We start from the raw sequence: 62,500 nt of genomic DNA, 5'->3' as shown, positions 1-62,500 counted from the left end.
GAAAAAATATAGTAAAGAGAAAAATAGAGTTTAAAGACAGGAGACTGAGAGAGAGAGAGAGAGAGAGAGAGAGAGAGAGAGAGAGAGAGAGAGTGAGAGAGGAAAACAGAAGCCGTAGACACACTGGAACTCAACAGGCTGCTGAGAAAAGACTGATCTTGGGGTCATTCTTTCCCTTATTTTCATTTTCTTTTATTTTCCTTCTTTTTTCTTCATTTATTTCGTTCCTCTATTATTTTTCTTTCATTATTTGTATTTGTTATTTCTTTCTTCCATTCCTTTCTTTATCAATCTTTTCATAAATTATATGAAAAATAAATCCATCTTTTGTCGTCAATTTCCACCGCCATACATACATACATACATACATACATACATACATACATACATACATACATACATACATACATACATACATACATTTTACACACACCAAGTCCTCGTTCATTAATTCCTCATTGAAATTCTAATAATTAAGAGCGAGCTCCTCAACTATTTTATTGTGTTACAGTTTTATAATGCAATAGTTTGACGCTAAATTTGCATATGATGATCAGCATAGTTTGTTTGCGTAATTGTTCCTGTTGTAGAGAGACAGACAGACAGACAGACAGACAGACAGACAGACAGACAGACAGACATAAGGTTAATGAATGACTGTATGTTTCTGTAAGTATAAAATTTTTGTTCCTCAGACCAAAAATACGTCTTTTCTTTCAGTACACAATATTTGTTTACGATCTTGGGTCAACTCCTGGAAAATGAAACCCTATACACGCGTCTTTATTTTAATTTCTAACCAGCTGTCAGTCTGTGTGTGTGTGTGTGTGTGTGTGTGTGTGTGTGTGTGTGTGTGTGTGTGTGTGTGAGGGGTAGAGAAGGGTAGATAGAGAGAGGATGTGAACAAGATGAGAACATAAGAGAGAGAGAGAGAGAGACTTGCTAAAAAAAAATCTATAAACTTTTTTCTTTTGTCTCTGTATTACGACGTCTTTAGTTAACCATTATTACCGTTCAAGAAGAAGTGGCTGACTGTGAAGACGATGACGAGTATGACCAAGACAACAGTAATGGCTAATTTACATAAGAACCCAGAATATACACAGATTATACGACATTGTACCTGTGTCCAATGTACGTGTCGACACTGGGTCACCTCCTCGTGTGGATGACTCATACACACACACACACACACACAGAGCACAGTCAGGAGAAGTGACGTCCCTCTATAACATTATATGTGAACATAAGACTCGGCCCAGCAGTAACTCTTGATTGAGGGATCGACTATAGCGGTTGTCGTAAGACCTTCCTGTGGCCGCGGGAGGCAGTGGAGGGGGAGAAATGACCGTAGGTGATGAGCAGCTTGTGGTAGATGGTAGACGGGTAGATGGTAGACGGGTAGATGGTAGACGGGTAGTTTGGTTAATTGGGCGAAAGGGATGATACGAGGCAGTGAAGAATAAAGTTGGATGATCATTTTAAAGATAATTATAGTGATAATAATAATAATAATAGATATATAATAAAAATGAGTATAATTGCTTTAATAACCGAAATCATAATAATAATAATAATAATAATAATAATAATAATAATAATAATAACAGCACTCACACAAATTATGATATCGTTGTTATCATTATAGATAAATATAAATGCAGTAACAACAATGATAAACACACACACACACACACACACACACACACACACACAAACTCACATCAGTAAATAAGAGCGTCTGTAAGAGCGAGTGAGGGAGGAAGTTCACGAGATATACAGCGGATCACAAGTGTCGTAAAGGCTGGGTTTGATGACTGGTGTCTCGTTCTGGCTTCGTCTCGTTAGGGCACCTTGGCGAGGAAAAAAGTAGTTTGATGTTATTATTGATGTTTTTGTTGTGTGTGTGTGTGTGTGTGTGTGTGTGTGTGAGAATATAAACATACACATACCTGCATAGTCGTTTCTTAGCCTGGCTTGGGTGGAGGGCGTCTGTAAGATATCATTAAATCACTTAGTCTGCAAATATATGTTATAATTCCTTCCGAGTATTACCTGGGGCTACTGTTGTTAGTATGAGTTTTCCTTACCCCAGGCGTGAAGTATTTGACGTAAATTCTCAGTATTTTTGGCCCACCGAGGCGAATGCTCACTATGAAGATATTATTATTTTTTTTTGTATAAGTTCATGTCTGATGGGATGAGAAGAGAGGCCATACATTGTTTTTTTTTCATGTTTTCGTTTTTGTTGTTGAAATTTTTTATTATTTGTTGTTTTAATTTTGTATTATATAACAGATGTGTTTTATTCTGTTTATATTTCATTCTTTTTTTTTGTTTTTCTTCTTTTATTCTTTTTCTTTGGAGTCATATTCTTTTTTTTGTATTATTTCTTGTTATTTCTTGTGTATATATTTCTTGTTTTTGTTTCCTTGCTTATTAATTACTTTTTCTACACCATCGTTCTCCACCATCTTTCTTCTTCTCCATCACTAAACATTCTTCTCCACCACTAAACATTCTTCTCCACCGCTAAACATTCTTCACCACCACTAAACATTCTTCACCACCACTAAACATTCTTCTCCACCACTAAACATTCTTCTCCACCACTAAACATTCTTCACCACCAATAAACATTCTTCTCCACCACTAAACATTCTTCACCACCACTAAACATTCTTCACCACCACTAAACATTCTTCTCCACCACTAAACATTCTTCTCCACCACTAAACATTCTTCCGCACTCCTACAGACACATCACAAAGCAATACTCGTTAAGACTTCTTCACTGCCCCCCCCCCCAGCATATATCCCTCTCCGGTGATGATATGTTGGGCCCGTGAATACTAATTTAACCATTGATACGATCGAAGTCCTGATTACCTGAGACCTGGAAGGAAATTTTTTGAAAGTTTACCTAAATATATGTAAATAAAACACTCAATCAGCTGCTTAGGAAAATGAATTAACTTTACATTATTTTTTTTATTACTGCTGAATGTTTAATGAAGGCGAGCCAAGTCGATATATTTCAATAGGCAGAAATCTATATAACAATTTGGTTCAGATGATAATATTAGTTAGCATGAGTGATTTTTTTTTTTCAAAGGCAGGATTTAAAGGGACTGTTCTGTATGGATTATTATTTTTAACTCGCTTCTGATTGGTTGTTATATAAAGGTTTGTGTGAGGTAGTCATGTCTCTAGTGAAGGAACGGAGGTGAGAGAGTCATACCTACATATGAACGGTAATAAAGATCGTCATCATAATAAACTACTAATGACTCTCCATATAAGACTGTGCCACACGTTCATACAGTTAGGTGGGTGAGAAACTTGACTGTCAGTTCGCTGACTGGCAAAGGCATTAAACTGAGTAAAACTGATTGGATGTATTAGAGGAAATGTAATGGTGATTGGTTGAGTGGATTACTCTTGTGAAGTGAGGCAGGGAGACGAAATGGTTATGGGAGAATCTTCTAGCTCAGGCATCTATATATCTAGCCTTTACCTGTCTGTCTACACTCAGTTTTGTAAAGATACACCTGTGGTATAATTTATATAATCTCTTACATCTCCTAGTGTTTTGTATTTAGCAAACATCATCAGGACTTTCAACACAAACGACAACAATACATAAGTCCCTCCCTCCCTCCCCCCACCCCACCAACTTGTCATCATTTTCGTCAACAACAAACGCGTCCATTTCAATATAATTTTCCCCCGTGATCAAAATGCCACATAAAAGACTACAGCCCTTCCTGGTTTAATTGACAATAATATCGCTTGATTCCACGCTCACAAAAGGGCCTCATATTTCACATAATTCCAAAGCAGGGCGACTCGTGTTACAGAGGGTGAAATTTGAACTTGTCTGTCATGATACACGGGGTATAGATTGTACCAACACCGCTGCTCTTCACTATCAATATGATGACAATTAAAATACCCCATCAGCTATGCGTTGACAAATAATATCCGTATCTATCAGTCTGTGTACCAAGGGGGGTGGATGTTTGTGTGGAGTGTGGTGGATGTTTGTGTGGGGTGGTGGATGTTTGTGGTGTGGTGGATGTTTGTGTGGGGGGGGTGGTGGATGTTTGTGTGGGGGTGGTGGATGTTTGTGTGTAGGGGGACTATTGTGTGTGTGTGTGTGTGTGTGTGTGTGTGCGCTTGTAGTTGGGGAGTGGGTATAGGTATATTACAGGCTATATTAAATGACGTATATGTCTGTCTGTCAGTGTATGTGGCGATCTATCTGTCTGTTCCAGCCTTAGCTCCAAAACTGAAGTAGCTAAACACTTTACCTTCACACACACTTTATCTGGCTCCTATGGTTGTTCATCTTGGTTGCAACATTTTTTGACTGATTTTTCTGTTGCAACTTTTTTGTGTAACCTGGAAGAGTTCTGGAGGTTCCCATCCCTGCTGTATAGGTGATTTGCGTGTACCTGATACACTGTTACCTGACGTAAATGAATGACAGGCTAAAGGTATTTGACTTATTATATATGACATTGGTTTAAGAGTATTCAGTATCATTCCTCGATGTGTCAGCCATTCTTATTAGGTATGATTAATAAACAGTTTTAAATTGTATATTTGTATTTGCTTTACCTTCTTTTGTTTTTCATCTGTGGGTATCTAAATATACTTTATACTTACTTTCAGTTGAAGATGAGAACACAAACATTCAACTTCTGGCATAAATAAAACCAACTCAATCTTTTTTGTCATCATCTTTTATTGCAAAAATACTCATTCTACAAAATTACGGTACAAAAATACAGTAACATTTAGAACACGTGTAGGGGGTCGCTACATATTTTTTTTTTTTATAAATATCTTCTCGAATTTCCCTTTCAGGACACGCGGGTCTCCAAGGAAAGATATTGCCAAGTCAAGACCATCAGGCGAGCCAGGACATGATGTAAACTAATATCAGGTAATACTTGAGTCTATCCTTGTAGACGAGAAGCTTTTTCTTTTGTGTTTATCCAAATTAATTAGATATTTACAAACTTTTGATAGAACTTGTGATAATGTTATAAAGAGTCATTAACATTCTTAGAAGTGACTAGAAGATACATTGAGGTTCATCCGGGCACAGTTGACTTTTATTCTACCTTCTGTAAACAATACTCTTTATTAAGTTATCATTTAAACTCTAAGATATTGAAAAATTTTCGTTAGTGTTCACATTAAAACCTAGCTCGATTAACCCTTTCACCACGTGTCACGCACTTGCCATTTTATTCAGCTTAGGGTAACCTCCCGCAGTGAAAGGGTTAAACCATAATATTGTATATCATAATTAGGTTGAAAGTAGAAAAAATTATTTAAATATCTCCATAATATCAAAACATTCTTGGGAAACGTCCGCCATAAGAGATGCAATACTATTATGAAGACTTGGAATGAGATTTGATCCCTCAAACATCACTGAATATAAAATATCATTAAATATAAACTATTAATCTGTGAAAGAGTATCTGAGGCCATAATATGACTTAATTTCTACTAATATTAACGAAACGAAATAATTACTGGAAACATTGTGTATTGGCTCTCCTTAGTGCAGCTTATTAAGACTTATAAACCATTTACTGTTTCTGGAAATATTACAAAAGTTGTTTTAGAGACTCGGCGAACTTTGTGATGTAAATAGTACGAGTTATTGAACCTGGCTTATTGAGACATTGAATTAATGATGCTTCAACTTCATTACAAATTATATTAATGCGTTTTACTTTATTTATATATATATTTTTACTTAAGAATTTGATTAAAGGTAAATATCCTCATTAATAAAAGGTTCTTAAGAGATTAATAAATTTGTAAAGGATTTTTCTCTTTCTCTCAAGTAAGAATTTGTCTCACCGTATCTTCTCAACTATTGATTATTTTATACATATATTTTGTTTGTTAATATATTCTTGTTTTGTGTCAGGTAGAACAGTTCACCTGTATATTAGTTTAGGAGTTCCTGTGGGGCCGAGGTCACCAGGATACACCAGTGAACATACTTCATGCAGCTGTGGGCCTCTCATGGGAGCGTCACATAGACTCTATAGAATATAGCAATAGATAATTAACAGCAGATCTAGGCGAATATCTTTCAATGGCGCTTCATCTTAAGAGATAGAGTTTTTTATTTTTTTTATTCATTCCACACAATGTATAAATCTACCTTGGCAGAGTTCCATACTGTAAACACCACACTACACCCAAACATTAAAAACATCTTTCGATATGTGTTAAATACGCTTTTTTTTACAGTGTTTAAACATATTTTTTCTTATCACAATTATGGTTAGAATTTTATCGACTTTTTTATTCTCTTGTTCAGTAAAGCCACAAACTAGCCTACAGGGAACACTTTGTCCTGATGCTTTGTGCACATCACCTTTTGTGTAATATATATATATATATATATATATATATATATATATATATATATATATATATATATATATATATATATATATATATATATATATATATATATATATATATATATATATATATATATATAATTCACAAACCAACAATCAAAAGTCTTCCCAGGTCTTAATACAACAAGTGATTCTCTGACAGTGACGGTGGTGACGTATCACAGGTCCACCCCGCTACTAGAACCAGGTCCAGCGCCCTGACCTAACGTCCGCCCCGGAGCCGGAACTACAGATGAGAGTAGCGGGTTGTTAGGTGAGGTCAGAGTTTGGGGTAGATCATCATAGGTTAGGTTAGGTCACATTAGGGCTTCGATTAGGTTAGATTAGGGCTACAGATAAGGTAGATTAGGTTAAGTTAGGTTAGGTTCCTGGTCTGATTCCGGATCCGGGTATTGTTAACACCCAGAGTTTGGCACACCTGCTCCCTTAACAACTCGTCATGTTCTTAACAGCATAATGTCGACGCCATCTTGGTCTTGGTCTTCGGCATTTAAGTTGTAGGTCAGGTGAGTCAGTCAGTAGTTTCCTCGCGTTTACAGTTACGGTGGAAATCTTGTGTCATATTCTCTCACAATACTCGGGGGTTTGGTGAGGTTAAGTTAGGATAGGTTAAGGGATGTTGAAGTTAGATTAAGCTAAGTTAAGAGCTTATTGGATTTGGTTAATTTAGATAAGGTTTAGTTAGATTAGGTAAGGATTCTTAAGCTTAGGTTAGGCTTTGGTAGGTGAGGTAATTTTACGTTAGTTTTGGTCCAAGTTATGTTTGATTAGGTTTGGTATAATAAAATTAACTCACGATGCGGTTCTCTACGTGTGAGACGCCAGGTGTTGACACGGGGAGGGGGGGGGTATTAATTAGAGAGCTAAAATATCAGTATATAAGGTTAGCTACTTCACACGGGGGATCAGTAACACCACTTTCATAGGTTACAATGGTACAAGTTCACGAGACTCACCCCAAAGGCTCATACACCAGAGTCTTACAGTAACTGGAGGCGCGAGGACATATTTAGCTGGTTCACTTAACCTACGACACAAAGATAGAAACCAGATTTACGTCAAAAAAGCTGTGAAACTCTTCCCATTCTTCCAATAAAAGGATTTTTTTTTATCTTATGAATCATTGAAAATTAAGATATGTGGGAGTACCAGGCGACCATCCCAACCGTAAAGACCCCAGGCTGTGATATGGGAGAGGTCCTGTCGGATCCTGTGCGGCTATGAATTTGATCCGAAATATACGGAGAGGCAGGGAATCGCATCCTCCCCAAGTGTGTAAGGCATGGCGACTGGTAGTATGTAGAAATATCACCACTACTCTCACAAACGTCTAGGGGGTGGGTTATGATCGTGGGTGTACAAAGTGTTCAACTACCTAGAAATTCTCTCTCACTCGCTCTCTCTCTCACACTCACTACGGGTTATTTGTAAACAAAACCAAAAATATATATAAGTATTTACAAAGTGTAAGAACCATCCTAGAACCCTCGTGGAAACAAGTTATACAAAACTGGATATAAAAATTAGCCATGACAAGACGGCCAGTTGTAGTAAATGGAGGAAGGGGAGGAAGAGGAGTCTGGGAGTTGAGGAGGTAATATCCTGTTTGTGTCACTGACTCTTCCCGACAACCTCAGTAAATGTTTTCCTTGTGGAAGTTCAGTGGAAGAATGACTTCCCGAGTCATCAATCTCTGGGCCTCCTTCTTCTTCTTCCTCTTAACTTTGCCTCGCTGGTAGATCCTGACGGCGACGAGGGCGGAGGCGAAGACCAGCAAGCAGACGAGAAGAGCCACAGCCCCGAGGATCAGGTAGAGCCAAGGGACGGTGAAGTAGAGGCAAGTGGTACGTAGCTCGTCAGCGCCGGACGGGCAGTGCTTCACCCCGTCACACCACAACTCAGGGCTGATACAAGCGTCCAGCTCAGGGCACTGGTGAGGGCAAGAGGCCCCTGTGTTGTGACCACGCCCTCCCGCACTCTTGAGGGACTCTAGAGCCGATGGGCGAGGCTCCCGACGCACCTCCAGCCAGGTGAGCTTATACTTGGCCGGCTCCCTGGACAAGAAGCGGATGATGAGGCTGTCAGGGCGGGGCTCCGTTAGGTCTAGCGCCGAATTCCAGCCAGATGAGAATATGTCCACACTGTCGGTGCCGCTGGTCTCCGGGCACACGGCCTTGATGGGCCTGGCGGTGTGACTGCCGTACACCACCACCCTGTTCTCCGTGGAGCAGCGCTGGCTGGAGGCGTGGTAGCCGGGGATATTCAGGTACAGATGGCTGTGTTCCCGGGCCACGATCTTCCACGGGTATTCAATACAGTCTGCGAAGCCATCATCACTCCGTATCGTAATCGACCCTGTCGACCCGTTGAGGATCCGCTCATCCGTACACTCTCTCGTCTTGATGAACTGGTATTCTGCATCAAAGAAGAAATCTTTGAAGTCCTGACTCCAGTTCATTTCCTTGACAGCAAACTTGAGCTGGACAAGACGTGTGTGGCTGACGAAAGTTGAGGGTGTGACTCCCGCGTCACACATACAGCCAAGTGGGAGGCGAGTGTGGCCCCATGGCTCCTCCCACACCTCCAGCACCGCTGAGCCAGGCAGACGTGCGATGCATTCGTAAAGATTCGATTGGAAGTTGTGGACCGTCTTGCACATGTTGCCACGAAATCCCACGCTTGTGATTTTCAGTTTTATCGCCTCACCCGGCAAAGTCTGGAAGGTGTATTTACAAGAGAGGGAAGATTTGCCTCCACGACCATATAGAAACACGTTTTTAGGAGAGCTAAAATGTCCTTTGTTGTCCTGAGCACTGGTAAACACGCGGTCACAGTCACTACCAGACTCCTTCCCAGGCTGATACAAACTCACAAACTCATACTGAATGACGTAGTTGTGTGGGAAAAGGCTGGTACCCTCCGTGAACTCCTGTGTGATAAAGAGAGAAGTTCCCGTGGACAGGAAGCTCTCCTTCAGCGTGCACGGGTGGCTCACTGTCCCCTTCTGGCGTGACCTCACGCATATCGGCGGCAGCAGATCATCACAGTATTCTCCCATTAAAGTCGAGATTTCTGACTTGTTATCGGATAACGTAGTTCCGTCATAGATAGCAAGGCGATTGCGACACGGTATGTAGTTCATCATAACCTCTTTCTGCCGTGCCCTGTGATATTTTGTAAAATATATCCAAACGACCTCGTTCCTCCGCCCCTGAAACTCGTAGGAGCAGGAGGCATTAGCCGGAAGAGCGTATATTGGGCTGGACACAACACCGGCACTACCGTCGAAGCTCTTGATGATCTGAGCACACGGCGCACTGTTTACACGGCTTGGGTTCTGTTTCATGAACAACACATGAGCCTCCAGTTCAAAGCCAGTCACTAAGTTGGAGAAATGCTTCATCTTGCCGGAGATGGCAGTCTGGAACACTACCAACATCTCTGGCCCGCTCGAGGTAATATTGGGGATGGTGGCTGTCCCACACATCTTGGCCAGAAGCGGCGCCTTCATGGACCCGCCGTCGTACACCAGCAGGTAGTCCTCAGGGGATTGGCACTCATCATCCTGCCACAGGTGTGACTCTGGGGACACTTGGCTCCCGGGTTTCTGACGACCCACCTGAACCAGGCGGTCATTTTCCTGTCTGAGAGTCACCACAGGCAGTAGGTCAGGGGATGGCGCAGGAAGGGCCTTGACCAGGTAGTAGCAGGTCACGTTACGGGGATACAGCCCGGGGAAGTTGGGCGACTGGAGGCGACACCGCCGGGCCCGGCACCCCTGGAAGACTCGGCTACACGCGCTGTTACCTACCGGTTCCCCACGGTACTTCGCGAGGCTGCCCCCGCGGCCGTACCTCACTATGGCCCGCTCACGGCGCAAAAACTTGTACCTGCAAGAACACCAAGATACTGGGGGTTAGTGGCTGTGTGTTACCTGCTGAGGAGAATATTGTGTAATTAGTCTCTCTCTCTCTCTCTCTCTCTCTCTCTCTCTCTCTCTCTCTCTCTCTCTCTTGCCATTTAACTTCCTCATGAATTTATCTACTTAACACTTATTTAAGCCATAACTTACAGCACACACAACCAATAACGTTATCGTGGACTCACCTGGCGGCGGTGATTTGTCTAATTTAAAAATCAACCTTCTTGGTTCATTCACATTAACCTTGAACTATTAAGAGAATTAGTACAAGATCCAGAGCTCCAGGGAACCGTCCAACCCTTGAATGGCTGTATCGAGATCCTCCCTCAGCCGACTCTACCACTCCAACTTGAATTCAATCAAATTTGTTGTACTGACTTGAACTTGAACATTAATTAAACGCTCTAAGACACACTTACTTAATCTTGAACTTAAGGGGGTTGTCGAAGTACTCCCCCTGTGTGGTGGAGGCGGCGTGGAGGGTAACGCTCACTGTGTCCGAATCGCTGTAGTACACATTAAGGCCGCTACCCTCCCCACACCACTTCCCTCCCCGCACCGGCAACTTGGGCTCCTCAATGCTGACGTGATCTCCTGTACACCCAACCACACGACCTTCTGTGTAGTGGAGGAAAGTGGAGTTAGAATAAATTGGGGGATTAGCAGTGATGTGGAACATGGGAAGTAGAGTAAGTAGAGAGAGGAAATAGGAGAAAATGACATTGGTTGTCATGGGTCATAGGGGAAAATGGGGTTAGTTATTATGATTATTATTAATGCAATATTTTGACATAATACACATACGCCTTTACAGATATCTCTCTTTATTCTCTTTCTCTAATATATATATATATATATATATATATATATATATATATATATATATATATATATATATATATATATATATATATATATATATATATATATATATATATATATATATATATATATACAGTACACACACTATGAACCTGGTGGTAGTCGTGAATGCTGACAATATCAGGACAACCACAAGGGCTGCCACACAGTAACTACCACCACAACAAACTAAACGACCTTAAATTGCCTCATTAGCGAGAGTCGGGGCGAGATAAACGGCACAAGAGGAGGCCATGAAGACCTTAGTGTTTTGTAGGAGGACCTGACACTGGCACCTAGGAGGACCTGACCTGACACTGGCACCCTAAGAGGACCTGACCTGGCACTATAATCTCTGTGGAGACGTGACCAGGCTCTGTATACTCTTTCTAGGACCTGACCTGACCTGGCACTGTACACTGTGGAGAACCTGATCTGGCACTGTACACTCTGTGGAGAACCTGACTTGGCACTGGCACCCTGGGAAGACTTAACGAGACGCTGTTGGTGGTGATGGTAGCAGTAATGGTAGTGGTGGTGATGGTAGTTGTAATGGTAATGGTGGTGATGGTAGTAGTAATGGTAGTGGTGGTGATGATAGTAGTAATGGTAGTGGTGGTGATGGTAGTAGTAATGGTAGTGGTGGTGATGGTAGCAGTAATGGTAATGGTGGTGATGGTAGTAGTAATGGTAATGGTGGTGATGGTAGTAGTAATGGTAATGGTGGTGAGGGGAGGATAACTCTAGAAAGAAAAAAAAGAGAGCGAGACAGAGACAGACAAAGAAAGATGGAGAGAGAGAAAGAGAAAATAAAGATATTAAGATAGAGAAAAAGAGAGATAAAAGATAAAGAGAAACAAAACACAGTAAAAAAAAAAAAGGTGAGATAACGAAGAAAAATTTGAAGTTCGGATGTTGAAACGAGGAGAGAAAAATACACGAAGGAAAGACAAAGAAATAACTAATAAATGAGAAACAGATAGAGGACAAAATAGACATTAAGACATACTCCTTAACATAAAGACATATATAAACGTATAATATTAATGTATATCCTTAAATATCTCGTAATTCCAAGGGATATGTCCAAGTATGTCTATTTTATGGCTTCTAATACTAAATTCCCGAAACTAATACCAAATACTCATTACCAGGCTCCCATCAGCATAACTCCCTTGCAACTAACGTGAGTCCTTGATCTTAAGGGGCGGACAGTCGGGATATTACACGGGCGGTCATGTCGGACAAGACGTTACTGCTTTTGGGAGTGGTGGTGGTGAGTGTGTGAGGGAGGGTGTGGGGGTGAGAGAGAACGAGAGAGAGAGAGAGAGAGAAAGAGAAGGGGTGGTGTGGTAGGTGAAGGAGAGAGAGGAAGGAGGAATGTTTCTCTGTGCGTGTGTGTGCTTTCAACATTCCATTTATTTTATTTTTTTTTTATTATCGACGAAGAAGAACCATAAAACTCCATTAAATATATCGAGACACCCTTTGGGCCTCGGGCGAATTCACTTCCTACACTAAGGTTCTATTGAATTAGTAGAAGAGTTACGCCTGTAGTATGAACATTACTATCCGTCTCTGGAGGTATCTGCCCGCGATCACGCTATCAGGAAAACTTTGGAAAGCACGTCATATCTTACACGGAGAAGGCTTTAATAGTTAGGTAATGACCCCAGCCTGGCGGGTCCTGAAAATGGGATGCGACAGGAATTTGGCGGCAACGGGGGACAGCACTTTTAATGAAACTTTCACTCCCAGGGAATTTGTCTCTGAAAATTGGAGAGGCAAAGTGTCTCTTGTTGTGGGTTCATAGTGGTGGTGGTGGTGATGATAGTGGTAGGTGGTAGGTGGTGGTGGGTGGGTGGTGGTGATAGTGGTAGGTGGTGGTGATAGTGGCAGTGAGGATAGTGGTGGGCGGTGGTAATGAGGGGTGGTGCTGGTGATGGTGAGGATAGTAAGAGTGGTAGTTGGTGGTGCTGAGGATAGTGAAGATGAGAGATGTCTGTGTGTATTGGTTGGTAATGGGTGAGGATGCCAACGAAGATTGTGGTAGTGGTGGTAGATGGGATGCTTGTAGAGGTTGTAGGTGATGAGAATGATTGGAAGGGGATGGTAGTTAATGTGGTTGTTGGTGATGATGATGAATGGATGATTGTTGTGGTGATGATGTTGGTGGTGATGGTGGTGGTGGTGGTGGTGGTGGTGGTGGTGGTGGTGGTGATGATGATGTTGGTGGTGGTGGTGGTGGTGGTGGTGGTGTGGTGGTGGTGGTGGTGGTGGTGGTGGTGGGTGATGATGATGTGGTGGTGGTGGTGGTGGTGGTGGGGGTAGTGATGATGATGTTGGTGGTGGTGGTGGTGGTGGTGGTAGGTGGTGATGATGTTGGTGGTGGTGGTGGTGGTGGTGGTGGGGGTAGTGGTGGTGATGATGTTGGTGGTGGGTGGTGGGGTAGTGGTATGATGTTGGTGGTGGTGATGATGTTGGTGGTGGTGGTGGTGATAATAGAATGGTCATGGTCGTAGTATAGTGACAAAACCCCACTAACTATCACCATAAAACTTAAACACACACCTCCCCAAGTTACTCTATCCTATCCTATCCTCCATGTCAAGGCTTCACTCCCTACATTCCTATATAGCAACGTCTCCTATAATTTTAGCCTTCCCAAATAACATTACATTCTAGGTCACCACTACCCCTCTCCGCCCCTCCTCGCCCATCCCCGCCCCTCCTCCCTCCTCCCCGTCCCTCCTCACCCCCTCCCCGCCCTCCCTCCTCCAGAAGACCTAACCAAGAGGATCCACAACTGGCGTCTTTACAAGGACTCATGGCTGCCTTTGAGCTATACGACCTCCTTAACTTGTAAACTAGTATTACTGTTTACATCTCAACAAACCTGTATCTCCGGCAACTTCCTCGATTCGTCACTTTGTTTTAATCCGTTTTATCTCTCGGTTACAAAACTGATCTCCTTCAAGTTCTTAGAGATCATATGTTTGTTTTTCTACGTCCGGTTTTCTTAATGCTAATAAGGCGTAGGCGTGACTTGGTTAATATCTAGCCATCTTTCTGCTTAGAATTTACAATCCTAGCCATCCTTCTAGGTAGAAATCACAGTCCTAGCCATCCCTAGCCATCCTTCTAGGTAGAAATCACAGTCCTAGCCATCCCTAGCCATCCTCTCTAGCTAATGGTTTCCTTGATCTCGTGAGTGCACATCTCTGGGGTGTTTGCTCAAACTTGTTCATTACTGCTGGCAACACTCCCTCGGTTTCTCTAAAAGATTCCCAGTTTTTTCTTTTTCTTGGTTTTATATTTATTTTTTTCGTTTTTTATGGATATGCAATATTTTTTTTTCGGTGTTATTTCTGGATATTTTTTTTTTCTGTTTGGAATCTTAAAAAAGACTATAGACTCTAGGTCTTTTGTAAATGTGTGTGTGTGTGTGTGTGTGTGTGTGTCTCTATCTCATCTTGCCTTTACACACACACACACTCTCTCTCTCTCTCTCTCTCTCTCTCCTCATCTTCATCATCTTCCTCACTCACCTTCAGTAACCTCGTCGTTGAAATGCCCGACGTGGAACTCAGAGAAGGTGACTTGGATGATGTCCCCGTGAGTTCTGCCGATGGCGGTGAAGGTGAGGATGCATTTGAACCCATCAGAAAGTGAGGTGCTCCCCAGAAGGATCAGCGGGTTGGAAGCAGCTGGTGGTGGTCCTGCGCGGGATGCTGGAGGAGCCGGTACTTCTAGTTGGTATGTGTGGTCCACGTAACCGTAGAAGGTCCGATTACACACTGAATGGGGGAGAGAATGAGAGGGAATGAGTGGGTGGTTGAGTACGGTGGGTGGGGGAGTAGAGTGAGTGAGTGGGGTGGGTGGGTGGGTGAGGTAGGGAAATGGAGGAGTAAGAGGGAGGGACGGGGAGAGAGCGGGTAGAAGTGAGTGTGTGAGGGAGGAAGATTCAGCGAGAAATAGAGAGATACAAGAAGTGCGTTGGTGAGACCGAAGAGGGAGGTACGGAGGGGAGGGGATGATAGGAGAGGAGGAAGAAAGAGTGATAAAGAGAGAGAGAGAGAAGAGGGGAATAGAGAGGGAAAAAAAGGATTTCGTGGGATTAACCGGATATCCAGATTAAATCTTTAAAAGAATATAAGACAGGTTGCTATAGAGACATTTATATATACACATAAATATATACCGTGTGTGTGTGTGTGTGTGTGTGTGTGTAGACTCGAGGAATGATGTAAACAATGCAAAAAATATAATAAAAAAAATCAAATTAAAAACTAAAATAAAAAACTTCAAATGCCACTTATCCAAAAAACACAAGATTAAAAAGGTTAGAAAAACTACGGTACTTCCATCTCACTATTGTTTGTCCACCGAGAGTCTCAAGAAACTGGGAATAACTTCAATTTGGAAGTTTGTAAAAGTCTGTATCCAATGTCTAGGGAAGTCAGAACCTGACTACTGAGGAGGAAAAGGAGAGGGAGTCCACTGTGGTATGCAAATGATTGTTGCTAAGCTTCATCTGCCCAGCTGTTTGTCTTCCTTGTAAAAAAGAGAGAGAGAGAGAGAGAGGAGAGAGAGAGAGAGAGAGAGAGAGAGAGAGAGAGAGAGGATGGTATAAGGGAAAAGCAAACAGGGAGAAAAAGAAGAAGTCAACAAGAATATTATGACAAATATTAGTAATAATAGTAATAAGAATGATAATGATAGTAGCAACAACAACACCAATAATAATAACAATAATAACAGCTGTAAAACCACCACCACCACCAACAACAACAACAGCAACAACAACAACAACAACAACAACAGGCCCGCCATCAAAGCGGCAGAAAACTTAATGTCTTGGAGTCCTCACTTACCCTCATCTGCATATAGACTAATTTACATATTTTATAACCGAGGCAGCAACATATTTTCAACTTAATATTCAAGGTTAAGTCAGGCCAATAAAGTGAGACTTAGTTTATAACACGTAGTGAAGGTTTTACGTTTCTTAATAGGTAATAACAAGTACATTATGAAGAAAGAGGTAGATGGAACACAGATGATAAAAGAGAATAAAAGAGAGAAGGGGGAATAATTATAGCTGAGGAAAATTATTGCATGTATGACTCCCGAATGATAGAGAGATATAATGAGTCTCGTGATCTCGTGAGGCTTAAGGGACGGAGAGACTCATTTGTCATTTCGTCATAGTGTGTATGTTTGTGTTTATGGGGCAGGGAGGGTATAAAGGGAGAGTGTGGGGAGAAAGGGAGAGAAAGAGAAAGGGAGAGGCTGCAAGAAAATGAGAGGGAGATATATATATAGAAAAACAGAGTTAATACAGACAGATGTACAGAGAGACAGAGAGTGAGAGGTGGCAGGCAGACAGATAAACAGACGTACACACAGACAGAGGACAGACAGACAGACAGACAAATCAAAAATAATAAATTCTAAATGTTCCTGATGTTCAAGCAACTCTCTTTCCTTTGTGTCTCACGTAAACCAATTATACACGATTCAGGCCTCCTCTTACCAGCAGATTGTGAGCTAAGACCATCTCAGAGTCGACGCTTTTTACCATATAATTGAGATAATTTTATATTGTCTCAGAACATCAGTTAAAGATTGTATCAATACAGGCTGGTAAGTTGTGTTACTCCATCTTTGTATCGGGGTCTACGTGGAACCAGATAGATAGATAGATAGATAGATAGATAATTGACTTAAGATTTAGTGTTACGGGCGTGTGTGTGGGCAGGCGTGGGTGTGTGCGGGCGCGTGGGTGTAGGTGCGCGTGAGTATGGACGGGCGTGGGTGTGGTGTGAGCGGGCGTGGATGCAGACTGGCGTGGGTGCGAGTGGGCGTCGGTGCAAGCGGGAGTAGATGTTGACGGGCGTGGGTGGGGGCAGGCGTGGGTGCGGGCTAGAGTGGGAGTGGGTGTGCATGGGGGTGTGTAGGTATGCGAGGGTGAGCATGGGCAGACGTAGATGCGGGCAAGCGTGGGTGTGGGTGGGCTTGAAATAATCAGTAAAGAGCCACGGGACTCTCTGAATATATTTGACTCACGAATGACGCAGAGAAGAGCCACCAGAGTGAGAGTGCTGGGGGGGATGAGGGTAAGGGAGAACAGGAGATGAATATAGAGAAGAGGGTGTGTGTGTGTGTGTGTGTGTGTGTGTGTGTGTGTGTGTGTGTGTGTGTGAGGAAAATAGGGAAAGAGAATGAAAGAAATATGTAAATGGGGAGAAAATAAAGAATGGGAAGATAAAGAATGGGGAGATATATATAAAACTGGGAGAATATGAAGAATGGGGAGAAGATGTAGAATAGAAGGTGGAGGCAGCATGGGTTATGAGGGCGAGAGATTTATGAGGTAGAGTTTTTATAGGCCTCGGGTGCGGCTGTGTAAGTCCTGGAAGGAGGTTGGGCAGGAGGAGGAGGAGGAGGGAGAGGCTGGGCAGGAGGAGGAGGAGGAGGCTGGGCAGGAGGAGGAGGAGGCTGGGTGAGGAGTAGGGAGGCTGGGCAGGAGGAGGAGGAGGAGGCTGGGCATGAGGAGGAGGAGGCTGGGCAAGAGGAGGAGGAGGAGGCTGTGAAATGCGAGAGAGCAAGAGGTAAACTTTGGGACAGATAAAAATAAAGAAGATATACGAACACAATAAATAAGCCAAATATTAAAAATAAAATTTGAAAAAAAAAACTGAATTATAAAAACACAAGGGAGAGAAAAGAAATGCAGTATAATAACGAATAAAGACGAGGGGGGAAGAAACAAAAGACGATAATAAAGATGAAGTTCGATACAGGATTGAAAGATGAGGACTGAGGCAGAAAACTGAAGGACCGTGTAATGAGGTAGGGGGGGGGGTGAGGAGGAAGAGCGAGCGAGATATGGGTGGTGAAGAGAAGGAAGAAAAAGAATAGGAGGAGAAAACATTATACGGAATTACCAAAATAGAAATCTAGAGATAAATTTGAAGAGTATAATAAAGAAAGCAAAAGAGAAACTTGGCGAAAAAAGTATAAAAAAGCAAACCAGAATATATAGTTTGAGAAAATTGGAAAGAAAGTATCCAGAATAAGAAAGTGCTTGAGAAAGTTGAAGAAAGTGTATTGTAAAAAAAGAAAGCAAAAGAGAAAGTTTGAGAGAAAGTATCCAAAAAAGAAAGCCCGAGAGAAAGTTGGAGAGAAAACGGAGTCAGCAGTCTCCAAGCGTGTTCCCTCTGGTGTGGGGACGTGGGAGATCGATACCCAATATCACCAGATTCTCAAACACTTCATTTTAATTTCAAACTTCTGAATAGATTCTGAGCGGTGGTGGGAAATATTTCTCACCGTCCACAGAGAGAGAGAAAAAAATGAGAAAGAGAGAGTGCAAGAGTGTGAGAGAGAGAGAGAGAGAGTGGAGAAGAGAGACCGAGACAGTTCTTACACTCTCTCTCTCTCTCTCTCTCTCTCTCTTATATATTATGAAACACCACATCGGGTTATCAGCTGCACGTGAACACACTAACTTTTGTACCATTATTGCCTCTCGTAGTGGCTCAGGGAAGATGTCTCAACGCAGAGACATAAAATTATCTAAACTACCTATGAGAGATAATGCAAACAACTCGCGATACATAGGGAAACGCAAATAATCCGTGAGACAAAAATTTTAAAGAAAACGAGATATAAATAATGTAAACAGCTCGTGAGACATAAAATACTGTAAACAACCCGTGAGACATAAAATACTGTAAGCAACCCGTGAGACATAAAATACTGTAAACAACCCGTGAGACATAAAATACTGTAAACAACCCGTGAGACATAAAATACTGTAAACAACCCGTGAGACATAAAATACTGTAAACAACCCGTGAGACATAAAATGCAAAGATCAAGACATAGAAATAATTAAACCAGGGATAAAGACATAAACAAAAGGCCGGAACAACAAAATACATAAAGTAACTCAGAAAACATATGAACTACCACCACAAAAAAAAGGAAAAACATGAGGAAAGTTGAGGCATAAAATATGAATGAGCTCGGGGCCATAAAACATGGGAATAATCACATCAAGGTAGCGTGCGAGAGCTTAACCAAAGGCCCATAGGGAGTAGACGTTCAGGTGTTGGGTGATGTATGTATGTATGTATGTATGTATGTGTGTGTGTGTGTGTGTGTGTGTGTGTGTGTGTGTGTGTGTGTGTGTGCTCACAAGAAACATATGTAAATATTTTCTCTTCTCTCTCTTTTTTTCTTTCATTGTTTTCTATCTCTCTGTCTCTTTGTTTATTTGCCTATAGTTATTGACATTATCTCTCACTTACATATTCAGCCCAAGAAATATATTCCTCTACGCTTAAATCTATATACCGAAATATATTGTGAACTGTCAGGTTGATTCCTATGTAAATTTAAATAGAAAATTCCTTTATATATAAAAAAAACTTGATTGATAATTCAACTAGAGGATGAAGAAGAGCTTAACTGCCTTGTAACCCAATTGATGAATGGCGCTGATGCTCGTGAATAGCCAATCAGCGTCGACTGGAACTTGAATATAGAAAAATGTTGTCCAGTCCGCCTCGCTGTGTTACACCCACCTCCGACTCTCTAGTACTCGTGGATTTAACTATAGATGTACTTTTAGTATATATATATATATATATATATATATATATATATATATATATATATATATATATATATATATATATATATATATATATATATATATATATATATATATATATATATTTATTTATTTATTTATTTATTTACATATCTATACACATTCCCAAATAACTTCTAATATTATTATTACTCTTTTTTTTCTCTCCAGGAACTACAACAACTGCAATAGAAACTCGTCCATGTGTGTCAACTGGGAAAAAAATCTTATTCATTTCTTCTCCAAAAGCTCTTAGGAAAAAAAAGTTGTGCCGGGATCTTGAGGAGTACTAGAAGCTGTCACGTGGAACTGGGTCCTCGTCGGGAGTTTGAGGGAGTTAGTGGTTATATCGGAGTAATGGTCATGTGGAGGTGGATGACTGGTAGTGGAGGTGGTTGGCTGGCCTTGTGGAGGAGGTGGTGGAGTTGGCTGGGTCTAGCGGTGGAGGAGGGAGGGAGGAATGGAGATTGCTGGGTCTGGTGGAGGAGATGGAGGGTGTGATGGAGTTGGATGACTGGTGGTGAAGGTGGCTGGACCTAGTGGTGGAGGAGTGAGGGAGTGATGGAGGTGACTAATTGACCTTGTGGTGAGGAAGAGGGAGAGAAAGCGTGTTGGAGAAATTGGTGAAAAAAGTTTGAGATTTTGATAGGTTTTTGGTAGTATGGTTGAGTGAACACAAGACTTGAAGACTCAACATAAAGAAATGGATTAAAACTTGTGATTAATGAGTGAAAAAAGAGACACAGATTGAGAAAGATAGAAAGTGATAAAGAGAGATAGGGAACAAGTAAAGAAAGATAGACATATAAAGATAAAAGATACTATTAAGTTACAGATAAAAAAATAAATATTTCTCACCTGAACAGCCTGGAGGTTCATCAGAATAGTCTGTACAGTGAGCCACACCATCACAGAAATGGCTGAGTGAGACACATCCTCCACCGTCCTCACAAGAATACTCGGAGATGTCACAAGCGGAGGCCCCAGCGCTCACCACCCCCAGCAGGAGGAGAGGACCTGTGGGACCTCCTGCCAGCACTACCAACATCACCACCACCAGGAACTGTACCACGGGGGCCTCACCTCCCCGTCGACCTCTCTCTCTGACACTTCCCATCTTCACCACTGTAAACAACAAGACAACAAGATTAAGTTAGTTTAGTGTTGTTAATTACATGAATAATGAATAAAGGAACGAGTTAATATTTTTACTTTGCCAATTTTTCATATTCTATTTCATAAACATATTTTATTACTCCATCATAATACACCTTTTAGCATAAACAATAAACACGTGCTGAAAATTCTACTATAATAACAGTAATAACGATTTAATACACAACTCGTAAAACACACTTTGCACTTCTGACTCACAACAAAATAGTACTTTGACAATGATTAATTACCAGCTCATTGGCAAACAAACTCTTGAACTACTTGATGATAGCATATGATAGAGTTAATGAGTACAAGGGGGCGTTATAAGCACCTCTCATTAACCCCGCTTAACACACTCCGCTTACGTGGGATAACAATACTTTATGGTATGTATTTTGTCATTAGTATTGTGTATACGACTATGTTGCCCCCAAGGGTTATAATCGTGTTTTATCTTTCTCTTTTCTTTAGTTTTTTATACTCAACACACACACACACACACACACACACACACACACACACACACACACACACACACACACACACACACAACACCCCCCACACACACACACACCCCCCCCACACACACACACCCACACACACACACACAACACCCCCCCCACACACACACACACACACCCCCACACACACACACACAACACCCCCCACACACACAGACAACACCCCCCACACATACACACACAACACACCCCCCACACACACACACCCCCCACACACACACCCCCCCCACACACACACAAGCAATCAGCTCCTGTCACTCACAATTTACAAAGGATTATGATTAGGTGAAAACTTTGTCCTGTGTCGTTAATATTTCCGAGGAAAGGAGAGGATGGAGAGGAAGAGGTGGATAGGAGGGAGGGAGAAGGAATATGAAAAAGAAGCGAGAAAGAACTAACAGGGGGGGGGAGAGAAAGGAAAGGGTGGAGGGAGAAATAAGGAAGAGGAGAAGGGGGAGAGGAATATGAGGACTGAGAAGAGGAGAAGGAGAAAGTGAGGAAAAGGAAGAAAGGAAGAGAAAAGAGGAAAAGGGAGACAAAAAGAGAGATAGGAAAAAGAGAAAGGAGGAAGATAGAAGGCAGGATGAGACGGATTTTTTTTATGGGTAGCCGTGGCCAGTTGGGCTTACCAGTTAATATTTTCTCTTTCTTTTTTTTTACGCCAGAAGTCTTGATCAAAGACCTTTGTCCCTCACCCCATTTTTCCTTTAGGTCTTACAGCAGCCCAAATTACAAGACACCCCCCACCTCCCTATCCTTAAAGACCTAATACCTTTCCATCTTTTTATACCACTAAGACCATTCCCTCTTTATTACCCATAAGACCTAAGACCCCCCCTAAGATCGTTTTAACCCCAAGACCGTAAAACCTTTTAAGACCCCTAGAGGACACCCCAAACCCCAAAGGTCCCCAAAGACCACATCCAGAACGTCCCTAAACTCCCAATAGTGCGTATAATTTCTGTGGCGGCCGTAAGAGAGACATCCCAAGTTGGGTTTATCACTCTGGGGGATTTGTTTTACTACCTAACTTAAGATCGTCTTACCTCCCACCATCCTCCTCACCATCCACACCATCTTCTGCTTACTCATCCCTTCTTCCTCTTCCTCTTTAGTATTTCTCTCTCTCTCTCTCTCTCTCTCGCTCAGCCATGTAGGGATTTCTCAAAGAGGAAACATGGAGTCAAGGAAGCCGAGGGCGCTATACTATTTCCGGTCGAGTTTTTTTTCCCCCCTCACAATAAATGCCGCTTTAGTATTATCCGGTGGTGTGGTTTTTTAAGGGGTGTTCAATATATCCGTTAAGAGTTCATATTTTAGTGTAGTCTGTCTGTCTCTCTGTCTTTGCCTCTGTCTTTCTGTCTATTCGTATCTGTCTTTATCTCTCTCTCTCTCTCTCTCTCTCTCTCTCTCTCTCTCTCTCTCTCTCTCTCTCTCTCTCTCTCTCTCTCTCTCTCTCTCTCTCTCTCTCTCTGTCTTTATCTCTCTCTCTCTCTCTCTCTCTCTCTGTTTGTCCCCCCCCAAAATCCATAACTCCTCCTCCTCTCCAAAGAGTCTCAAGCCATAACTTAAACCCTCCATGAACTTTGACCTTCCGTATCATAATGGCACTTGAGATGCTCGTTAAGTTCATATTCTTTCAAAGTTTAAGTTAAGTTCCTCGTAAAACTTGTTCTTTCTCATCCATAAGTTCCTCAAGGGTTTCAAAATCACCATATTAAGCTTTAAGACACGTTTCTTCTCCACAAAGCTTAAAAAAAATAAAGTTTCCTTCCTCGACACCTTGAAGTCTAGGTTCCTTCCTCAAGAGATGTGAGAGATCCCCTCCTCCTCCTCCTCCTCCTCCTCCTCCTCCTTCTCCCCCTCTTCCTCCTCCTCCTCCTCCTCCTCCTCCTCCTCCTCCTCCCTCCACCCACCACTTATTTTCCTTCTCCTCCTCCACTTCTCCTCCTCCTCCTCCTCCTCCTCCTCCTCCTCCTCCTTCCTCCTCCTCCTCCTCCTCCTTCTCCTCCTCTTCCTATTTCCCACAAAGTTCAGGAAGTTTCTTACTCTTTTAGGTCGATCATTCCTTACGTCTCTTCCTGCCTACAAATGATATTCTTACTGATACATCCCCCTCCCCCCCCCCACACACACACCAACTAATAAACAAAACACATATCCTGAAGAGGTATCTATGGACGCTGCTGTGACTATATGAGACCAAACCTGACCTTACCAGACCAGACCAAGGAACAGCAGGCAAGGCAAGACAAGACCAGACCAGGAAAAAACAAAGAAGACCACACCAGACCACAGTACACCACACTAGACCACAGTACACCACACCAGACCAGACAAGACACTAAGGTTTGGCTTTTGGTTTAACCCAAGATATATTAGTGCACTTTTTCCAGCTGTCGCCGCCAACCAGAGCTTAAGAGGGAGGAGACAGTACAGAGCAGCCCCAGTCCAGTCTTTCACCTCTGATATATTAGTCCAGAGTCTCTGTCCCTAACTGAAACATTAACCGTACCCTAGGAATGGTGAGTTACAGGCCAGGAGCGTTAGTTACAGAGACGAGATGGTGAGTTACAGGCAAGGATGGTGAGTTACAAGCAGTGATAGCAAGTTACAGAGACGAGATGGTGAGTTACAAGCAAAGATGGTGAGTTACAAGCAGTGATGGCAAGTTACAGAGACGAGATGGTAAGTTACAGGCAAGGATGGTGAGTTACAAGCAGTGATGGCAAGTTACAGAGACGAGATGGTGAGTTACAGGCAAGGATGGTGAGTTACAGGCAAGGATGGTGAGTTACAGGCGGGGATTATACAGGATGCGGCATGGGATTCCCTGGTCGGCTCTCGTGGATTTACTTGGTGGATTTAGGAATCTCCCGACGTTGTGGCAGAAAAATCCAAGTGTCTTATATATATACAGAGTGTCTCAAATACAAACACACTGCCTTACAGCTTTTCGTGGAGAGCCTGTAAAGGTTTATATTTAAAGAACATTGTCCTTGTTCATCTCACACATCAACAAGTGAGGACAATGCTGTTTTATTACGAGTATTCACGCGATCTCCATGTAAATCTGCCAGTCTGTTTGTATACATATATTTTTAGACATTATGTGCACGCGTGGGTGTGTGTGTGTGTGTGTATAGCATTGGATCCTTTGTAGGTTGCTTTAGTTTAATAAGATATACTGGAGAAATGTGTTATTTTAGTGTTATGCGATAGATAAATATATTCTAATCTTTTATGATTAATCAAGAAATTCCCTGATAGGATATTTGATACCATGAGTTACCACTGATGAAGTAAATGAATTCCATCCTCTGTATTGTTGACAACCTTTCAATTCACATATTCAGAAGAGGATTCTACTTACACTATCTATACACCCTTTATCTGGCCAGAGAAAGAGGATCAGACACCAAGAAAAAGGCATCAGAATGGAGATATTCCTTAATGGATTTTGAGGTCTTTGATAGTCGGCTCTTGATCTTCTTATTCATTTCCTCTGGTGGGATCCGATCCTTTAATATTCCCATTGAATATTATGCAAATGGATATTAGAAAACAGCTGCAACAGGCACTAAAAAACGAAACGAAAAAAACTGAAAAAAACAAAACAAACAAGTGTAGTATTTTCCATGTTGTTTGTATCATGAGTTAATTACAATGATTTTAAGTATATTAACAGGTAATGATAGACCATGAGGTAGTAATGTGTTATACTGGAGAGTTATATATACAGCAGTTAAGGTGTGAAGTGGTCATAACAGCTACAGAACAGAGAGGAAATAGTGAAACAAAAATCTATTCCAGAAAGCAAAAGAGGAAAATACACAAACACACGAATTTGGATCGTAATAATTCATTAACGTTTGATTAAAAATAAGCCAGTTGAGAAATGATTAAGCCCCGCTGAGTGACAGGTGAATCATTATCTTCATAATTTGGTTAGTGACGCTGCGTCGCTCATGAAGCAAAACGACGAATAGGAAGATATTATCTGCACCAAAAGATAAATTATTTACCATTGACGCGTCAAATAGGAGTCAAGATATAACACACACACACACACACACACACACATACCGGGAGAAGACCTTATGCCTTCAATAACTCCTCCAGGTCAAGATTTATATAGGAGATGTAGTCGATAAATGTCAACTATTATTGGTGCACTCTATCGGCCCAGGGAGAGTGTGGTTATTGGCCCGAGTCGACAGCCCTTAATGTTACTCATCGTCATCCTCGGCATCGTCATTAACATTAGCGTCATTATAATGTATTACGTAAATGTTGTGTTTTTTTCTACTGTCATTATCAGTGTCGTCATTATTATGGGTGTCTCTTATTGGTGTATTTCACTCTCTCGTCATCATCATTTTCATTGTCGGTATCAGTGGTCATTATCATTATTATTGGTAAGAGAAGTTTTAAATTATCATTACTATCATTAGCATCAACATTATCATCATCATTATCATCATCATCATCATTATCATCATCATTTTGAAACAGCATTAAAATATATCTAAAATGGCTCTAATGTCCAGTACAGTTCACGACATTAAGGAATTTCGAGGCCGCAAGTCAGTGTTGCTTATAAGTGGCCTGGACTGTACCGCCAAAATCACCTGTAAAATACATAATTATAATAATGATAATATATCTCTATACTATGTCTTGAAAGATAGTGTTTTATTACATTATATCTATAATTTTACATTGATGAAAAAGACACAAATATGGAGGGGTATCTAAACATAATTATCTTCTCTCGGTAAATTACCTAATCAAACACATTTCAACTATATAAAAACACAAATTTATGCCACTCGAAATCTTCAAAGCTTGTGTGTAACTCAACCATCCAGTCATAATTCCAAGGATCTTAGACATGCAAACTCTGGAGAATTTACTGACCCGTTGACCAGGAATCCGGAATTATGACAGAGAAAGACCTACACGAGACAACATGCATTCGTGTTTACAACTGGAGAAAAAACAGCAGTTTTCTGCACCATTACTCTCCCTCGCTGCCTCATGGTACAAGAGGTCGAGCGCCCTCCCAATGCAAGACAAATAAATCTGAAATATTTCTCCATCTGGGCGTATTATCTGAATGTAAATAACACATGGATATACACACACACATACTAAACACACTACTACTACTACTACTACTACTACTACTAACTACTACTACTACTACTACTACTACTAATAATAATAATAATAATAATAATAATAATACTACTACTAATAATAATAATAATAATAATAATAATAATAATAATAATAATAATAATAATAATAATAGTAGTACCGGCGACAGTAATTATATCCCCATTAAAAATATGAAGAAACAAAAAAAAAGAAAGATCAAAAAGAAGAAATCCAGAAGATAACAAGAAGAAAAGACAAATAGACTCATCCCAACAACCAATCAGAAGTCTTCATTACAAGGATTGGCCAATGTTATCGCTTAGGGGTAACGCTAGTGGTCTGCTGTACTGTATATGCCAACTAATAAATACTAACACGTGTATGGAATGTCTCCCGCTGTCCCCTATGTAATGCTGTTGATAAGGCAGTTGGGGTGTTTCATTGGAGATAGAGATAAAGAGAGATAGAAAGAGAGGCGTGGGAGAAGAGAGAGAGAGAGATAGAGAGAGGCGCGGGAGAAGAGAGAAAGAGAGAGGCGTGGGAGAGAGAGTCATCTTTACTCATCATACACACAATGAAACAAACATTTACACAGTACAGTCTGCAGCATCAACACGGTAATAGGATATGAAGTCTATGAGCCACTGTTTGCCCGGTTGTCTTGCCGGATATCTTCCTGTTTACCTGTCCGCCGTATATCTGCTTGTCTGCCTGTCTGTTTGCCGGATGCCTGCCAGCTACCGGTAAGTGGTTGATATAGCTTTTTTTCGGAGCCGGATGCATTACCATAACAAAAGGTCCGACTGGATAATACCCGAGCTCCGGGTTTACGGTGCCACTCGTCTTGCCGGTGATGCCAAGTGCCACCATTAATATCCGAGTGCCACCCTTAATATCTGAGTACCACCCTTAGTATATGAGTACCACCCTTAACGAATGAGTACCACCCTTAGTATATGAGTACCACCCTTAACGCATGAGTACTACCCTTAACATATGAGTGGCACCCTTAACATATAAGTGGCACCCTTAGTATATGAGTGCCACCTTAAATTTCAGTGCCATCTTAAATATACGCTACCGGCTATCGTAGGGAGAATAAAAATCAGTAACCGGATGAAATAAAACCGGTCGACTCGAAAACCGTGATCCTTGTCCCGCAGTGTTAACCGGAATGGCCGGATGCGGGTGACTGGATAGTAGGAACATCTTGCCTTCAATTTATTTGGAATATGTCTGTGTTTTCTCTTGTTTTTAAAGATTTGTCAATTTGGTCTCGTTATGTGTGTGTGTGTGTATACAGTATTTAAATGGCATCCCCCCTAAAATAATTTTTCTCTCCACCAACTCCCCTTCCCTTCCCTCCCTCTCACCCCTATCCCCCCCTCCCCCTCCCCTCCTTCCCCCCTCCGTCCTCCATACAATAAAAAAAACTTCGCCAGAGGAAACAAAGAAAGTTTGGGGAAGTAAAAAAGAAAAAAGAAATGAGAAGGTGAAGACAATCTGAGGAGGATAATCGAAGCTAAAACTCATGAATGCCAACCAAGCGAATTTTCTCATCAGCCTGAACTTATAATAATGAAACTTTCCTTATTAACGTCCCCCACAGTACGGAGTGAGAGAGAGGGGGGGGGGGAGAGGGAAAAGGAGGGAGAGAGAGAGGGAAGTGGAGGGAGGAATAGCGGCGCCAACAGGGGCCCTGCCAAGGGCGGGCACGCCCCCAGGGGCCCTGTCAATGGGGCAGTGGCGCCACCAGGTGCCCTCCCAGGAACAGCGGCGCTACCAAGGACTTTCCTTAGGGGAAGCAGCGCCCAGGGACCCTCCCAGAGGAGGTGGCGCTCCCAGGGAAAATGGCACCCCCAGGGGCCCTCCCACGAGCGGCAGCGACCCAGAGGCCCCTGTTAGGAGTGCTGGAACCTCCAGGGACCCTCTCAGGGGAAGTGGAGCCCACAGAATCCCTTCCAGGGGAGGTGGCGGGTTCTGCCGGGGGACGCCCACAGGGGTCCTGCCAGGGGCAGTGGTGTTTCCAGAAGCCCTGCCAGGGGCGGTGGCACCTCCAGGGGCCCTGTCAAGGACAGTAGCGCCCCCAGGTGCGGCGGCGATCCCAGGGGCCCTGTCAGGAGTGGTGGTACCGGGAGGGCCTCTGTGGGCGCCGCCGCAATTGGGAGAGTCCCTGGAAACGCTGATGCCACTGACAGGCCCCTTGTGGTCGTCAGTGCGCCTGAGAGGACTCCTGGGTTCGCTGCCATCGCTGCGAGGGCCCCTAGGGTACCGACGGCCCTTCGAGGGCCCCTTGGGTACCGACGGCCCTGGGAGGGATCCTGGGGCTGCCGCCAATTCTGGGAGGGCCCTAGGGATTGCCGCCGCTCCTGAGAGGGCCCCTGGAGTCGCCGCCGCCATTGGGAGGGCTGCTAGGGCCGCTGCCTCCCCATGGAGGGTTCCTGGAGGCGCGGCCGTCCCTGGGAGGGCCCCTGGGACGCCGCCACCCATGGGGACGCCGCCTCACCTAATAGGGCCCATAGGGGCGCCAGCGCTTCTGTGAAAACCCCTGGCGGCGCAACCGGCCCTGGGCGGACCCCTGGGAGCGCCACCGCCCCTGGGACGACGGTTGGGGGCGCTATCGCCCAAGGGAGGGCCCTTGGGGACATTGCCTCCTCTTGGAGGGCCCCGCCACTCCTGGGAGGGCCGCTGTGGATTACGACGCCACTGGGAGTGACCCTGACGGCTCCGCTACCCCTGGGAGGGTCTTTGTAAGCACTGGGGCCCCTGCAAAAGACCCTAAAAAGAACCTGGGGTCGTTGCCGACCCTGTGGGGCTCCTGGAGGCCCCGCTACCCCTGGAAGGGCTCCTGCGGGCGCCGCCTCCCCTAGGAGGGCCCCTTGGGGAGCTCCCACCTTTGGAAGGGTCCTTGTTGTTGCCCCCGTCCCTGCAAGGGCCCCTGGGGATACTGCCACACATGGGAGGTACACTGGGACCGCCACAGGCTCTGAAAAGTCTCCTGGGGCGCCACTGGGAGGGACCCTGTGTACACCGATACCCCTCGGGGTGCCCCTAAGGGCGCTGCAACTGAACTGGTAGGGCAAATGGGAGGGCCTCAGGGGGCACTGTCTCTTTAGGGCCCTAGGGGGTACTTGTTTTCCCACTATTTAGATCACTGGGAGATATAGCGTTAAATAAATACACTGCCCATCACATTTCCAGTATCATCGCATCATGAAAAATGTAAAGGAGAATAAATATCCAACAGGAAAACATAAGATGGGGTGTTGTGCTGACTGAACACTCTGTTCCCCTATTGGCTATTATTTGGATGTTTTATCCACCAATCACAGTTAAGTAAGGGATTACTGGACTTATGCACTATTTATGACACCTTTCAGAGGGACCCTGGGGGAGGTGCCATCCCTGGGAGGGCCCCTAGGGGCGCCTGCGCTTCTGGAAAAAACCCTGGCGGCGCAACCGGCCCTGGGCGGGCCCCAGGGACTACACTTTGAGGTTGCTGTCGCCCAAGGGAGGGCCCTTGGAGCCGTTACCGCCTCTGGGATGGCCCCCGCCACCCCTGGGAGGGCCCTTGTTGCCGCCGGGGCCCCTGGAAAAGCCCCTGAAAGGGAACCTGGAGTCGTACCGACCCTGTGGGGGCTCCTGGATTCCCCGCCACCCCTGGAAGGGCTCGTGCGGGAGCCGCCTCTCCTAAGAGGGTCCCTTGGGGCGCTGCCACCTTAGGGAGGGTCCCTGTTATTGCCCCCGTCCTTACAAAGGCTCCTGGGGATGCTGCCACACATGGGAGGTACACTGGGACCGCCACCGGCTCTGAAATGTCCCCTGGGGCGCCAATGGGAGGGACCCCGTGTACACCAATACCCCTCTGGGGGCCCCTAGGGGCGTTGCAACTGATATGGCAAATGGGAGGGCCCCAGGGGGCACTGTCCCTTTAGGGCCCTAGGGGGTACTTGTTTTCCCACTATTTAGATCACTGGGAGATATGGTGATAAATAAATAGGCTGCCCATAACCTTTCCAGTACCATCGCATCATGAAAAATGTAAAGGAGAATAAATATCCAACAGGAAAACATAAGTTGGGGTGTTGTGCTGACTGAACACTCTGTTCCCCTATTGGCTATTATTTGGTTGTTTTATCCACCAATGAAAGTTAAGTAAGGGATTACTGGACTTATGCACTATGTATGACACAATTTGGAGGGCCCCTGGGGGAGGTGCCACCCCTCAGAGGGCCCTTAGGGGCGCTGGCGCTTCTGGGAAAACCCCTGGCGGCGCAACCGACCCTGGGTGGGCACCTGGGGGCACCACCGTGCCTGGGACGCCGCTTATGGGCGCTGTCGCCCAGGGGAGGGCCCTTGGGGTCGTTACTGCCTCTTGGAGGGCCCCCGTCACTACTGGGAGGGCCCCTGTGGATTACCACGCCCCTGGAAGGGACCCTAACGGCTCCGCCACCCCTGGGAGGGCCCTTGTGGGCGCAGGGGCTCCTGGAAAAGCCCCAGAAGGGGAAGCCTGAGGTCATTGCCGTCCCTGTGGAGCTCCTGGAGGCCCCGCCACCCCTGGAAGGGCCCCTGCGTGCGCCGCCTCCCCTAGGAGGGCCCCTTGGGGCGCTGCCACCTTTGGAAGGGTCCCTGTTGTTGCCCCCGTCCCTGCAAGGGCCCCTGGGAATGCTGCCACACATGGGAGGTACACTGGGACCGCCACCAGCTCTGAAAAGTCCCCTGGGCGCCAATGGGAGGGACCCTGTGTACATCAATACCCCTCGGAGGCCCCTAGCGGCGCTGCAACTGATATGGCAAATGGGAGGGCCCCAGCTAGCACTGACCTTTTAGGGCACTAAGGGGTACTTGTTTTCCCACTATTTAGATCACTGGGAGATATGACGTTAAATAAATACACTGCCCATCACATATCCAGGATCATCGCATCACGAAACATGTAAAGGAGAATAAATATCCAACAGGAAATCATAAGTTGGGGTGTTGTGCTGACTGAACACTCTGTTCCCCTATTGGCTGTTATTTGGTTGCTTTATCCACCAATCACAGTTAGGTAAGTGATTACTGGACTTATGCACTATGTATGACACAATTTGGAGGGCCCCTGGGGGAGGTGCCACCCCTGGGAGGGCCCCTAGGGGCGCCGGCTGTTCTGGGAAAACCCCTGGCGGCTCAACCGGCCCTGGGCGGGCCCCTGGGAGCGCCACCTCCCCTGGGAGGACGCTTGGGGGCGCTGTCGCCCAAGGGAGGGCATTTGGAGTCGTTACCGCCTCTTGGAGGGCCCCCGTCACTACTGGGAGGGCCCCTGTGGATTACCACCCCCCTGGGAGGGACCCTAACGGCTCCGCCACCCCTGGGAGGGCCCTTATGGGCGCAGCGGCACCTGGAAAACCCCAGAAGGGGAAGCCTGGAGTCATTGCCGTCCCTGTGGAGCTCCTGGAGGCCCCGCCACCCCTGAAAGGGCCCCTGCTGGCACCGCCTCCCCTAGGAGGGCCCCTTGGGGCACTGCCACCTTTGGAAGGGTCCCTGTTGTTGCCCCCGTCCCTGCAAGGGGCCCTAGGGATGCTGCCAAACATGGGAGGTACACTGGGACCGCCACCAGCTCTGAAACGTCCCCTGGGGCGCCAATGGGAGGGACCGTGTGTACACCAATACCCCTCGAGGGGCCCCAAGGGGCGCTGCAACTGATATGGCAGATGGGAGGGCCCTAGGGGGTACTTGTTTTCCTACTATTTAGATCACTGGGAGATATGGTGATAAATAAATACACTGCCCATCACATTTCCAGTACCATCGCATCATGAAAAATGTAAGCAGAATAAATATCCAACAGGAAAACATGTTGGGTGTTGTGTTGACTGGAACACTCTGTTCCCCTATTGACTGTTATTTGTTGCTTTTATCCACCAATCACAAAGTTAGGTAAGGATTACTGGACTTATGCACCATGTATGACATAATTTGAGGGCTCCTGGGGAGGCTACCCTGGGAGGGGGTCTCAGGGGCGCTGGCGCTTCTGGCAAAACCCCCTGGCGCAACTGACCCTGGTGGCACCTGGGGCACCACTGCAGCTGGGATTTTCACACATGGCAGGTGCAAGGGCCCCTGGGGATGCTGCCACACATGGGAGGTACACTGGGACCGCCACCAGCTCTGAAAAGTCCCCTGGGCGCCAATGGGAGGGACCCTGTGTACATCAATACCCCTCGGGGGGCCCCTAGCGGCGCTGCAACTGATATGGCAAATGGGAGGGCCCCAGCTAGCACTGTCCTTTTAGGGCACTAGGGGGTACTTGTTTTCCCACTATTTAGATCACTGGGAGATATGACCTTAAATATATACACTGCCCATCACATATCCAGGATCATCGCATCACGAAACATGTAAAGGAGAATAAATATCCAACAGGAAATCATAAGTTGGGGTGTTGTGCTGACTGAACACTCTGTTCCCCTATTGGCTGTTATTGGTTGCTTTATCCACCAATCACAGTTAGGTAAGTGATTACTGGACTTATGCACTATGTATGATACCTTTTAGAGGGCCCCTGGGGGAGGTGCCACCCCTGGGAGGGCCCCTAGGGGCGCCGGCTGTTCTGGGAAAACCCTGAGTGGACTCAATCCGGCCCTGGTGGGCTCTGGGAGCGCCACCTCCTGGGAGGACGTCAGGCTGTTTGGCTGGAGGCATTTGAGTCGTTACTGCCTCCCGGAGGCTCCTCGTCACCACTGGGAGGCCCCCAGGATCATAAACCGGAAGGGACCTTAACGGTTCACCCTGGAGGCGCTGGCCCCAGCCCAAGTTGGGAGGAGGCCCTTGGGGCCTCGTTGCCGCCTCCCCTGTTCCTGGGGCCCTAGGCTGCCAAACCACTGGGACCGCCACCAGCTCTGAAACTCCCCTGGGAATGGGAGGGACCGTCCTGGGGGAACTACCCCCCCTGGAAGGGACCCTGGCTCTGCTGGGAGGGCCCTAGGGGGAAAAGCGCCTGGGGTCATTGCCGTCCCTGTGGAGCTCCTGGAGGCCCCGCCACCCCTGAAAGGGCCCCTGCTGGCACCGCCTCCCCTAGGAGGGCCCCTTGGGGCACTGCCACCTTTGGAAGGGTCCCTGTTGTTGCCCCCGTCCCTGCAAGGGCCCCTGGGGATGCTGCCAAACATGGGAGGTACACTGGGACCGCCACCGCTCTGAAACGTCCCCTGGGGGCCAATGGGAGGGACCGTGTGTACACCAATACCCCTCGAGGGGCCCTTAGGGGCGCTGCAACTGATATGGCAGATGGGAGGGCCCTAGGGGGTACTTGTTTTCCTACTATTTAGATCACTGGGAGATATGGTGATAAATAAATACACTGCCCATCACATTTCCAGTACCATCGCATCATGAAAAATGTAAAGGAGAATAAATATCCAACAGGAAAACATAAGTTGGGGTGTTGTGCTGACTGAACACTCTGTTCCCCTATTGGCTGTTATTTGGTTGCTTTATCCACCAATCACAGTTAGGTAAGTGATTACTGGACTTATGCACTATGTATGACACAATTTGGAGGGCCCCTGGGGGAGGTGCCACCCCTGGGAGGGCCCTTAGGGGCGCTGGCGCTTCTGGGAAAACCCCTGGCGGCGCAACCGACCCTGGGTGGGCACCTGGGGGCACCACCGTACCTGGGACGCCGCTTATGGGCGCTGTCGCCCAGGGGAGGGCCCTTGGGGTCGTTACCGCCTCTTGGAGGGCCCCCGTCACTACTGGGAGGGCCCCTGTGGATTACCACGCCCCTGGAAGGGACCCTAACGGCTCCGCCACCCCTGGGAGGGCCCTTGTGGGCGCAGGGGCTCCTGGAAAAGCCCCAGAAGGGGAAGCCTGGGGTCATTGCCGTCCCTGTGGAGCTCCTGGAGACCCCGCCACCCCTGAAACGGCCTCCTGCTGGCGCCGCCTCCCCTAGGAGGGCCCCTTGGGGCACTGCCACCTTTGGAAGGGTCCATATTGTTGCCCCCGTCCCTGCAAGGGCCCCTGGGGATGCTGCCACACATGGGAGGTACACTGGGACCGCCACCGGCTCTGAAACGTCCCCTCGGGCGCCAATGGGAGGGACCGTGTGTACACCAATACCCCTCGGGGGGCCCCTAGGGGCGCTGCAACTGATATGGCAAATGGGAGGGCCCCAGGGGGCACTGTCCCTTTAGGGCCCTAGGGGGTACTTGTTTTCCCACTATTTAGATCACTGGGAGATATGGTGATAATAAATAGGCTGCCCATAACCTTTCCAGTACCATCGCATCATGAAAATGTAAAGGAGAATAAATATCCAACAGGAAAACATAAGTTGGGGTGTTGTGCTGACTGAACACTCTGTTCCCCTATTGGCTGTTATTTGGTTGCTTTATCCACCAATCGCAGTTAGGTAAGTGATTACTGGACTTATCCACTATGTATGACACCTGTCAGAGGGCCCCTGGGGGAAATGCCACCCCTGGGAGGGCCTTTAGGGGCTCCGGCGCTTCTGGGAAAACCCCTGGCGGCTCAACCGGCCCTGGGCGGGTCCCTGGGGGCGGCACCGGCCCTGGGATGACGCTTCGGGGCGCTGTCGCCCAAGGGAGGACCCTTGGGGTCGTTGCCGCCTCTTGGAGGGCCCCCGTCACTCCTGGGAGGCCCTTGTGGATTATGACGCCCCTGGGAGGGACGGCTCTGCCTGGGATCCACCAAGCTCACAGTTAGGGGAGCTAAGTGAAGGGTCCCTGTTGTTGCCCCCTGTCCCTGTAAGGGCCCTGGGATGCTTGGAAGGTACTGGGACGCCACGGCTCTGAAAAGTCCCTGGGCGCCAATGGGAGGGACCTGTGTGCCGATACCCCTCAGGGCCCATAGGGGCCAACTGGTACAACCGGGGGGCCCCAGGCCGTCTTTAGCCCTATTTAGATCACTGAATATGACGTTAAAAAATACACTGCCCATCACATTTCCAGTATCATCACATCACGAAACATGTAAAGGAGAATAAATATCCAACAGGAAAACATAAGATGGGGTGTTGTGCTGAATGAACACTCTGTTCCCCTATTGGCTGTTATTTGGTTGTTTATCCCCAATCACAGTTAAGTAAGTGATTACTGGACTTATGCACTATGTATGACACCTTTTAGAGGGCCCCTGGGAGAGGTACCACCCCTAGGAGGACGTTTGGGGTCGCTGTCAAGGGAGGGCCCTTGGAGTCGTTACCGCCTCTTGGCCTGTCACTACTAGGGGCCCTGTGGATTACCACACGCCCCTGGAAGGACCCTCCGCCACCCCTGGGAGGCCCAGTGGCACCGGGGCCTGGAAAAGCCCCTGACCTGGCCAGGGGATCCAACAGGAAAACATAAGTTGGGGTGTTGTGCTGACTGAACACTCTGTTCCCCTATTGGCTGTTATTTGGTTGCTTTATCCACCAATCACAGTTAGGTAAGTGATTACTGGACTTATGCACTATGTCTGACACAATTTGGAGGGCCCCTTGGGGAGGTGCCACCCCTGGGAGGGCCCTTAGGGGCGCTGGCGCTTCTGGGAAAACCCCTGGCGGCGCAACCGACCCTGGGTGGGCACCTGGGGGCACCACCGTGCCTGGGACGCCGCTTATGGGCGCTGTCGCCCAGGGGAGGGCCCTTGGGGTCGTTACCGCCTCTTGGAGGGCCCCCGTCACTACTGGGAGGGCCCCTGTGGATTACCACGCCCCTGGAAGAGACCCTAACGGCTCCGCCACCCCTGGGAGGGCCCTTGTGGGCGCAGGGGCTCCTGGAAAAGCCCCAGAAGGGGAAGCCTGGGGTCATTGCCGTCCCTGTGGAGCTCCTGGAGACCCCGCCACCCCTGAAACGGCCTCTGCTGGTGCCGCCTCCCCTAGGAGGGCCCCTTGGGGCACTGCCACCTTTGGAAGGGTCCATATTGTTGCCCCCGTCCCTGCAAGGGCCCCTGGGGATGCTGCCACACATGGGAGGTACACTGGGACCGCCACCGGCTCTGAAACGTCCCCTGGGGCGCCAATGGGAGGGACCGTGTGTACACCAATACCCCTCGGGGGGCCCCTAGGGGCGCTGCAATTGATGCAAATGGGAGGGCCCCAGGGGGCACTGTCCCTTTAGGGCCCTAGGGGGTACTTGTTTACCCACTATTTAGATCACTGGGAGATATGGTGATAATAAATAGGCTGCCCATAACCTTTCCAGTACCATCGCATCATGAAAATGTAAAGGAGAATAAATATCCAACAGGAAAACATAAGTTGGGGTGTTGTGCTGACTGAACACTCTGTTCCCCTATTGGCTGTTATTTGGTTGCTTTATCCACCAATCACAGTTAGGTAAGTGATTACTGGACTTATGCACTATGTATGACACCTTTTAGAGGGCCCCTGGGGGAGGTGCCACCCCTGGGAGGGCCTCTTAGGGGCGCCGGCGCTTCTGGGAAAACCCCTGGCGGCTCAACCGGCCCTGGGCGGGCCCCTGGGGGCGCCACCTGCCTGGGAGGACGCTTGGGGGCGCTGTCGCCCAAGGGAGGGCATTTGGAGTCGTTACCGCCTCTTGGAGGGCCCCCGTCACTACTGGGAGGGCCCCTGTGGATTACCACCCCCCTGGAAGGGACCCTAACGGCTCCGCCACCCCTGGGAGGGCCCTTGTGGGCGCAGCGGCACCTGGAAAAGCCCCAGAAGGGGAAGCCTGGGGTCATTGCCGTCCCTGTGGAGCTCCTGGAGGCCCCGCCACCCCTGAAAGGGCCCCTGCTGGCACCGCCTCCCCTAGGAGGGCCCCTTGGGGCACTGCCACCTTTGGAAGGGTCCCTGTTGTTGCCCCCGTCCCTGCAAGGGCCCCTAGGGATGCTGCCAAACATGGGAGGTACACTGGGACCGCCACCAGCTCTGAAACGTCCCCTGGGGCGCCAATGGGAGGGACCGTGTGTACACCAATACCCCTCGAGGGGCCCCTAGGGGCGCTGCAACTGATATGGCAGATGGGAGGGCCCTAGGGGGTACTTGTTTTCCTACTATTTAGATCACTGGGAGATATGGTGATAAATAAATACACTGCCCATCACATTTCCAGTACCATCGCATCATGAAAAATGTAAAGGAGAATAAATATCCAACAGGAAAACATAAGTTGGGGTGGAGGTGCTGACTGAACACTCTGTTCCCCTATTGGCTGTTATTTGGTTGCTTTATCCACCAATCGAAGTTAGGTAAGTGATTACTGGACTTATCCACTATGTATGACACCTGTCAGAGGGCCCCTGGGGGAAATGCCACCCCTGGGAGGGCCTTTAGGGGCTCCAGCGCTTCTGGGAAAACCCCTCGCGGCTCAACCGACCCTGGGCGGGTCCCTGGGGGCGGCACCGGCCCTGGGATGACGCTTCGGGGCGCTGTCGCCCAAGGGAGGACCCTTGGGGTCGTTGCCGCCTCTTGGAGGGCCCCCGTCACTCCTGGGAGGGCCCTTGTTGGATATGACGCCCCTGGAAGGGACCCTGACGGCTCTGCCACCCATGGGAGGGCCCTTGTGGGCGCCAGGGCCCCTGGAAAAGACCGTGAAAGGGAACCTGGGGTCGTTGCCAACCCTGTGGGGCTCCTGGAGGCTCCGCCACCCCTGGAAGGGCCCCTGCGGGCGCCGTCTCCCCTAGGGGGGCCCCTTGGGGCGCTGCCACCTTTGGAAGGGTCCCTGTTGTTGCCCCCGTCCCTGTAAGGGCCCCTGGGGATGCTGCCACACATGGGAGGTATACTGGGACCGCCACCGGCTCTGAAAAGTCCCCTGGGCGCCAATGGGAGGGACCCTGTGTACACCGATACCCCTCAGGGGGCCCATAGGGGAGCTGCAACTGGTACAGCAAATGGGAGGGCCCCAGGGGGCACTGTCTTTTTAGGGCCATAGGGGGTACTTGGTTTCCCACTATTTAGATCACTGGGAGATATGACGTTAAATAAATACACTGCCCATCACATTTCCAGTATCATCACATCACGAAACATGTAAAGGAGAATAAATATCCAACAGGAAAACATAAGATGGGGTGTTGTGCTGAATGAACACTCTGTTCCCCTATTGGCTGTTATTTGGTTGTTTATCCACCAATCACAGTTAAGTAAGTGATTACTGGACTTATGCACTATGTATGACACCTTTTAGAGGGCCCCTGGGAGAGGTACCACCCCTAGGAGGACGTTTGGGGTCGCTGTCGCCCAAGGGAGGGCCCTTGGAGTCGTTACCGCCTCTTGGAAGGCCCCCGTCACTACTAGGAGGGCCCCTGTGGATTACCACGCCCCTGGAAGGGACCCTAACGGCTCCGCCACCCCTGGGAGGGCCCTTGTGGGCGCCGGGGCCCCTGGAAAAGCCCCTGAAGGGGAAGCCTGGGGTAGTGGCCAACCCTGTGGAGCTCCTGGAGGCCCCGCCACCCCTGGAAGGGCCCCTGCGTGCGCCGCCTCCCCTAGGAGGGCCCCTTGGGGCGCTGCCACCTTTGGAAGGGTCCCTGTTGTTGCCCCCGTCCCTGCAAGGGCCCCTGGGGATGCTGCCACACATGGGAGGTACACTGGGACCGCCACCAGCTCTGAAAAGTCCCCTGGGCGCCAATGGGAGGGACCCTGTGTACATCAATACCCCTCGGGGGCCCCTAGCGGCGCTGCAACTCATATGGCAAATGGGAGGGCCCCAGCTAGCACTGTCCTTTTAGGGCACTAGGGGGTACTTGTTTTCCCACTATTTAGATCACTGGGAGATATGACGTTAAATAAATACACTGCCCATCACATATCCAGGATCATCGCATCACGAAAAATGATGTAAAGGAGAAATAAAGGGTCCCTGGCCCCCGGGCATGCTGCCACACATGCACTGGGACTCTGAACCCCTGGTGTGTGTTTGCAACTGATATGGCAAATGGGAGGGCTAGGGCCCTAGGGGGTACTTGTTTTCCCACTATTTAGATCACTGGGAGATATATAAATAAATAGGCTGCCCATGTTCGCATCATGAAAAATCCAACCATTTACTGAACACTCTGTTCCCCTATTGGCTATTATTTGGTTGTTTTATCCACCAATGAAAGTTAGTAAGGGATTACTGGACTTATGCACTATGTATGATACCTTTTAGAGGGCCCCTGGGGGAGGTGCCACCCTGGGAGGGCCCCTAAGGGCGCCGGCTGTTCTGGGAAAACCCCTGGCGGCTCAACCGGCCCTGGGCGGGCCCCTGGGAGCGCCACCTCCCCTGGGAGGACGCTTGGGGGGGCTGTCGCCCAAGGGAGGGCATTTGGAGTCGTTACCGCCTCTTGGAGGGCCCCCGTCACTACTGGGAGGGCCCCTGTGGATTACCACCCCCCTGGAAGGGACCCTAACGGCTCCGCCACCCCTGGGAGGGCCCTTGTGGGCGCAGCGGCACCTGGAAAAGCCCCAGAAGGGGAAGCCTGGGGTCATTGCCAACCCTGTGGAGCTCCTGGAGGCCCCGCCACCCCTGAAAGGGCCCCTGCGTGCGCCGCCTCCCCTAGGAGGGCCCCTTGGGGCGCTGCCACCTTTGGAAGGGTCCCTGTTGTTGCCCCCGTCCCTGCAAGGGCCCCTGGGGATGCTGCCACACATGGGAGGTACACTGGGACCGCCACCAGCTCTGAAAAGTCCCCTGGGCGCCAATGGGAGGGACCCTGTGTACATCAATACCCCTCGGAGGGCCCCTAGCGGCGCTGCAACTGATATGGCAAATGGGAGGGCCCCAGCTAGCACTGACCTTTTAGGGCACTAAGGGGTACTTGTTTTCCCACTATTTAGATCACTGGGAGATATGACGTTAAATAAATACACTGCCCATCACATATCCAGGATCATCGCATCACGAAACATGTAAAGGAGAATAAATATCCAACAGGAAATCATAAGTTGGGGTGTTGTGCTGACTGAACACTCTGTTCCCCTATTGGCTGTCATTTGGTTGCTTTATCCACCAATCACAGTTAGGTAAGTGATTACTGGACTTATGCACTATGTATGATACCTTTTAGAGGGCCCCTGGGGGAGGTGCCACCCCTGGGAGGGCCCCTAGGTGCGCCGGCTGTTCTGGGAAAACCCCTGGCGGCTCAACCGGCCCTGGGCGGGCCCCTGGGAGCGCCACCTCCCCTGGGAGGACGCTTGGTGGCGCTGTCGCCCAAGGGAGGGCATTTGGAGTCGTTACCGCCTCTTGGAGGGCCCCCGTCACTACTGGGAGGGCCCCTGTGGATTACCACCCCCCTGGAAGGGACCCTAACGGCTCCGCCACCCCTGGGAGGGCCCTTGTGGGCGCAGCGGCACCTGGAAAAGCCCCAGAAGGGGAAGCCTGGGGTCATTGCCGTCCCTGTGGAGCTCCTGGAGGCCCCGCCACCCCTGAAAGGGCCCCTGCTGGCACCGCCTCCCCTAGGAGGGCCCCTTGGGGCACTGCCACCTTTGGAAGGGTCCCTGTTGTTGCCCCCGTCCCTGCAAGGGCCCCTAGGGATGCTGCCAAACATGGGAGGTACACTGGGACCGCCACCAGCTCTGAAACGTCCCCTGGGGCGCCAATGGGAGGGACCGTGTGTACACCAATACCCCTCGAGGGGCCCCTAGGGGCGCTGCAACTGATATGGCAGATGGGAGGGCCCTAGGGGGTACTTGTTTTCCTACTATTTAGATCACTGGGAGATATGGTGATAAATAAATACACTGCCCATCACATTTCCAGTACCATCGCATCATGAAAAATGTAAAGGAGAATAAATATCCAACAGGAAAACATAAGTTGGGGTGTTGTGCTGACTGAACACTCTGTTCCCCTATTGGCTGTTATTTGGTTGCTTTATCCACCAATCACAGTTAGGTAAGTGATTACTGGACTTATGCACTATGTATGACACAATTTGGAGGGCCCCTGGGGGAGGTGCCACCCCTGGGAGGGCCCTTAGGGGCGCTGGCGCTTCTGGGAAAACCCCTGGCGGCGCAACCGACCCTGGGTGGGCACCTGGGGGCACCACCGTGCCTGGGACGCCGCTTATGGGCGCTGTCGCCCAGGGGAGGGCCCTTGGGGTCGTTACCGCCTCTTGGAGGGCCCCCGTCACTACTGGGAGGGCCCCTGTGGATTACCACGCCCCTGGAAGGGACCCTAACGGCTCCGCCACCCCTGGGAGGGCCCTTGTGGGCGCAGGGGCTCCTGGAAAAGCCCCAGAAGGGGAAGCCTGGGGTCATTGCCGTCCCTGTGGAGCTCCTGGAGACCCCGCCACCCCTGAAACGGCCTCTGCTGGCGCCGCCTCCCCTAGGAGGGCCCCTTGGGGCACTGCCACCTTTGGAAGGGTCCATATTGTTGCCCCCGTCCCTGCAAGGGCCCCTGGGGATGCTGCCACACATGGGAGGTACACTGGGACCGCCACCGGCTCTGAAACGTCCCCTCGGGCGCCAATGGAGGGACCGTGTGTACACCAATACCCCTCGGGGGGCCCCTAGGGGCGCTGCAACTGATATGGCAAATGGGAGGGCCCCAGGGGGCACTGTCCCTTTAGGGCCCTAGGGGGTACTTGTTTTCCCACTATTTAGATCACTGGGAGATATGGTGATAAATAAATAGGCTGCCCATAACCTTTCCAGTACCATCGCATCATGAAAAATGTAAAGGAGAATAAATATCCAACAGGAAAACATAAGTTGGGGTGTTGTGCTGACTGAACACTCTGTTCCCCTATTGGCTGTTATTTGGTTGCTTTATCCACCAATCGCAGTTAGGTAAGTGATTACTGGACTTATCCACTATGTATGACACCTGTCAGAGGGCCCCTGGGGGAAATGCCACCCCTGGGAGGGCCTTTAGGGGCTCCGGCGCTTCTGGGAAAACCCCTGGCGGCTCAACCGGCCCTGGGCGGGTCCCTGGGGGCGGCACCGGCCCTGGGATGACGCTTCGGGGCGCTGTCGCCCAAGGGAGGACCCTTGGGGTCGTTGCCGCCTCTTGGAGGGCCCCCGTCACTCCTGGGAGGGCCCTTGTGGATTATGACGCCCCTGGGAGGGACCCTGACGGCTCTGCCACCCCTGGGAGGGCCCTTGTGGGCGCCAGGGCCCCTGGAAAAGACCGTGAAAGGGAACCTGGGGTCGTTGCCAACCCTGTGGGGCTCCTGGAGGCTCCGCCACCCCTGGAAGGGCCCCTGCGGGCGCCGTCTCCCCTAGGAGGGCCCCTTGGGGCGCTGCCACCTTTGGAAGGGTCCCTGTTGTTGCCCCCGTCCCTGTAAGGGCCCCTGGGGATGCTGCCACACATGGAAGGTACACTGGGACCGCCACCGGCTCTGAAAAGTCCCCTGGGCGCCAATGGGAGGGACCCTGTGTACACCGATACCCCTCAGGGGGCCCATAGGGGAGCTGCAACTGGTACAGCAAATGGGAGGGCCCCAGGGGGCACTGTCTTTTTAGGGCCATAGGGGGTACTTGTTTTCCCACTATTTAGATCACTGGGAGATATGACGTTAAATAAATACACTGCCCATCACATTTCCAGTATCATCACATCACGAAACATGTAAAGGAGAATAAATATCCAACAGGAAAACATAAGATGGGGTGTTGTGCTGAATGAACACTCTGTTCCCCTATTGGCTGTTATTTGGTTGTTTATCCACCAATCACAGTTAAGTAAGTGATTACTGGACTTATGCACTATGTATGACACCTTTTAGAGGGCCCCTGGGAGAGGTACCACCCCTAGGAGGACGTTTGGGGTCGCTGTCGCCCAAGGGAGGGCCCTTGGAGTCGTTACCGCCTCTTGGAAGGCCCCCGTCACTACTAGGAGGGCCCCTGTGGATTACCACGCCCCTGGAAGGGACCCTAACGGCTCCGCCACCCCTGGGAGGGCCCTTGTGGGCGCCGGGGCCCCTGGAAAAGCCCCTGAAGGGGAAGCCTGGGGTAGTGGCCAACCCTGTGGAGCTCCTGGAGGCCCCGCCACCCCTGGAAGGGCCCCTGCGTGCGCCGCCTCCCCTAGGAGGGCCCCTTGGGGCGCTGCCACCTTTGGAAGGGTCCCTGTTGTTGCCCCCGTCCCTGCAAGGGCCCCTGGGGATGCTGCCACACATGGGAGGTACACTGGGACCGCCACCAGCTCTGAAAAGTCCCCTGGGCGCCAATGGGAGGGACCCTGTGTACATCAATACCCCTCGGGGGCCCCTAGCGGCGCTGCAACTGATATGGCAAATGGGAGGGCCCCAGCTAGCACTGTCCTTTTAGGGCACTAGGGGGTACTTGTTTTCCCACTATTTAGATCACTGGGAGATATGACGTTAAATAAATACACTGCCCATCACATATCCAGGATCATCGCATCACGAAACATGTAAAGGAGAATAAATATCCAACAGGAAATCATAAGTTGGGGTGTTGTGCTGACTGAACACTCTGTTCCCCTATTGGCTGTTATTTGGTTGCTTTATCCACCAATCACAGTTAGGTAAGTGATTACTGGACTTATGCACTATGTATGATACCTTTTAGAGGGCCCATGGGGGAGGTGCCACCCCTGGGAGGGCCCCTAGGGGCGCCGGCTGTTCTGGGAAAACCCCTGACGGCTCAACCGGCCCTGGGCGGGCCCCTGGGAGCGCCACCTCCCGTTGGAGAACGCTTGGGGGCGCTGTCGCCCAAGGGAGGGCATTTGGAGTCGTTACCGCCTCTTGGAGGGCCCCCGTCACTACTGGGGGGGCCCCTGTGGATTACCACCCCCCTGGAAGGGACCCTAACGGCTCCGCCACCCCTGGGAGGGCCCTTGTGGGCGCAGCGGCACCTGGAAAAGCCCCAGAAGGGGAAGCCTGGGGTCATTGCCGTCAATGTGGAGCTCCTGGAGGCCCCGCCACCCCTGAAAGGGCCCCTGCTGGCACCGCCTCCCCTAGGAGGGCCCCTTGGGGCACTGCCACCTTTGGAAGGGTCCCTGTTGTTGCCCCCGTCCCTGCTAGGGCCCCTGGGGATGCTGCCAAACATGGGAGGTACACTGGGACCGCCACCGGCTCTGAAACGTCCCCTGGGGCGCCAATGGGAGGGACCGTGTGTACACCAATACCCCTCGAGGGGCCCCTAGGGGCGCTGCAACTGATATGGCAGATGGGAGGGCCCTAGGGGGAACTTGTTTTCCTACTATTTAGATCACTGGGAGATATGGTGATAAATAAATACACTGCCCATCACATTTCCAGTACCATCGCATCATGAAAAATGTAAAGGAGAATAAATATCCAACAGGAAAACATAAGTTGGGGTGTTGTGCTGACTGAACACTCTCTTCCCCTATTGGCTGTTATTTGGTTGCTTTATCCACCAATCACAGTTAGGTAAGTGATTACTGGACTTATGCACTATGTATGACACAATTTGGAGGGCCCCTGGGAGAGGTGCCACATCTGGGAGGGCCCTTAGGGGCGTTGGCGCTTCTGGGAAAACCCCTGGCGGCGCAACCGACCCTGGGTGGGCACCTGGGGGCACCACCGTGCCTGGGACGCCGCTTATGGGCGCTGTCGCCCAGGGGAGGGCCCTTGGGGTCGTTACTGCCTCTTGGAGGGCCCCCGTCACTACTGGGAGGGCCCCTGTGGATTACCACGCCCCTGGAAGGGACCCTAACGGCTCCGCCACCCCTGGGAGGGCCCTTGTGGGCGCAGGGGCTCCTGGAAAAGCCCCAGAAGGGGAAGCCTGGGGTCATTGCCGTCCCTGTGGAGCTCCTGGAGACCCCGCCACCCCTGAAACGGCCTCTGCTGGCGCCGACTCCCCTAGGAGGGCCCCTTGGGGCACTGCCACCTTTGGAAGGGTCCATATTGTTGCCCCCGTCCCTGCAAGGGCCCCTGGGGATGCTGCCACACATGGGAGGTACACTGGGACCGCCACCGGCTCTGAAACGTCCCCTCGGGCGCCAATGGGAGGGACCGTGTGTACACCAATACCCCTCGGGGGGCCCCTAGGGGCGCTGCAACTAATATGGCAAATGGGAGGGCCCCAGGGGGCACTGTCTTTTTAGGGCCATAGGGGGTACTTGTTTTCCCACTATTTAGATCACTGGGAGATATGACGTTAAATAAATACACTGCCCATCACATTTCCAGTATCATCACATCACGAAACATGTAAAGGAGAATAAATATCCAACAGGAAAACATAAGATGGGGTGTTGTGCTGAATGAACACTCTGTTCCCCTATTGGCTGTTATTTGGTTGTTTATCCGCCAATCACAGTTAAGTAAGTGATTACTGGACTTATGCACTATGTATGACACCTTTTAGAGGGCCCCTAGGAGAGGTACCACCCCTAGGAGGACGTTTGGGGTCGCTGTCGCCCAAGGGAGGGCTCTTGGAGTCGTTACCGCCTCTTGGAAGGCCCCCGTCACTACTAGGAGGGCCCCTGTGGATTACCACGCCCCTGGAAGGGACCCTAACGGCTCCGCCACCCCTGGGAGGGCCCTTGTGGGCGCCGGGGCCCCTGGAAAAGCCCCTGAAGGGGAAGCCTGGGGTAGTGGCCAACGCTGTGGAGCTCCTGGAGGCCCCCGCCACCCCTGGAAGGGCCCCTGCGTGCACCGCCTCCCCTAGGAGGGCCCCTTGGGGCGCTGCCACCTTTGGAAGGGTCCCTGTTGTTGCCCCCGTCCCTGCAAGGGCCCCTGGGGATGCTGCCACACATGGGAGGTACACTGGGACCGCCACCAGCTCTGAAAATTCCCCTGGGCGCCAATGGGAGGGACCCTGTGTACATCAATACCCCTCGGGGGGCCCCTAGCGGCGCTGCAACTGATATGGCAAATGGGAGGGCCCCAGCTAGCACTGTCCTTTTAGGGCACTAGGGGGTACTTGTTTTCCCACTATTTAGATCACTGGGAGATATGACGTTAAATAAATACACTGCCCATCACATATCCAGGATCATCGCATCACGAAACATGTAAAGGAGAATAAATATCCAACAGGAAATCATAAGTTGGGGTGTTGTGCTGACTGAACACTCTGTTCCCCTATTGGCTGTTATTTGGTTGCTTTATCCACCAATCACAGTTAGGTAAGTGATTACTGGACTTATGCACTATGTATGATACCTTTTAGAGAGCCCCTAGGGGAGGTGCCACCCCTGGGAGGGTCCCTAGGGGCGCCGGCTGTTCTGGGAAAACCCCTGGCGGCTCAACCGGCCCTGGGCGGGCCCCTGGGAGCGCCACCTCCCCTGGGAGGACGCTTGGGGGCGCTGTCGCCCAAGGGAGGGCATTTGGAGTCGTTACCGCATCTTGGAGGGCCCCCGTCACTACTGGGAGGGCCCCTGTGGATTACCACCCCCCTGGGAGGGACCCTAACGGCTCCGCCACCCCTGGGAGGGCCCTTATGGGCGCAGCGGCACCTGGAAAACCCCAGAAGGGGAAGCCTGGAGTCATTGCCGTCCCTGTGGAGCTCCTGGAGGCCCCGCCACCCCTGAAAGGGCCCCTGCTGGCACCGCCTCCCCTAGGAGGGCCCCTTGGGGCACTGCCACCTTTGGAAGGGTCCCTGTTGTTGCCCCCGTCCCTGCAAGGGGCCCTAGGGATGCTGCCAAACATGGGAGGTACACTGGGACCGCCACCAGCTCTGAAACGTCCCCTGGGGCGCCAATGGGAGGGACCGTGTGTACACCAATACCCCTCGAGGGGCCCCTAGGGGCGCTGCAACTGATATGGCAGATGGGAGGGCCCTAGGGGGTACTTGTTTTCCTACTATTTAGATCACTGGGAGATATGGTGATAAATAAATACACTGCCCATCACATTTCCAGTACCATCGCATCATGAAAAATGTAAAGGAGAATAAATATCCAACAGGAAAACATAAGTTGGGGTGTTGTGCTGACTGAACACTCTGTTCCCCTATTGGCTGTTATTTGGTTGCTTTATCCACCAATCACAGTTAGGTAAGTGATTACTGGACTTATGCACTATGTATGACACAATTTGGAGGGCCCCTGGGGGAGGTGCCACCCCTGGGAGGGCCCTTAGGGGCGCTGGCGCTTCTGGGAAAACCCCTGGCGGCGCAACCGACCCTGGGTGGGCACCTGGGGGCACCACCGTGCCTGGGACGCCGCTTATGGGCGCTGTCGCCCAGGGGAGGGCCCTTGGGGTCGTTACCGCCTCTTGGAGGGCCCCCGTCACTACTGGGAGGGCCCCTGTGGATTACCACGCCCCTGGAAGAGACCCTAACGGCTCCGCCACCCCTGGGAGGGCCCTTGTGGGCGCAGGGGCTCCTGGAAAAGCCCCAGAAGGGGAAGCCTGGGGTCATTGCCGTCCCTGTGGAGCTCCTGGAGACCCCGCCACCCCTGAAACGGCCTCTGCTGGTGCCGCCTCCCCTAGGAGGGCCCCTTGGGGCACTGCCACCTTTGGAAGGGTCCATATTGTTGCCCCCGTCCCTGCAAGGGCCCCTGGGGATGCTGCCACACATGGGAGGTACACTGGGACCGCCACCGGCTCTGAAACGTCCCCTCGGGCGCCAATGGGAGGGACCGTGTGTACACCAATACCCCTCGGGGGGCCCCTAGGGGCGCTGCAACTGATATGGCAAATGGGAGGGCCCCAGGGGGCACTGTCTCTTTAGGGCCCTAGGGGGTACTTGTTTTCCCACTATTTAGATCACTGGGAGATATGGTGATAAATAAATAGGCTGCCCATAACCTATCCAGTACCATCGCATCATGAAAAATGTAAAGGAGAATAAATATCCAACAGGAAAACATAAGTTGGGGTGTTGTGCTGACTGAACACTCTGTTCCCCTATTGGCTGTTATTTGGTTGCTTTATCCACCAATCACAGTTAGGTAAGTGATTACTGGACTTATGCACTATGTATGATACCTTTTAGAGGGCCCATGGGGGAGGTGCCACCCCTGGGAGGGCCCCTAGGGGCGCCGGCTGTTCTGGGAAAACCCCTGACGGCTCAACCGGCCCTGGGCGGGCCCCTGGGAGCGCCACCTCCCGTTGGAGAACGCTTGGGGGCGCTGTCGCCCAAGGGAGGGCATTTGGAGTCGTTACCGCCTCTTGGAGGGCCCCCGTCACTACTGGGGGGGCCCCTGTGGATTACCACCCCCCTGGAAGGGACCCTAACGGCTCCGCCACCCCTGGGAGGGCCCTTGTGGGCGCAGCGGCACCTGGAAAAGCCCCAGAAGGGGAAGCCTGGGGTCATTGCCGTCAATGTGGAGCTCCTGGAGGCCCCGCCACCCCTGAAAGGGCCCCTGCTGGCACCGCCTCCCCTAGGAGGGCCCCTTGGGGCACTGCCACCTTTGGAAGGGTCCCTGTTGTTGCCCCCGTCCCTGCTAGGGCCCCTGGGGATGCTGCCAAACATGGGAGGTACACTGGGACCGCCACCGGCTCTGAAACGTCCCCTGGGGCGCCAATGGGAGGGACCGTGTGTACACCAATACCCCTCGAGGGGCCCCTAGGGGCGCTGCAACTGATATGGCAGATGGGAGGGCCCTAGGGGGAACTTGTTTTCCTACTATTTAGATCACTGGGAGATATGGTGATAAATAAATACACTGCCCATCACATTTCCAGTACCATCGCATCATGAAAAATGTAAAGGAGAATAAATATCCAACAGGAAAACATAAGTTGGGGTGTTGTGCTGACTGAACACTCTGTTCCCCTATTGGCTGTTATTTGGTTGCTTTATCCACCAATCACAGTTAGGTAAGTGATTACTGGACTTATGCACTATGTATGATACCTTTTAGAGGGCCCCTGGGGGAGGTGCCACCCCTGGGAGGGCCCCTAGGGGCGCCGGCTGTTCTGGGAAAACCCCTGGCGGCTCAACCGGCCCTGGGCGGGCCCCTGGGGCTTTCCCTACCCCGTGCCTGGGATGCTGCCACACATGGGAGGTACACTGGGACCGCCACCGGCTCTGAAACGTCCCCTCGGGCGCCAATGGGAGGGACCGTGTGTACACCAATACCCCTCGGGGGGCCCCTAGGGGCGCTGCAACTGATATGGCAAATGGGAGGGCCCCAGGGGGCACTGTCTCTTTAGGGCCCTAGGGGGTACTTGTTTTCCCACTATTTAGATCACTGGGAGATATGGTGATAAATAAATAGGCTGCCCATAACCTATCCAGTACCATCGCATCATGAAAAATGTAAAGGAGAATAAATATCCAACAGGAAAACATAAGTTGGGGTGTTGTGCTGACTGAACACTCTGTTCCCCTATTGGCTGTTATTTGGTTGCTTTATCCACCAATCGCAGTTAGGTAAGTGATTACTGGACTTATCCACTATGTATGACACCTGTCAGAGGGCCCCTGGGGGAAATGCCACCCCTGGGAGGGCCTTTAGGGGCTCCGGCGCTTCTGGGAAAACCCCTGGCGGCTCAACCGGCCCTGGGCGGGTCCCTGGGGGCGGCACCGGCCCTGGGATGACGCTTCGGGGCGCTGTCGCCCAAGGGAGGACCCTTGGGGTCGTTGCCGCCTCTTGGAGAGCCCCCGTCACTCCTGGGAGGGCCCTTGTGGATTATGACGCCCCTGGGAGGGACCCTGACGGCTCTGCCACCCCTGGGAGGGCCCTTGTGTGCGCCAGGGCCCCAGGAAAAGACCGTGAAAGGGAACCTGGGGTCGTTGCCAACCCTGTGGGGCTCCTGGAGGCTCCGCCACCCCTGGAAGGGCCCCTGCGGGCGCCGTCTCCCCTAGGAGGGCCCCTTGGGGCGCTGCCACCTTTGGAAGGGTCCCTGTTGTTGCCCCCGTCCCTGTAAGGGCCCCTGGGGATGCTGCCACACATGGAAGGTACACTGGGACCGCCACCGGCTCTGAAAAGTCCCCTCGGGCGCCAATGGGAGGGACCCTGTGTACACCGATACCCCTCAGGGGACCCATAGGGGAGCTGCAACTGGTACAGCAAATGGGAGGGCCCCAGGGGGCACTGTCTTTTTAGGGCCATAGGGGGTACTTGTTTTCTCACTATTTAGATCACTGGGAGATATGACGTTAAAAAAATACACTGCCCATCACATTTCCAGTATCATCACATCACGAAACATGTAAAGGAGAATAAATATCCAACAGGAAAACATAAGATGGGGTGTTGTGCTGAATGAACACTCTGTTCCCCTATTGGCTGTTATTTGGTTGTTTATCCACCAATCACAGTTAAGTAAGTGATTACTGGACTTATGCACTATGTATGACACCTTTTAGAGGGCCCCTGGGAGAGGTACCACCCCTAGGAGGACGTTTGGGGCCCCAAACACCCCCCCAGACGCTGGTCGCTGTCGCCCAAGGAGGACCCTTGGAGTCGCTGCTGCTCTTGGAAGGCCCCCGTCACTACTGGGAGGGCCCCTGGATTACCACGCCCCTGGAAGGGACCCTGACGGCTCCGCACACCTGGGAGGGCCCCTGGGCGCCAGGGCCCCTGAAAGACCCTGAAAGGGAACCTGGGGTAGTTGCCAACCCCTGTGGGGCTCCTGGAGGCTCCGCCACCCTGGAAGGAGCCAGGCGCTGCCCCAGGAGGGCCCTTGGGCGCTGCCACCTTTGGAAGGGTCCCTGTTGTTGCCTGGCCCCTGCAAGGGCCCCTGGGGATGCTGCCACACATGGAAGGTACACTGGGACCGCCACCGGCTCTGAAAAGTCCCCTGGGCGCCAATGGGAGGGACCCTGTGTACACCGACACCCCCCAGGGGCCCATAGGAGCTGCAACTGATACAGCAATGGAGGGCCCCAGTGGCAATTGCCTTTTAGGGCATAGGGGGTACTTGTTTCCCACTATTTAGATCACTGGGAGATATGACGTTAAATAAATACACTGCCCATCACATATGGATCATCACATCAACGAAACATGTAAAGGAGAATAAATATCCAACAGGAAATCATAAGTTGGGGTGTTGTGCTGAATGAACACTCTGTTCCCCTATTGGCTGTTATTTGTTGTTTATCCACCAATCAACAGTTAAGTAAGTGATTACTGGACTTATGCACTATGTATGACACCTTTAGAGGGCCCCTGGAGAGGTACCACCCTAGGAGGACGTTTGGGGTCGCTGTCGCCCAGGAGGGCACTTAGAGTCGTTACGCCTCTTGGAGGGCCCCGTCACTACTAGGGAGGGCCCCTGTGGATTACCACGCCCCTTGAAGGACCCTAACGGCCCGCCACCCCTGGAGGCCCTTTGCGGGGCGCCGGGGCCCTGGAAAAGCCCCCAGAAGGGAAGCCTGGGGTATGGCCAACCCTGTGGACTCCTGGAGGCCCTGCCACCCCTGGAAGGGCTCATGCGCCGCCTCTAGGAGGGCCCCTTGGGGCACTGCCACCTTGAAGGGTCCCTGTTGTTGCCCCTGTCCCTGCAAGGGCCCTGGGGATGCTCACACATGGAGGTACACTGGGACCGCCACCAGCTCTGAAAAGTCCCCTGTGCCAATGGGAGGGACCCGTGTACATCAATACCCTCGGGGGTCCTCATGGCGCTGCAACTGATATGGCAAATGGAGGGCCCCAGCTAGCACTGTCCTTTTAGGGCACTAGGGGTACTTGTTTTCCCACTATTTAGATCACTGGGAGATATGACGTTAAATAAATACACTGCCCATCACATATCCAGGACTTACCCAACATCACGAAACATGTAAAGGAGAATAAATATCCAACAGGAAATCATATGTTGGGGCATGCAGCTGACTGAACACTCTGTTCTCTATTGGCTGTTATTTGTTGCTTTATCCACCAATCACAGTTAGTAAGTGGATTACTGGACTGCGCACTATGTATGATACCTTAGAGGGCCCCTGGGGAGGTGCCACTGGAGAGCCCCTAGGGCGCCGCTGTTCTGGGAAAACCTCATGGCTCAACCGGCCCTGGGCCCTGAGCGCCACTCTGGGAGGACGCTTGGGGCGCTGTCGTCCGGAGGAGGGCATTTGAGAGTCAGTTGACTGCCTCTTAGGCCCCTGTGATTACCCCCCCTGGAAGGACCCCAACGGCTCCTGCCACCCCTGGGAGGGCCCATGCGAGCGCACCGGGAAAAGCCCCAGAAGGGGAAGCCTGGGGTCATTGCCGTCCCTGTGGAGCTCCGGAGGCCCCGCCACCCCTGAAAGGGCCCCTGCTAGCACCGCCTCCCAGAGGGCCCTGGGGCACTGCCACCTGAAGGGTCCCTGTTGTTGCCCCCGTCCCTGCAAGGCCCCTAGGAGATGCTGCCAAACATGGGAGGACACACTGGGACCGCCACCAGCTCTGAAACGTCCCCTGGGGCCAATGGAGGGACCGTGTACACCAATACCCTGAGGGGCCCCTTAGGGCGCTGCAACAATATGGCAGATGGGAGGGCCCTGGGGTACTTGTTTTCCACTATTTAGATCACTGGGAGATATGGTGATAATAAATACACTGCCCATCACATTTTCACATTACTCCATCATGAAAATGTAAAGGAGAATAAATATCCAACAGGAAAACATAAGTTGGGGTGTTGTACACTGAACACTCTGTTCTTATTGGCTGTTATTTGGTTGTTTTATCCACCAATCACAGTTAGGTAAGTGATTACTGGACTTATAACTATGTATGACACAATTTGGAGGGCCCCTGGGAGGTGCCACTGGAGGCCCTTAGGGCGCTGGCGCTTGGGAAAACCCTGGCGGCGCAACCGACACTGAGGGGGGCGCTGTCGCCCAGGAGGGCCCTGGGGTCGTTGGCCTCTGGAGGGCCCCCCGTCACTACTGGGAGGGCCCTGTGGATTACCACGCCCTGAAGGACCCTAACGGCTCCGCCAACCCTGGAGGGCCCTTGCCAGGGGCTCCTGGAAAGCCCCAGAAGGGAAGCTCGGGTCATTGCCGTCCCGGAGCCCTGGAGACCCTGCCACCCCTGAAACGGCCTCTGCTGGCGCTGCCTCCTAGGAGGGCCCTTGGGCACTGCCACCTTGAAGGGTCCATATTGTTGCCCCCGCCCCTGCAAGGGCCCCTGGGGATCTGCCACATGGGAGGTACACTGACCGCCACCGCTCTGAAACGTCCCTCGGGCGCCAATGGGAGGACCCAGGTACACCATCACTGGGGCCCCTAGGGCGCTGCAACTGATAGGCAAATGGAGGGCCCCAGCTAGCACTGTCCTTTTAGGGCAATTAGTACTTGTTTTCCCACTATTTAGATCACTGGGAGATATGACGAAATGAATACACTGCCCATCACATATCCAGGATCATCGCATTTAAACATGTAGGAGAATAAATATCCAACAGGAAATCTGCAAGTTGGGGTGTTGTGCTGACTGAACACTCTGTTCCCTATTACTGTTATTTGGTTGCTTTATCCACCAATCACAAGTTAGGTAAGTGATTACTGGACTTATGCACTATGTATGATACTTTTAGGGGCCCTGGGGGAGGGCCACTCGGGAGGGCCCCTAGGGGCGCCTGCTCTTGGGAAAACCCTGGCGGCTCAACCGGCCCTGGCGGCCCCTGAGCGCCTCCTGGGAGGCTAGGGGCGCTTGCCTCTGGAGGGCATTTGAGTCGTCACTGCCTCTGAGGGCCCCCTGGATTACCACTGGAAGGGACCCCACGGCTCCGCCACCCCTGGAGGCCCTTGGCAAGAGGCACCTGGAAAAGCCCCAGAAGGGGAAGCCTGGGGTCATTGCCGTCCCTGTGGAGCTCCTGGAGGCCCCGCCACCCCTGAGGGCCCCTGCTGGCACTGCCTCCCCTAGGAGGGCCCCTTGGGGCACTGCCACTTTGAAAGGTCCCGTTGTTGCCCCTGGCCCTGCAAGGGCCCCTAGGATGCTGCCAAACATGGGAGGTACACTGGGACCGCCACCAGCTCTGAAACGTCCCTGGGGCGCCAATGGGAGGGACTGTAACCAATACCCCTCGAGGGGCCCCTTGGGCGCTGCAACCGATATGGCAGATGGAGGGCCCCTAGGGGTACTTGTTTTCCTACTATTTAGATCACTGAGATATGGTGATAAATAAATACACTGCCCATCACATTTCCAGTACCATCACATCAAGAAAAATGTAAAGGAGATAAATATCCAACAGGAAAACATGATGAGAGTGTTGTGCTGACTGAACACTCTGTTCCCTATTGGCTGTTATTTGTTGCTTTATCCACCAATCACAGTTAGGTAAGTGATTACTGACTTATGCACTATGTATGACACAATTTGAGGCCCCTGGGGAGGTGCCACCGAGGGTCTTTAGGGGCTGGCGCTTGGAAAACTCCTGGCAGAATCACCGGTGGGCACCTGGGGCACCCACCGCCTGGGACGCCGCTTATGGGCGTTGTCGCCCAGGGAGGGCCCTGGGTCGTTACTGCCTCTTGAGGGCCCCTGTCACCATAGGCCCCTGTGGATTACCACGCCCTGGAAGGGACCCACTGCCCGCCACTTGGAGGCCCCGTGTGCGCAGGGGCTCCCGGAAAAGCCCCAGAAGGGAAGCCTGGCTGCTGTCCCCTGTGAGCTCCTGAGACCCCGCCACCCTGAAACGGCCTCTGCTGGCGCTGCCTCCCTAGGAGGGCCCCTTGGGGCACTGCCACCTGGAAGGGTCCATATTGTTGCCCTGCCCCTGCAAGGGCCCCTGGGATGCTGCCACACATGGCAGGTACACTCGGACCGCCACCGGCCTGAAAACGTCCCCGGCGCCAATGGGAGGGACCGGTACCAATACCGGGGCCCCTAGGGCGCTGCAACTGATATGGCAATGGGAGGGCCCCAGGGCACTGTCCCTTTTAGGGCCCTAGGGGGTACTTGTTTACCCACTATTTAGATCATCGGAGATATGGTGATAATAAATAGACTGCCCATAACCTTCCAGTACCATCGCATCATGAAAAATGTAAAGGAGAATAAATATCCAACAGAAAACATAAGTTGGGGTGTTGTGCTGACTGAACACTCTGTCTCTATTGGCTGTTATTTGCTGTTTTTATCCACCAATCGCAGTTAGGTAAGTGATTACTGACTTATCCACTATGTATGACACCTGTCAGAGTGCCCCTGGGGGAAATGCCCCTGGGAGGGCTTTTAGGGCCCGGCGCTTCTGGGAAAACCCCTGGCGGCTCAACCGGCCCTGGCGGGTCCTGGGGCGGCACCGCCCTGGGATGACGTCATGCTGTCGCCCAAGGGAGGACCCTGGGGTCGTTGTTGCCTCTTGGAGGGCCCCCGTCACTCCTGGGAGGCCTCAGGATTATGACGCCCCTGGGAGGGATGCTGACGGCTCCACACCTGGAACTTCGTGCTGCGGGCCCCTGAAAGACCGTGAAAGGGAACCTGGTCGCTGCAAACCTGTGGGGCTCCTGGAGGCTCGCCACCCTGAAGGCGAGCCAGGGCGCCGTCTCCTAGGAGGGCCCCCTGGGGCGCTCCACCTTTGAAGGGTCCCTGTTGTTGCCCCCGCCCTGTAAGGGCCCCTGGGATGCTGCCACACATGGAAGGTACACTGGGACCGCCACTGCCTCTGAAAAGTCCCCTGGGCGCCAATGGAGGGACCCTGTACACCGATACCCCTCAGGGGGCCCATAGGAGCTGCAACTGGTACAGCAATGGGAGGCCCCAGGGGCACTTGTCTTTTAGGGCCATAGGGTACTTGTTTTCCCACTATTTAGATCACTGGGAGATATGACGTTAAATAAATACACTGCCCATCACATTTCCAGTATCATCACATCACGAAACATGTAAAGGAGAATAAATATCCAACAGGAAAACATAAGATGGGGTGTTGTGCTGAATGAACACTCTGTTCCCCTATTGGCTGTTATTTGTTGTTTATCCACCAATCACAGTTAAGTAAGTGATTACTGACTTATGCACTATGTATGACACCTTTAGAGGGCCCCTGGGAGAGGTACCCACCCCTAGGAGGACGTGTGGGGTCGCTGTCGCCCGTGGAGGGCCCTGGAGTCGTTACTGCCTCTTGAAGGCCCCGTCACTACTAGGAGGGCCCCTGTGGATTACCACGCCCCTGGAAGGGACCCCCAGCCTCCGCCACCCCTGGGAGGGCCCCTGTGTGCGGGGGCCCTGAAAGCCCCTGAAGGGGAAGCCTGGGGTAGTGGCCAACCCTGTGGAGCTCCTGAGGCCCCTGCCACCCCTGGAAGGGCCCCTGCGTGCGCCGCCTCCCCCAGGAGGGCCCCTTGGGGCGCCCACCTTGGAAGGGTCCCTGTTGTTGCCCCTGTCCCCTGCAAGGGCCCCTGGGGATGCCACACATGGAGGTACACTGGGACCGCCACCAGCTCTGGAAAGTCCCCTGGGCGCCAATGGAGGAACCCTATGTACATCAATACCCCACGGGGCTCCCTAGCGGCGCTGCAACTGATATGGCAAATGGGAGGGCCCCAGCTAGCACTGTCCTTTAGGGCACTAGGGGTACTTGTTTTCCCACTATTTAGATCACTGGGAGATATGACGTTAAATAAATACACTGCCCATCACATATCCAGGATCATCGCATCACGAAACATGTAAAGGAGAATAAATATCCAACAGGAAATCATAAGTTGGTGTTGTGCTGACTGAACACTCTGTTCCCTTATTGGCTGTTATTTGTTGTTTATCCACCAATCACAGATAGGTAAGTGATTACTGGACTTATGCACTATGTATGATACCTTTAGAGGGCCCTGGGGGGGAGCCACTCTGAGGGCCCCTAGGGGCGCCGGCTGTTCTGGGAAAAACCCCTGGCGGCTCAACCGCCCTGGGCGGGCCCCTGGGAGCGCCACCTCCCCGGGAGGATGCTGGGGCGCTGTCGCCCAAGGAGGGGCATTGGAGTCGTTACTGCCTGAGGGCTCCCTGTCACTACTGAGGCCCCCTGTGATTACCACCCCTGGAAGGGACCCCTAACGGCTCCGCCACCCCTGGAGGGCCCTTGCAAGCAGCGCACCTGAAAAGCCCCAGAAGGGGAAGCCTGGGGCATTGCCGTGACCCTGTGGAGCTCCTGAGGCCCTGCCACCCCTGAAAGGGCCCCTGCTGGCACCGCCTCCCCTAGGAGGCCCCTTGGGAACCACTGCCACCTTGAAGGGTCCCTGTTGTTGCCCCCTGTCCCTGCAAGGGCCCCTAGGATGCTGCCAAACATGGGAGGTACACTGGGACCGCCACCAGCTCTGAAACGTCCCCTGGGGCGCCAATGGGAGGGACCGTGGGTACACCAATACCCCCCGAGGCCCCTGGGCGCTGCAACTGATATGGCAGATGGAGGCCCTAGGGGTACTTGCTTCCTACTATTTAGATCACTGGAGATATGGTGATAAATAAATACACTGCCCATCACATTTCCAGTACCATCGCATCATGAAAAGGAGAATAAATATCCAACAGGAAACAATAAGTTGGGGTGCTGTGCTGACTGAACACTCTGTTCCCTATTGGCTGTTATTTGTTGCTTTATCCACCAATCACAGTTAGGTAAGTGATTACTGACTTATGCACTATGTATGACACAATTTGAGGGCCCCTGGGAGGTGCCACCTGGGAGGGCTCTCTTAGGGGCGCTGGCGCTTCTGGGAAAAACTCTGGCGGCGAACCAACCTGGTGGGCACCTGGGGCACCACCGTGCCTGGGACGCCGCATGTGGCGCTGTCGCCCAGGAGGGCCCTGGGGTCGTTACTGCCTCTGGAGGGCCCCTGTCACTACTGGGAGGGCCCCTGTGATTACCACGCCCTGGAAGGGACCCTAACGGCTCCGCACACCCTGAGGGCGGGGTGCAGGGGCTCCTGAAAAGCCCCAGAAGGGGAAGCCTGGGGTCATTGCCGTCCCGTGGAGCTCCTGGAGACCCCGCCACCCCTGAACGGCCTCTGCTGGCGCTGCCTCCCAGGAGGGCCCCTTGGGCACTGCCACCTGGAAGGGTCCATATTGTTGCCCCTGTCCCTGCAAGGGCCCCTGGGAATGCTGCCACACATGGGAGGTACACTGGGACCGCCACCGCTCTGAAACGTCCCTCGGCGCCAATGGAGGGACCGTAGTACACTACCTCGGGGGCCCCTAGGGCGCTGCAACTGATATGGCAATGGGAGGGCCCCAGGGGCACTGTCCCTTTAGGGCCCTAGGGGTACTTGTTTACCCAACTATTTAGATCACTGGGAGATATGGTGATAATAAATAGGCTGCCCATAAACTTTCCAGTACCACCTGATCATGAAAAATGTAAAGGAGAATAAATATCCAACAGGAAAATATAAGTTGAGTGGTTGCTGACTGAACACTCTGTTCCCCTATTGGCTGTTATTTGCTGCTTTATCCACCAATCGCAGTTAGGTAAGTGATTACTGGACTTATCCACTATGTATGACACCTTCAGAGGGCCCCTGGGGGAAATGCCACCTGGGAGGGCCTTTAGGCCCCGCGCTTCTGGGAAAACCCTGGCGGCTCAACCGCCCTGGCGGGTCCCCTGGGCGTGCACCGGCCCTGGGATGACGCTCGGGTGCTGTCGCCCAAGGAGACCCTGGGGTCGTTGTTGCTCTTGAGGGCCCCTGCTCACTCCTGGAGGGCCCTCAGGATTATGACGCCCCTGGGAGGGACCCTGACGGCTCTACACCCCTGGAGGGCCCTTGTGGCGCCAGGGCCTGAAGAGACTGCAGAAGGAACCTGGGGTCGCCACACCCTGTGGGGACTCCTGGAGGCTCCACCACCCTGGAAGGGCCTGCGGGCTGCCCCCTAGGAGGGCCCCCCTCATGCCACCTTAGAAGGGTCCCTGGTTGCCCCCTGTCCCTGTAAGGCCCCTGGGGATGCTGCCACACATGGAAGGTACACTGGGACCGCCACCGGCCTGAAAAGTCCCCTGGGCGCCTGGGAGGACCTCAGGTACACCGATACCCCCAGGGGCCCATAGGGAGCTGCAACTGGTACAGCAATGGGAGGGCCCCAGGGCACTGCTGTCTTTAGGGCCATAGGGGTACTTGTTTTCCCACTATTTAGATCACTGGGAGATATGACGATAAATACACTGCCCATCACATTCAGTATCATCACACGCTTCTAAACATGTAAGGAGAATAAATATCCAACAGGAAAACATATAAGATGGGTACAGCTGAATGAACACTCTGTCCCTATTATTGTTATTATTTGTTGTTTATCCACCAATCACAGTTAAGTAAGTGATTACTGACTTATGCACTATGTATGACACCTTTAGATGGCCCCTGGGAGAGGTACCCACCCTAGAGGACGTTTGGGGTCGCTGTCGCCCAAGGGAGGGCCCCTGGAGTCGTCACGCCTGGAAGGCCCCTGTCACTACTAGGAGGCCCCTGTGATTACCACGCCCCTGGACCCCACGGCTCTGCCACACCCTGGAGGCTCCTGTGGGCGCCGGGGCCCCTGAAAAGCCCCCAGAAGCCTGGGGTAGGGCCAACCCCTGGAGCCCTGGAGGCCCCGCCCCCTGGAAGGGCCCCTGCAGTGCCGCCTCCCAGGAGGGCCCCTGGGCGCTGCCACCTTGAAGGGTCCCTGTTGCCCCCGCCCCCTGCAAGGCCCTGGGGATGCTGCCACACATGGGAGGTACACTGGGACCGCCACCAGCTCTGAAAAGTCCCCTGGGCGCCAGGGAGGGACCCTGTGTACATCACTGCCCTCGGGGCCTCTTGCGGCGCGCAACTGATATATGGGAGGCCCCAGCTAGCACTGTCCTTTAGGGCACTAGGGGTACTTGTTTTCCCACTATTTAGATCACTGGGAGATATGACGTTAAATAAATACACCTGCCCATCACATATCCAGGATCATCGCATCACAAAACATGTAAGGAGAATAAATATCCAACAGGAAATCATAAGTTGGGTGTTGTTGACTGAACACTCTGTTCCCTATTGGCTGTTATTTGTTGCTTTATCCACCAATCACAGTTAGGTAAGTGATTACTGGACTTATGCACTATGATACCTTTAGAGCTCCCTGGGGAGGTGCCCTGGGAGGGCTCCCTAAGGGCGCCGGCTGTTCTGGGAAAACCCCATCTCAACCGGCCTGGCGGGCCCCTGGGGAGCCACTCCCCTGGGAGGACGCTTGGGGGCTGTTGCCCAAGGGAGGGCATTTGAGTCGTTACTGCCCTTGGAGGGCCCCTGTCACTACTGGGAGGGGCTGCCTCAGGATTACCACCCCCCTGGAAGGACCCTAACGGCTCCGCCACTTGGAGGGCTCCTGTGCGGCACCTGAAAAGCCCCAGAAGGGGAAGCCTGGGTCATTGCCGTCCCTGTGGAGCTCCTAGAGGCCCCTGACACCCCGAAAGGGCCCCCTGCTGGCACCGCCTCCCCTAGGAGGGCCCCTTAGGGCACTGCCACCTTTGAAGGGTCCCTGTTGTTGCCCCTGTCCCCTGCAAGGGCCCTAGGGATGCTGCCAAACATGAGAGGTACACTGGGACCGCCACCAGCTCTGAAACGCCCCTGCGCCAATGGAGGGACCGTGTACACCAATACCCCTCGAGGGGCTCCCTAGGGCCGCAACTGATATGCAGATGGGAGGCCCTAGGGGGGCCTTTGTTTTCCACTATTTAGATCACTGGGAGATATGGTGATAAATAAATACACTGCCCATCACATTTCCAGTATCATCGCATCATGAAAAATGTAAAGGAGAATAAATATCCAACAGGAAAAACATAAGTTGGGGTGTTGTGCTGACTAACACTCTGTTCTATTGACTGTTATTTGTTGCTTTATCCACCAATCACAGTTAGGTAAGTGATTACTGGACTCATGCACTATGTATGAGCAATTTGAGGCCCCTTGGGAGGTGCCATCTCTGGAGGGCTCCTTAGGGGCGCTGGCGCTTGGTAAAACCCCTGGCGGCGCAACCGACCCTGGTGGCACCAAAGGGCACCACCGCAGCCTGGACGCCCACACATGGCAGGTACATCGGACCGCCATCGCTCTGAAACGCCCTCGGCGCCAATGGGAGGACCGTAGGTACACCAATATCGGCCCCTTTAGGGCGCTCAACTGATATGGCAAATGAGGCCCAGGGTCACTGTCTCTTTAGCCCTAGGGGTACTGTTTTCCACCATTTAGATCACTGGGAGATATGGTGATAAATAAATAGGCTGCCCATAACCTATCCAGTACCATCGCATCATGAAAAATGTAAAGGAGAATAAATATCCAACAGGAAACATAAGTTGGGTGTTGTGCTGACTGAACACTCTGTCTCTATTGGCTGTTATTTTAGTTTTATCCACCAATCGCAGTTAGTAAGTGATTACTGGATGATCCACAAAATGGCGACACCTGTCAGAGGCCCTGGGGGAAATGCCACCTGGGAGGCCTTTAGTTCGCGCTTGGGAAACTCCCTGGCTCAACCGCCCTGGGCGGTCCCTGGGGCGGCACCGCCCTGGGATGACGCTTAGCTGTCGCCAGGGAGGAGACCCTTGGGACGTTGCTCCTGAGGGCCCCGCCACTACTGGGAGGGCTCCTCAGGATTATGACGCCCCTGGAGGGACCCTGACGGCTCAGCCACCCCTGGAGGGTCCCTTGTGGGCGCCAGGGCCCCAGGAAAAGACCGTGAAAGGGAACCCAGTTGCCAACCCTGGGGCTCCTGAGGCTCGCCACCCCTGGAAGGGCTTCGGGCGCCGCTGTCTCCCCAGGGAGGGCCCCTGCGCTGCCACCTTGGAAGGGTCCCTGTTGTTGCCCCCTCTGTCCCAAGGGCCCCTGGGGATGCTGCCACAGATGGAAGGTACACTGGGACCGCCACCGGCTCTGAAAAGTCCCTTGGGCGCCAATGGGAGGGACCCTGTGTACACCGACATTCTCAGCCAGCATAGGGAGCTGCAACTGGTACAGCAAAATGGGAGAGCTCCAGGGGCACTAGTCTTTTAGGGCCATAGGGGTACTTGTTTTCCCACTATTTAGATCACTGGGAGAGCAATACGTAACTGAACGAAGTACAATGAT

At 51.2% G+C, this 62,500-nt stretch overlaps 8 protein-coding genes across 8 annotated transcripts; 6 read left to right on the top strand and 2 right to left on the bottom strand.

Annotated features, from left to right (window-relative positions):
- Nucleotides 1-4,730: 4,730 nt before the first annotated feature.
- On the bottom strand, nt 4,731-21,028 carry LOC121854315. The gene is made up of 4 exons (XM_042348911.1): nt 20,765-21,028; nt 14,793-15,041; nt 10,803-11,001; nt 4,731-10,351 (listed from the first exon to the last, which is right to left on the bottom strand). The coding sequence occupies exons 1-4, from the start codon at nt 21,021-21,023 to the stop codon at nt 8,095-8,097; spliced, it is 2,964 nt and encodes a 987-aa protein (XP_042204845.1). The 5' UTR covers nt 21,024-21,028; the 3' UTR covers nt 4,731-8,094.
- Nucleotides 21,029-24,974: 3,946 nt separating this feature from the next.
- On the bottom strand, nt 24,975-29,238 carry LOC121854432 (cuticle collagen 2-like). Its single transcript, XM_042349104.1, has 2 exons — nt 28,624-29,238; nt 24,975-25,106 (listed from the first exon to the last, which is right to left on the bottom strand). Exons 1-2 carry the CDS (start codon nt 29,236-29,238, stop codon nt 24,975-24,977), a joined length of 747 nt encoding a protein of 248 aa, XP_042205038.1.
- Nucleotides 29,239-35,163: 5,925 nt separating this feature from the next.
- LOC121854431 (basic salivary proline-rich protein 2-like) lies at nt 35,164-37,684 on the top strand. The gene is made up of 3 exons (XM_042349103.1): nt 35,164-35,446; nt 36,218-36,758; nt 37,108-37,684. The coding sequence occupies exons 1-3, from the start codon at nt 35,164-35,166 to the stop codon at nt 37,682-37,684; spliced, it is 1,401 nt and encodes a 466-aa protein (XP_042205037.1).
- A 277-nt stretch (nt 37,685-37,961) lies between these two features.
- LOC121854430 (MAGE-like protein 2) lies at nt 37,962-39,414 on the top strand. Its single transcript, XM_042349102.1, has 2 exons — nt 37,962-38,428; nt 38,874-39,414. Exons 1-2 carry the CDS (start codon nt 37,962-37,964, stop codon nt 39,412-39,414), a joined length of 1,008 nt encoding a protein of 335 aa, XP_042205036.1.
- Nucleotides 39,415-39,558: 144 nt separating this feature from the next.
- Nucleotides 39,559-41,308, top strand: LOC121854429 (basic salivary proline-rich protein 3-like). Its single transcript, XM_042349101.1, has 3 exons — nt 39,559-39,594; nt 39,837-40,381; nt 40,732-41,308. Exons 1-3 carry the CDS (start codon nt 39,559-39,561, stop codon nt 41,306-41,308), a joined length of 1,158 nt encoding a protein of 385 aa, XP_042205035.1.
- Nucleotides 41,309-42,480: 1,172 nt separating this feature from the next.
- LOC121854428 (MAGE-like protein 2) lies at nt 42,481-43,933 on the top strand. The gene is made up of 2 exons (XM_042349100.1): nt 42,481-42,947; nt 43,393-43,933. Exons 1-2 carry the CDS (start codon nt 42,481-42,483, stop codon nt 43,931-43,933), a joined length of 1,008 nt encoding a protein of 335 aa, XP_042205034.1.
- A 1,121-nt stretch (nt 43,934-45,054) lies between these two features.
- Nucleotides 45,055-46,451, top strand: LOC121854427 (nascent polypeptide-associated complex subunit alpha, muscle-specific form-like). The gene is made up of 2 exons (XM_042349098.1): nt 45,055-45,611; nt 45,965-46,451. The coding sequence occupies exons 1-2, from the start codon at nt 45,055-45,057 to the stop codon at nt 46,449-46,451; spliced, it is 1,044 nt and encodes a 347-aa protein (XP_042205032.1).
- A 590-nt stretch (nt 46,452-47,041) lies between these two features.
- On the top strand, nt 47,042-49,701 carry LOC121854426 (MAGE-like protein 2). Its single transcript, XM_042349097.1, has 4 exons — nt 47,042-47,255; nt 47,644-48,184; nt 48,539-49,081; nt 49,410-49,701. The coding sequence occupies exons 1-4, from the start codon at nt 47,042-47,044 to the stop codon at nt 49,699-49,701; spliced, it is 1,590 nt and encodes a 529-aa protein (XP_042205031.1).
- The last annotated feature ends 12,799 nt before the right edge of the window (nt 49,702-62,500 follow it).

Source organism: Homarus americanus, unplaced genomic scaffold, assembly GCF_018991925.1.
Source record: "Homarus americanus isolate GMGI-L3 unplaced genomic scaffold, GMGI_Hamer_2.0 scaffold54443, whole genome shotgun sequence".
NCBI lineage: Eukaryota > Metazoa > Arthropoda > Malacostraca > Decapoda > Nephropidae > Homarus > Homarus americanus.
Note: the sequence above shows the minus strand (reverse complement) of the source record. Positions and strands in the feature narration are given on the sequence as shown.

Coding starts and splice junctions, on each gene's coding strand:
- LOC121854431 (XM_042349103.1), top strand. CDS start 35,164: ATGTATGACACCTGTCAGAGGGCCCCTGGGGGAAATGCCACCCCTGGG. Junction 35,447..36,217: donor TGGGATCCACCAAGCTCACA/GTTAGGGGAGCT, acceptor CACAATTTGGAG/GGCCCCTTGGGGAGGTGCCA. Junction 36,759..37,107: donor GGGCGCCAATGGGAGGGACC/GTGTGTACACCA, acceptor GACACCTTTTAG/AGGGCCCCTGGGGGAGGTGC.
- LOC121854430 (XM_042349102.1), top strand. CDS start 37,962: ATGTATGACACCTGTCAGAGGGCCCCTGGGGGAAATGCCACCCCTGGG. Junction 38,429..38,873: donor CTGTTGTTGCCCCCGTCCCT/GTAAGGGCCCCT, acceptor GACACCTTTTAG/AGGGCCCCTGGGAGAGGTAC.
- LOC121854428 (XM_042349100.1), top strand. CDS start 42,481: ATGTATGACACCTGTCAGAGGGCCCCTGGGGGAAATGCCACCCCTGGG. Junction 42,948..43,392: donor CTGTTGTTGCCCCCGTCCCT/GTAAGGGCCCCT, acceptor GACACCTTTTAG/AGGGCCCCTGGGAGAGGTAC.
- LOC121854426 (XM_042349097.1), top strand. CDS start 47,042: ATGGGCGCAGCGGCACCTGGAAAACCCCAGAAGGGGAAGCCTGGAGTC. Junction 48,185..48,538: donor GGGCGCCAATGGGAGGGACC/GTGTGTACACCA, acceptor GATACCTTTTAG/AGGGCCCATGGGGGAGGTGC. Junction 49,082..49,409: donor GGGCGCCAATGGGAGGGACC/GTGTGTACACCA, acceptor GATACCTTTTAG/AGGGCCCCTGGGGGAGGTGC.
- LOC121854429 (XM_042349101.1), top strand. CDS start 39,559: ATGCTGCCACACATGCACTGGGACTCTGAACCCCTG. Junction 39,595..39,836: donor ACTGGGACTCTGAACCCCTG/GTGTGTGTTTGC, acceptor GATACCTTTTAG/AGGGCCCCTGGGGGAGGTGC. Junction 40,382..40,731: donor GCCAATGGGAGGGACCCTGT/GTACATCAATAC, acceptor GATACCTTTTAG/AGGGCCCCTGGGGGAGGTGC.
- LOC121854315 (XM_042348911.1), bottom strand. CDS start 21,023: ATGGGAAGTGTCAGAGAGAGAGGTCGACGGGGAGGTGAGGCCCCCGTG. Junction 11,002..14,792: donor CAACGACGAGGTTACTGAAG/GTGAGTGAGGAA, acceptor TCCACTACACAG/AAGGTCGTGTGGTTGGGTGT. Junction 10,352..10,802: donor CCCCTTAAGTTCAAGATTAA/GTAAGTGTGTCT, acceptor GTGTTCTTGCAG/GTACAAGTTTTTGCGCCGTG.
- LOC121854432 (XM_042349104.1), bottom strand. CDS start 29,238: ATGGGTGGCGGCGTCCCAGGGGCCCTCCCAGGGACGGCCGCGCCTCCA. Junction 25,107..28,623: donor CCTCTGGGTCGCTGCCGCTC/GTGGGAGGGCCC, acceptor GGAATATTAAAG/GATCGGATCCCACCAGAGGA.
- LOC121854427 (XM_042349098.1), top strand. CDS start 45,055: ATGACACAATTTGGAGGGCCCCTGGGAGAGGTGCCACATCTGGGAGGG. Junction 45,612..45,964: donor GGGCGCCAATGGGAGGGACC/GTGTGTACACCA, acceptor GACACCTTTTAG/AGGGCCCCTAGGAGAGGTAC.